Below are 70,865 nucleotides of genomic sequence, written 5' to 3' on the forward strand. Positions count from 1 at the left end.
AGCGGGCGCACAGGGGCGCCGTTCGCTGGGTGGGGCTGCGTCAGCGCCCGGCTGCCCGTCCTGCGGCGGGGCTGCCGCGGGCAGACACCCCGAGGAGGAGATGGGGTTTGGGGGGCTTCTTCCTTCCTTGCACGGAATGAAAGGAAGAAAGAAGTCAGAAGCCCTCCTGCTCAAAGGTGCTGGATGTGATGCGTTTGGCGAACCAAGTCGGGGACGCCTGCCCGTGTCTCCCTGGGGCACCGCGGGCTGCGGAACCCCCAGCCCTCCCGCTTCCCAGCAGCCCCGGCGCCGGCAGGTGAGGGGGCGCCACGTTCAAGACAGCGCCCTGTGCGCACGGCGTCCCACGCACACCCTGGAGGGCCGGCTGGGCTTCTCTCCGCGCCCCGCGCCGGCCTTGCCTGGCCAGGCCCCCAGCTGCACCCCTGGAGCACTGCTCTCTCCTCCGCTTGTCTCGTGGGCGCCTCTATGGCAAGGACTCATTGTTTACACTTTTTTCTCTCCTGAACTGAAGAGGCGCCACCTAAAACCGACACAAAACCTCGAGAGGGTGGGCGAATGGCAGCGCCGGGGGCCTCCGCAGCGTGGGCTGCTGTGCGGGGGCAGGACCGAGCCCTGTGGGCAGGGCCCCCCCCCCCCCCCCGCCCCCCCCCCCCCCGCGGGCCGGCCACTGGGGCTGTGCCCTCCGACCTCTCATTTACCTTCCTTCTCCGCTTCCTGTTCCAGGTTCACTTTTTTTTTCTTTAAGTGCCCTTTATCTTTTTTTCTTTAAGTGCCCTTTATCTTTCCCTACGTTGCTGGCTGGGAACCCGGGTGGTCACATTTGTTTTCATTTGTTGCAAATACTTCTTTGGCATCTGCTACATGCGACTGAGAATAAACACACGATCAAAAAACACCACCACATTCCGTGGCACTTGCAGGACGTCATTACACTGGTGCACAGAGTGTGTGCAACCTGGCTGTGGAGAGGAGCAGAGGGTTTTAGGGGTAAGTTTTAAGACTTTGAGTGACCTTGAAACATTCATTTCACTGCGCAGAGTTCCCGTCTGACTGACTTTTCCCCTCTGGTTGGAAGGTCTGCCCGGCTGCGGATCGCGGGGCAGCCGCGCTCGCGGCCGGCCAGCTGCACCGGGAGCCGAAGCCTGAGAGGGCGGTGGCTCAGCCGGGCAGGGCCCGCTCCTGTCGGCCCTGGGCGGCAGCACGACAGTCGGCCATCCTGCCCTGTCCGCTCGCAGGTAAGGCGCCTGCGGCCCATGGCTCCTGGGGACGGGGGCCCGGAGGGGAAGGCCAACCCCGAGGGGCTGACATCGTCTTTACTCACGGCCCGTTGGCCTGACCCCGATGTCCCACGGCCGCCACCGGCCCGAGAGGGGTCCGGGAGCCAGGCGCCCGCGGCTGCTCGGGCAGCGCCGATGGGAACTACCCCACGGAGTCCGCACAGAAGTCCCTTCCCACGGAATTATCCAGCGTGTGCTTCGTAGACTGTGGAACGCTTGCCCAGATTCTCACGGGAGCAGGATGGAAAAGGACAGGAGAGCCCCGGCTGGCGTGGCTCAGGGGACCGAGCGCTGGCCTGCGGAGCACAGGGCCGCCGGTTCGATCCCCAGTCGGGGCCCAGGCCTGGGCTGCGGGCCAGGTCCCCGGGAGGGGGCGCACGAGAGGCAGCCACACACGGATGTTTCTCCCTTCCTTCCCCTCTCTCTAACAATAAATAAATAAAACCTTAAAACAAATCTTTAAATAAATAAATATCTGAGCATCGTCCCCACGTTCCATGGTGAGGTCGGCGGGCCACCTCAAGGCTTGTGGCAGGGACCTCAGAAGCATGCACCCTAAGATCTACTCTCAGCAACAGACCCAGCTCTCAACTCTGATAACGTCACTCCACAGTCACTCCAAACAGAAGGGACTGGGGAATACGTGTTCAACACGTAAAAGACACGCCCTTTCACTGACAGACGTGGACGTTCCCCTGTGGGTCTTTAACTGTCTGCTTTCATTAGACTGTGCCTCACACGTGCACACCCCGCACTTGCACACAGGTACACACAATCACATACACCCACACATGCACACATGCACACCCATACATATGCACACACCTGTGCAAACACATGTGTGAAACATGCACACAGTCACATGTATGTGCTGCCACCCATGCACTCGTGTGCACTCACACACCCACACATGTGCAAACACACACTCTCCTCACGCACATGCAAATGCACGCCCCCCACACCCCCACACTCGCACACGCCCCCCACGCACATTTGTAACGCATCTAAAGAGGCGGCCGCTCTGGCTGCTCTTGGGCGCTTTCTCAGGGAGAGCAGACGTGACGTCGGAAGGGCACACAGCAAGGTTTCCTCTCGTCCACCTGCTCCTGGCCATTTATTCTTCGTGGCCAGACTCGTCCCCCTTCCTGCCTGGGGCCGGTGGTCCGTGACAAGAATTAAACCCTGTCTTTCACTTCCAGGGTGACTGGCTCCGGGTCTTGTCCCCCCGAGAGCTCCCGCAGGGCTGCTCCCTGACCTCGAATTTCAGCCCGCGGCCCCGCACCACAGGAGCCAGGGGACAGCGCCCCCCCCCCCCCCCGGTCCCTGCACCGCCCCCGCCCTCAGCTACACGGGCCCTGGGAGCCCAGCCCTGGGCACGCTTTCCCGTGAGGGCAAGCTCGGGCCCGCCGGCTCGGGGTCACCTTCCGCCGCCTCCTTGTTGAGCTGCAGGTATTTTATAAAAAAATAGCTCCATTCTAACGTGAGGCAGTTGCATTAAATGACTTTGATTAGATTACGGTCCGTTCTGAGTTGCGGACCTTTCTTTTATGGGAACAAAAATCGCCAATGTATTTATTACGCCAGAAAAGCCTAGTTACACTCTTTATTTCTTAGGCTGAGCAAATGAATAGATCCAAGGTTCTGAGGATTTAGAATTTGTTAAGTCAGATGTTCGCGAGTCGAAGAATTCTTGAGACGCAGAAAGGCACTTTATCTGTTTAAGTTGTTTCTTTTACACAGATTCAAAAACATTCACCCCTCTGCCCCCCACACACAAGAAGGAGCGGCGGGGCCCCCGGAACGTGAGTTGATTTCCATTTACGTCATGAGACAGTCGACAGTCAAGGCCACCTCAGTTACGTGAGTGCTGCAGAATTTTTAATGCTAATCTCAACGGTAAGCCTATTTCAGATGCAATATCCATCATGCCAACCATCTATAATGACTTTTTATTAATAAATCACCTGAAATTAGGTTTATTCACTTAAATCTCCTGGTTTTGACTAACTTTGCCTAATTACACATGTCAAATCTGGGTCATTACTGCATAAACGTGTGAAAATCCTTCCTATTTCTGCTACAGGCAAAGAGTGTGTTTGGCTGTCAGTTTTTGTGCAAATGGTGACCGCGCACATGACCGAGGGTACGTCCCTGCTGAAATCTTAGGACAGACATATCCGTGGCTCACAGAGCCGAGGTCAAAAATCAGCAGACCAAGCAAAACCATTTTTCTTCTGGTGGGTTCTTTAACCCGTGGCGTGAATTCAATTTTCAAGCCGCGTTTTCAAAGACCCATTCTTACCTGCGGCCTGGTTCAGACGCTCGATCAATAATCGCTTACACAGGCCGCTCGTCTGCAAGACGGGGCTCGGGCTGCAGTCAGCATTTCGGCGCTGCGAGCGCCTGATCGCTGTAATTGGTTTGCAATTTGAAAAATTAATCTTTACTGAAAGTTTTTCTTTTAATATGAAGAAGAATGAAATGGATTTTTTTCTTCTTTCAGCACCACTCCGGGTCTCATTAATTTAAGTACCAGTCCCCTGGCTATCCATCTCGCAGACAACTATTATCTTCCGTTAATAGGACCTTCAGGAAATGCAAGGGTGACTCTTGCTCTTGCAACATCCGGACATGACCTTGGAGGTCCCTTTCGCTCAGTAACCCCACTTGACTCACTCCGGTGGCTGTGCATTTCAAACAGCCACGGCGAAACGTGCCCATCGGCGGGAGGAACGTCGACTGCATATGCGCGAGTGGGTATTTTTAAACACTCACTGTGGCAATTTCATATGGAGAGGATAAATATTATTTTACCATTTGAATCCTCTAAAATAACCGCAGGAAATCCAAGGCGGGCGGAAGCTAAGACTAGGAGCGCCGCGTGCGTCAGGCGTCGTGGAAGGGCATAAAGCACGGCGCGCTCCGTCCCTACGTTCCTGCGTCCTTCTGCGCCTCCAGTACCGAGTGTGCCCGGTCCCGCTCCCGACCTTGGGGCTCGGCCCCTGGCACCAGGTCCTCCCGGTCTGGATCCCGGCAGCGATGCTAAACGGATGTCAGACTTTTCCCTGGTCCGGGGCGTTTTCTTTCATTCGTCACATTCTTTGTGCGTGCGTGGGGCTTTAGGCCGGTTGGTTTTGCAGGGGTATTTGCATATCAGTAGGGATCGCCAGAATATTGAAAATGCTCTAAAGCTGCCAAGTCCGGGGATGCTGGAGCGATGCTTTCTTTGAGTTTATAAGTCACCTACGTTGCGCATGCGCCCATCGATTTGTCCTGGCCACGTGGTCTCTCTTTATAGGGTCTTGCTCTCAGCCAGACTTAAGTCATTATTGCCACTGCTGTGCAGACGGGAAAGTCCTATGTGGGTGTGAGACTTTATTTTACGTACTTACCTTTGGGATGTAATGAGGACTCTGTGTGTCCGTATCACCCATTGCAGGTGAGACAGCACCAGCTCCTGTGAGTCGCCTGGCTCGTGAGTGTCCCCTACAATCTAGGAGCAGCTCCCAGGGCCCACTCTGCTTTCTGTCCACAGGACGGTCAGCCTCGGTCAGCCTCTCAGCGGGACACCAGGAAGATTCACTGAAGTGGCCGACTTACCTTTGCAACCAGGTGTATACTTGGCGGGGGTGCCCGCGGGCCACCGGCTACGAGCCACTGCATCCCATGCCCTCCTTGGACACAATATTTTTTAATCTAGAAAAACAACGTCTTTCTGGATTAGTTATCAGTCTTCGAATGAGTAGCAATTCATCTGTATGTTGTTCCTCTCCTCACGTCATGTCCTGGAAGGCCAAGCGAGCACACACATCCTGGGGTACAGGACAGAGGCGAGCACAGACCAGCGTGTGCCCTTGGGGCCCAGCGTCACCGCCCTTCCTTGTCCCTTCGCGTCCTCCCCCAGCCCCGGTGGCGCGCCCAGCCCCGGCAGTTCCACGGCAGACAGGAACGGGGTGAGCGGGCCCCGCGTATCCCTGTCGCTGTTGCGAGTCTCCAGCAAGGCGTCCTGAGGCGCTGTTTTAAGAAGCCCAGGTTCCTCTTTCCACTCGTTCTTCTTCCACCTCCTGGCCACGTAGTACTGACTTCCCACTGGCGTTTCCTGAGAGCTGGCTTCGTCGTTTACAAAGGCGGGAAGAGAGGGAGGTTGTCCCAGCTCGGAAGGAGCCCGTGCTCGGACCCTCTGGAAGCAGACGTGGGGCCTGAGTTTGGGTCGCGGCTCTCCCTGCGGGTGCGCGCCTGCTGGGGAGCGGCCGAGCAGGTCTGGGCCGGGGCCGGTGTTGAGGCTCCTGAAAGCAACACAGAGACTCAGCCACCCCACAGCGAGCCCTGGAATGGACATGACTCGCCACAGGGTCCCTCACCGGCCCTGGCGTTTAGGGCCCTCAGCAACCAGTCACCGGTGCGGGCGGCCGGGGGCGCTGCCCTCGCGTGGAGAAGCACTCGGCGGGCGAGAAGGAGCCTGAAGGCGCCGCCGCGGACGGCCGAGCGCGGCCTCGAAGGGGCTGGGAGGCGCGACTCCTGTCCGCCGCCATCGGAACAGGGCACGGGGCCGAAGCCGTAAGCAATTTTCATGACTCTTTTAAAAATATTTTGTTTTCCTTATTTTTATATCAAAATACGTCTAGCTGAGGGAGTGGTATGTAGGCTGGACACAGCATTTGGGGGGAATGATACGGCTCCACAGGACGCTGTAACCGTGGACACGTGTCAGTGCGCACCCACACCCACAGGACGCACGACAGCAAGCGTGACCCCGGTGCGAACGGTGGGTTTCGGTTAATCCTGACCTGTCAACACAGGCTCCTCGGTGACAGCCAGTGTGGACAGCGGGCGGGGCTGTGGGCGTAGGGGAGACGCTGTGCTTTCTGCTCAATGTGGCTGTGAATTTAAAATTGCCCTCAAAATAAAGTCTATTAAGTTAATAATAATAAAAAATAGCAAGGTGCCTTTGAATTCGACCGGCTCCGCCCAGCCTTGGGAGCACGGATCCCCGCCGTCCGCTTTGGGGGACACCCCCCCAGTTCCTGGAACGAGGTCCTCCTGAGACGTTGTGCGGGAATCAAATGTAGAACTTAAAAAAGATGAAGCGCACTGGCCGGACCGCGGCTGACCCGCACCCCAGCCCCGTGCGAGCCAACGGCGCGCCCCCTCCCTGCTCTGCCGGCTCAGAGGCCCGGCCTCGCCCTGGGCCAAGACCAAGCCCCACGCTCCGCCCAACCACCGGAGCCGGATGGATCCTGGGCGGTGGCCACGTCGCGCCCCACGATGAACCGCCGACACGCGCATCCCCGCCCCCCGACCCCGGCTCCACGGGCTCCCCGGTGTCGCTCCGGCCGCCCAGCCCTCCGCCCAGACAGCCGACCTGGCCGCTACCACCGCCGGGCCACCTAAGGAATGTGCCTTTGGAGGCTCCGTGTACCTACCCTCCCTCCGATTCTCCCAGCTGGGTCTCCCTCCACCGACCCCGCGACCCCAGGGCTCTGCCCCTCGCTGTCCACCGTGTCGCGGCCGCTCTTTCTTCCTGGCCCCGTCGGCAGCTCCTCGTTGGGACACAAGTCGCTCCCATGGAAACATCGCAACTTCCTCACCCAGGCGTCTGATCGGTGCCTTTTCCTGCCACTGCTGGGCCTGCGTAATGGTCTTCTCCACCGCGCGGCGGAGCGCTGCCCAGAACGCGCCCACAACCGCGGCTCTTACTTGAAATTTCGAATCAGGATTCTCAGATAGGCACCTGACAGGTACCCAGTGTGTCTACAACAGTGAAGAAGGAGAGGGACGGGGAGGGGAAGTGGGGGAGGGGAGGAGGGGTAGGGGGCAGGTGGAGGTAGGGGTGGCGGGTCCTCCCTCCCGGGGCACTCAGGGCTGCTCCCTGCTGCCTGGAGTCCGATCGGAGGACAGAAATACGACAGAAGGAGAGAACGCCAGAAATGCGAGATTGAGCCCATGTAGAAAGGGTGGAGCACTAATCACGGAAAGAAATAAGAAATCGTAAATGGCAGGGCAGGGGATAAAAGTGCACTTATTCAAACACGTCGAGCCTTCCGCTGTTTCGAAGTGACGGCCGGGCCCGCGCCCCGCCCGCCGGACAGCGACCTGCGGCCCCGCGGGGCGGGAGTTGCGCGCCCGCTCCTCCCAGACCCTCCCTCCAAGGCGGGCTCCGCCACGGTTCTCAGAAGTTGTGGCGTCACCTGCCAGCCCCTGGGCAGATTTCAGTAACAGCAGAACTCAGTCTCAGGCTGGGGATTAGGAGTCCGGAAAACATGTGGCAGACAGATGGTTTAAATTATTTTTTCTGGGTCTGGAAAATGAGTGGATTTCTAACCTGCGGAGAGCGCAGAGAATTTAGAAGTATTTCCTGGTACCGTCGCAGGAGTGGCTCCCGCGCCACAGGATTTATTTGTATAACGGGCCGTCGAGGAGCCTGGGCCTCCGGCAAAGCTTCGCGGTGCCCGGTCGGCTGCTCCCAGGCAGGGGTTCGGAGCGACGCCCGCCGCAGCCAGAGCGCACGCCGCACGGGGGCGCGCGTCCGCTGGTGCCGACGCCTCCGGCGGGCGAGCCGCGGAGGGGGTCTCTCGGTACAATTCCTCCAGCCGTGTACTTACACGGGACTTTGTCCCAGAACGTTTTAATCGACGGAAGCATCAGGCTCTTTACAAAAAACAAAATTAACAATAAATAAAACGAAAGGAGGATAGAGGAAAAGAACCCCTAAATATTAAAAGGGGAGTACTTTATGAATCATTGGGAAATAGGAGTAAAAGGAGAGCTGCCACTTTGAGTATTGGTGGGGGTTACAAGAACTGCATTCGTGGGTGCTTCTTCCGTCCTTCAGCTTCCACGGCCGACGTCGCGGTCTCCCAGATCCGTCCTCCAGGCATCGAAGCGTCACCGTTAAGCACAAGGCTGCAGAGGCCACAGAGGGGACGGAGAGGCCTCCCCTTGGGAACGGTTTTGACGTGGGGGGAGGTTTCTCCTCTTCCAAATTCCAACAAGAATGCGTGGTTCCCATTTTTGAAGGAGGCCACATCCTGAAAGGACTTCACTATTAAGGGCGGGTGTAATTCCCGCAAACAGCATAGGTCGCTGAGCAGAGTCGCCCAGGGGCCGAGGGGCCGGGGGGCTGAGGGGATCGAGGGTTCCCGCAGAATGGAGGTCGCGGGGGTTTGAAGCCGCGATGCCCGGTGGTCAGCGCCGCGCATGAGGCGAGTGCCGCCGAGCGCTCCCAAGAAAACCCGCAGAAAGGTTTGCATAAAGGGAGCCTCGAGGGGTCCCGGGGGAGGAGGGGCGAGAAGAGGCTGCCTCAGTTTACAGGAGAAACGAAGCGGACGCGCCCCTGAGTCCTAGAGCAGGAAAAAGGCATTGCAAAGGACTCCAGCAGGCCAGCTGATAAAATTTCGGATGGGTGAGGATTAGATAATATGGCTGTATCAACATTTAATTCTTGGGTTTGCTAACCCCTGCTTTCGGCTACCCCTGAGGAGGCTCCTGTTAGAAAATGAACACGGCTGTACACGAGGTCACGTGGCTGAGCGTTGCCTCCAACGGTTCAGGGAAATAGCACACATGCCTATACATGTACAAACGTGTGCACATCTCTGAGCCCGTATGTGTGCAGGTAAATGTGCATAAAGGGCATTTAACAGTCCCATGTTCTTCTCTTGCAACTTTTCAGTAAGTGTGAGAAGATACAAAAATAAAAGGCGAAAACCCCAAATAACCAGGACGAGCAGTCTCTGCACGTGATGGTGTATGTCTCTCTCCACATGCATTGCACGGGTACAGCTTCCTAATACCAGCCATATCGGCTGGAACGTAAACGTTGTAAAGTAAAAACAAAATCTACAATCTTGGCGTTGTAAAGCTGAACAGCCCCTGTTAGCGTAGTTTCTTCTAGAATTTTTACAACGTATAGATTGTTATATAATTTAGAGTATGTCTTTCTGTTTTTATAGTTTTCCACCTGACTTTTGCATTAGACTTTTTTCATCAGTCCTTTCTCATGTATTAAATATTATCTAGTGTTATGGGAGGTGGCAAAACAGTGCATATTTGGGTTCAGTCGAGACCCGTCCATCTGGAGGAGGCACCGTGCCGCCGGCCGCCGGGGAACCGCGGCTTGTCCCATGCCCAGCGCACGGGCCTTCCCGCCTTGCCCCGGGCGGGGAGGCTTTCTCATTTCATTACAGCTCTGGAGGTGGCCTGTCCCCCAGACGAGCCTCCGTGACGTGAAGACAAAGAGAGGACTGACTTCCGGCTTTTGATGACGAAGTGAATTGAAGAGCCCACCCCTTCTGTTACAGGACGGGTTGGCGGTGGCGAGCCTCTGTGTCTTACAGTAGCTGCTTCTTAGCCCCGGCTGGTACGGCTCAGAGGATTGAGCGCGGGCCTGCGAGCCAAAGGGTCGCGGGTTCGATTCCCAGTCAGGGCACGTTAGTTGTTTTCTGCCACAGCCGAGGGTCTGGTCTTTTGAGAAGCCCCGCGGCCTTCAGTTCCTTGCCGTCCCTCTGTGTGGCGACGCTGCCGCAGGACAGGTGCGTGCCAGAGCCAGCCCGGGGCTCTCACCGTCCTCGCGGTCAGGTGTGCTGTGCCCGTGGGAGCGACCTGCATCGCCTCGCACCCCCACGTCCCCGCACGCCTGGGGCCATAAACAAACACCCGCGGTGGCCAGCTGCCCGGCAGACCCTGCCCGAGACAGCGGGAGGAAATGAAATGCAAGAAGGGAAATGAAAGGAAAGTCTCCGCGATGTCCATCCTTGCCCTATGACCTTCCTCTGCCGTCTCAGGGATTCGGGACAGTTTGGGCTGGCCGGCCAGGCAGGAGTCCCCTGCTGCCTCGCGCCGCAGGCAGACTCCCTCAGCTGCTTCTCAGGCGGCCTCAGACCCGCCCTCCCTTCTCTGGCCGCCGGGCGCCCCCAGCGTCCACCTGCCCTTAGTCCTGCCCCACCTCTGGCTTGGCCTCCGGGCAGCTGCCACCCAGGGTGGCAGGCGTGGGTACAGTATGTGGAGCCTAAGTCCACTTCCCTGCTGTTAAACTCGCTAGTGATTCTGCTTTTTGCCAACCTTTTATTTTGACATTTTCATGCGTACGAAGAAATGGAGGACCGAGCACAGGAAACAAGAGTGCAAGGGTGCTTACTGCTCGGACCCCACACGGGTTCATGTGGGGCCGCATTTGTTTCAGCTGTTGATCTGCTTATGTGTTTTTCTGCTAAATAATTCAGAAGTACATAATATGCATTATGACAGTCCATGCTAAAAATAAGAGTTACCTATAGTAACCACATCATCATTATTTTTTTCTTTATTTTTTAAGATTTTATTTTTTAGATCAGGTGTATTCTATTACAGTGGTCTCAGTTTTCCCCCTTCCCCCTCCACCCATCCCCCCTGCCCCCGCTCCCACGGTCGGTTCCCACTCTCTCGTCCATGTCCACGGGTCATTCACACGTGCTCTTTGCCAAGTCCCTTCCCCTTCTTTCCACCATTGTCCTCCTTCCCCATCCCCTCTGGTCACTTCCGGTCTGCTCCGTGTTTCCGTGCCTCTGGTTTATTTTGTTCGTTAGTTTATTTTGTTGAATAGAGTCCACTTATAGGTGAGATCACATGGTATTTGCCTTTCACCAACTGGCTTTTTTCACTTAGCTTAATATTTTCCGGTTCCATCCATGTTGTCGCAAAAAGTAGGCGTTCCTTTTTTCTTTCTTTTTTTTTTTTTTAATGCAGGTTGATTTTACTTTTTTAAATGTCAAAATCCATTATAAAATATTAAAAAATTTAAATCCATTATAAAGTCTCAGCAATTAAAACAATGTGACACCAGCACAGAAATAATCAAGTAGATCAATGAAATAAAATGAGCATTCTAGAAACAAATGTATACATCTGTCTAACAATGTAATATATGATTAAATTGATATTTCAAATAATCAATGGGGAAAATAAGGCTTATTCAACAAAGTGCATGGACCACTATTACTTGAAACAAAACAAATATAGAGCCCTATTTTACACATTATACAAAAAATATTCAGCTGAGATAAAAATCAATATTAAAATCTAAGGAGTTTTAGGAGAAAATACAAAATAATATTTTTCTTACCTTGAAGTAACATATTCAAACATAGAAGCTATAAAGTAAAATATTGACAATATGACTATATTAAACATTTAAGACTATATGGTGATATATATATTTTTAAAAAGTTAAAGGACAAGTAATAGAAAAGGAAAGTGTTTGAAACACATCTAAAAAAGGATTAATAGTTTTTTTCTAAGGAAAAAATTCTAAAAACATTTAGTCAAAAATGGGTAAAGAATACCAAAAATTCATTTAAAGCTTTTAAAAATAGTAGAAATAGGCAAGAAATATACAAAAATACGTTTAGTTTCAACAAATAATAAAGTAACAAATAATAAATCATTGTAACAAGCAGATTAATAAGTATTAAAAATATTGTTAATATCAAGTATCGGTGACTGTGAAAGGAACCTCATGAGTATTCATAGACTCTTTCTCTTCATCTTCTTAAAGCATCTTCTCATAGCATATTTTGCAGTGCTGGTTTGGTGGAGGTGTATTCCTTTAGCCTTCTTTTGTCTGGGAAACTCCTTATTTGCCTCCCATTTTAATTGAGAGCCTTGCTGGGTAGAGCAGTATTAGTTGCAGGCCTTCACTTTTCACTATTTGCAATATTTCTTGCCATTTCCTTCTGGCTTGCAGTGTTTCTGTTGAGAAGTCAGCTTCCAGGCGTACCAGGGCTCCCTTATATGTTACTCACTGTTTCTCCCTTGCTGCCTTTAGGATTCTCTGTTTGTCTTTGATATTTGCCACTTTAATTATGATGTGTCTTGGAGTGGGTCTCATTGGAATCCTCTTGAAAGGGACCCTCTGCGCTTCCTGGACTTATGTGGCTTTTTCTCTCCTCAAATTAGGGAAGTTTTCCATCATGACTTTTTCAAACAGGTTCTCTATCCCTTCCTCATCCTCTTCTCCTTCTGGTATCTCTATTATAAAGATATTATTACATTTCAGGTTGTCCCACATTTACCTGAATGCCTCTTCATTCTTTTTGAGTCTTTTTTCATTTTCTTGCTCTTTCTGGGAGCTTTTTTCTACCTTGTCCTTCAGCTCGCTGATTCGTTCCTCCGCTTCATCTAGCCTGCTTGGATTCCTTCTACTATGTTCTTCAATTCAGAAATTGTATTCTTCATTTCCTCTTGTCTCTTATTGATAGTTTCTATGTCCTTTTTCATGCTGATACAGTTCACAGTAAGTTCCTTGTAGTTTCCCTGTAGTCTTTGATAATTCTCTCAGCTCACTGAGCTCATTGAGCCTCCATAGAACTGTTGTTTGGAACTGAATATCTGATAGTTGACTTGCCTCTATTTCATTTATTTCTCTTTCTGGGGATTCCTCCTTTCCCTTCATCTGGGGGGTGTTTCTTTGTCTTCCCATTAGTTGTGAGACTCTTCTTTTTTGCTTCTGCTTCTTAAATTGATCTGTCTTGATTTCCTGACTTTGTAGTGTGAATGAACTTCTATGGTAGGAGACGGTAGATTTTTCTTTCTGGATCTGCCTCTGATGATGTCAGATGTTGACCCTGTGTGACCTCAGGCAGTCTGTTCGAGAGTTCTAGGAATTTACTGTCTGTGGCTGTCTCCTTCAGTTGTTAATCTAGTCACTCTGCACCCAGCAGCCAGGCTTAGGCACCACAGTGCAGGGCAGAGTCCCTCCTGTGTGTGGGGTTATTGGGTTCTCTCATGCTGCTGCTGCTCAGGGGAGTGGTCTGTCTGAGCAAGATGGAGGCTGCCATATTGGGGATGAGTCAGCACCGGGATCCCGATGGCTACTCTCTTTGTTCTTTCCCAAAAGCCTCCATCTCCAGTCTCTCCTCAAGTGCCTCTAACCCGCTCTGCACCCCCTTTAGCCAGGGATCTACTATCTGTGGCTGCCACTCTGCACTCAGCAGTCAGGCTTCAGCACCACCAGGACAGGGCATAGTCTCTCATGGGGGCAGAGCTATTGTGTCCTTTTATCTGTTGCCGCTGAGGGGTGTGGTCTGCCTGAGCAAGATGGCTGCTGCTGTATGGGGGATGAGTCAGCACCAGGATCCCACCGGCTACTATCTCAATTCTCTCCCCAAAACCTCCTTCCCCGGTCTCTCCTCAGGTGTCTCTAGCCCACTCTGCCCCCACCTTTGCCGGAGACCAGGGTAAGTGGCAGTTAGGTTGTGCTAAAGCTGATTCTTCTGTCTGTCCAAGGTTATAAGGTTCCTCTCTCGCTACTGTTAAGTTGCTTATTCCAAGTGATTTCTCCACAATTTAGTTGTAATTCCAGATCGGTCCTGGGAGGAGGTCAGTGTGACTGCCATTCACTCCTCCGCCATCTTGATTTCCTGCATCATCATTCTTGAACCATGGAACACTAACAAAACATTTTTTTTATAATGGGTCACATCCAGACAATATTCAAATGTTCCCAGATATCCAAAAATACAGGTGTGGGCAAAAGTAGGTTTACAGTTGTGGCCCAAATAAATAATAGAATAATTAAGAAATAATAATACAAGAATGAACTCTATTTCACATGCTCACAATGTAAACCTACTTTTTCCCACCCTTGTATATTTTATACCTGCTTTTATATTTATAAACATGGGCTTAATCAAATTTTATTCATTGCATTGGTTATTTCTCTTTATGAAAATACCTAACACATCCCCCAATTTTATTTATAATTATTTTTTCATAACATTGACATTCGAAGAGCCCAGGTCCACTGTCTTACAGAGTATTGAACATCCTGTGTTGAAGTGTTTTCGTGTGTTTGGGTATTTCTCTAACCCCTGTGGTATCTGTAAACAGGAAACTAGAGTATCTGGATAGAATCAAGTGTAACAGGTTGGTCACGAGTACCTCATAGGTGGTACGGGTAGAAGTCTATCACCCCAAACTGGAACACTGAAGTGTAAACCCCTTGGTACCCCGTTTAGACGTCGGGTCCTTGCAGGTGCAGTGAGTTCAGGTGAGGTCATGCTGGCGTCAGGCGGGCCCTGATCCATAGGCCTGGCGACCGCACAAAGGACGGCCCTGTGACGACGCCGGGAGGCCATGTGATGACGGAGGCAGAGGGCAGAGGGTGCGGCCGCAGGCCGGGGGGCGCTGGGTTGACAGCAGACACCGGCGCCAGAGAGAGACGATGACAGGCTATCCTGCAGGTTCAGAGGGAGCCTGGCCCCGCTGTCACCTGATTCCTGGCGTGAGAGCAACCCAGTGAATGGCACTGAGTTGGGGTGGCCCTGGGAACGGGACATCACAGACCACACCGTCGCTGTGACCCGGAGCCCCGTCTGGAGGCCCAGGCTACGGACATCACCCTTTATTGACGCTGCTCAGCGAGACACACTGGTTAGGCTGGATAGCCCCGTCGGATGCAGGCGTTTTGTTTCTCCTTGTCAATTAGCAAGTGGCTGCGGGGACTAACTTTGGCTCTTTGAAAACCCCCCTCCCAGCCCACTTTCAGTGCATGACTTTAGCGTCCATGAGTGATGGATGATCCTTGATGAAATCGTTTATTTTCCTTGGGGTTGAAACACCATGTTTTTAATTTTTTCCACATTTATTGAGTCGTTCTTTCCTGAGAAGAGACTCTTTTGCTCATGAACTGAGGGTGAACCGCACTGGGCCTGCCATAGAAGGCAGGAAGAACATTTGGTTGTCACCAGTAATGGAGCCAAATGACGTGCTCTCCAGCCTGCCCCAGCGTCACAGTCCGGAGCACACGCGCTTTATCGATTCCGTGTGGTGCCCACAGTGCCGAGAACACTCAGCCTCGGCGCAGCCGCTGCCCCGGCGTGGCCAGTAGGAAAGGCCTCGCCCGGTGTCTCTGTCTCCCCGGGCACTGTCCCCGGCCCCGCGACCCCGCTTTCAGCACAAGCCATCCCCCCTCACTTTCTCCCTCCCCGTCCTGGAATTTCTCCAAGTGCTTCTTAGTGCCTTTGTCTGAAACGGTGTTTAGATTCCGTGCATTCCCGCTGCTTCTATGCGCATTTCTGTTCAGGCCTTTTGGCCGAGAGCTAGGAAAGCTGCTTGTTGCAAGAGCTTCTGGGCTCCTAGTTGTATTTCCAATGCAAATGCAGCAGGTGAGGGCATTTACTGAGCTCCTTTGACGTTATGTCTGGACCTGTTTTTCTCTCTGACACTGGAACTCCTGGTTTCCTTCAACTCTGATCTAGATTCCATGGTCTAGGAGGCAGCTTGCCCTCTGTTCTAGCTTAGTTTTGTGAGGTTTTTTAGGGGCATTTGAATGTTTTTATCACAACAGTTTTGCGTATTTAAGTTTATTCTTATTTTTCACCTTGTTTTTGGTTGTTAGAAATGGGCTCTTCCCTTGCGTGTCTTACCCTGTGATAAGAGGCCGTGCCGGCGGCGCCCGCCTCCGTGCGCCTTCAGGTTTCACCGTTGTCCGTAGGAAATGCTGCTCTTTCCCTGCATTCAGGTTTTCTGCTGCGAACTCCAATACGATTATTAAAAAGCTATTTCAGTTTTTGGTTGGTTTGTTTGTTTTTGGTTACTTTTGCATTTGCCCAGTAGACATTTTCCCCAGCCTCTCTCTTCCTTTATGTGGAGGCAGGCTACTAAACTTTTCTCTTAACAGGAGGGTTTAGGCCATTTGAATTTACTGTAATTACTACGTAAGTTCCTCCTGTCTCATTTCTTTATTTTTCTTTTCATCCTAATAATCTTTGTGTTATATCCTGCCTTCTTTTGAATTTATCTTTTCTCTTTCATTCCATTCACTTCATTGGTTTCTGTGACCTCTGCCATAATTCTCTCTTTGTATTGTTTATTAAACTAATTTAAAATTTCTGCTTAATGTGTCAAAGTCTAAATTAAATCAATATTTTTATCTTTTTATTATAAAATATAAGTACCTTTTAATTACTCAATTATACTACAAAAATAACTTTCAAAACTTTAACTCTCCTTTCAGTTACTTCAAAATTAACCCTAGGTTCCTTCCAATTGATTTCATAAAACTGACTTAGCACGTAGACCCCTTAATTTGCCAAATTAATAAGTACAGGATATCCCTGCTGTGCAATCCATAGTCCAGGTCTTGGGTACTTCTGTGAAAATGTCCCCACTGTAACGAAAAGTTTATGTCCTGAAAGAACCCACCCTTACGGCTCCACGCGGCGGAGCTTTGAGCAGTCTGATGCCAATCTCGCTTACTGATTACGCGTAAAACTGCATTTGCGGGGACAATCGACTCGAACAGGACTGAAACCTGAGGCTCTTGTAAACTGGTAACAAGCTCAAAAACCTCCATGTTTAAGATGGAGTTGTCTTCATGGCTCATCAGCGAGGACCAGTCACAGACGCCCAGCATGTCTGAATCTGCTTTTCCGTCGCAAACGGCTGGGAGCCCAGCGAGGACACCCCTAGGAAAATGCACGGCAGAGTGGCCGGCGGCCAGGCGCGGGCGCAGCCATGCGGACCTGCTTGGGCAGCCTCGGCGGGCCTGGCGCCGCGTGAGCCGGCGTGGGGCACGGGCCTGAAGCGCGCCCCGACCGTCGGTGCACAGCCCGGGCCTCTGCAGACGTGGCCTTTCCTCTGATCAGCCATCTGGGCGGCCCTCCCGCCGACAGCACGCGGCGAAGGCAGTTGCTTTCTGCAGCAGAACACTGTTTTTGTGCTTATTGGTGACATGGGAGAGGGAGGAAGGAGCGGTGATATTTAAAAGCAATAAACTGTGGGCAGAGAAAAGGACTTCGTTCCCTGTGGCGCATTCCATGGATTCTACGGTAAACTTCCGTGTGCAGGAAACGTTCTGTTTTACGCACCGAGCGTTAGCATCGCAGGTGGCGGTTACAGGACGTAATTTTACGTGCTTTTCCATTTGTCATCTCTTCATTCCTGCTCAGAGGATGGGTTGATCGGTGACACACCATGACAAATTAATACGCACAGATAAAACCTTCCATAAATATTCATTATAGCTCATTACTGCAAATTAATGAGATATTTTAAAATTAAGCCTCGTCGCATTCGGTGCTGAGGACCTTGTTTTAATGGATGCGGCGCAGAGATAAATGACGACTGTGAGAATGAGTGAGCTCCGTGTGGGAATGTTCTAGGTCGGGTTTGTGCTAACAGTTAGGATAAGGACAGGCGGCTATGATACCTGATTTTAGAAATGACGAGAAAGTCTCTTTACCTCTGCATGTTTCCAAATTTCTACAACAACACCTTAACCCCCTCCTGCAATATCGCGGAGCAAAGGCTTAATCTGGAGGCTACAGAAGCACCGCAGCAATTCGGAGCCGGCGTCTCCGCTGAGAGGCGCACGCCGCAATAGATCGGCGTTTAGAACTCAATGGGACTTTTTTCCACCCAGAGAATGAGTCCGTTTGTTTTTTATGCGCAGCAGGAACCTGCGCGGAGGCTTGAGGACGTTGCAGGAAAACGAAAGCTCGCGGCGCGGGATCCATTCTGCGCATTTCTCCTCGTTACTGGGCAGCGCCCAGCCGGCCGCCGGGGGCCTCGGCGGCCATGGGGACCCCCCGGCCCACAGGCGGGGCCCAGGCCCCGCGGGACAGCTGTCACCTGCCGAGTCTCAGGGGGAGCGGGGGCCGCTGGAATGAGAGCATTTCTACCTCCTCGCACCCTCTCCTCAGAGAGACGTCTTAGTGAAAATCCCCACTTTCGCTGCTGCTTATTTTGTCCCTGAGAGGCGGCGGGGTCCTTGTGAGCTCCGTGGGAGCGCGGGGACAGGGGTCCCTCCTGGCACCCCGCGCGGTCCCTGTCGGCTCCCGCCGGTGGCCGCAGCCCAGCCGGGCACATCGGTGACTAAACCCAGCCCTCCCGTCACGCCCAGGAACGGGCCGGTCTTCAGGCTGAGTGCGGTTCACCCCCCAAAACCCACCACGTCCAGCTGGGGAAACGCGCAGGGTCCACGTGCTCTACAGCTCGGGACAAATCCTTCGACCTCTGGGTGCCTGTTTCCTCACCTGAAAATGGAAGGTATTTTATTACATAACATGTGAGTTAATCTCTGGCAACATAAAATTCTCCTTTTAATATTAATTATGTAATTAATATTAACATTTAATATGAATATTTTATGGACTATATTCAATATTCATTTTTCTAGGAAATGTCTTTTTTTTTTTTATATTGTGTCAACTTTACTAGTCTGGTACCTTCTAGAAGAAAAGGGCCTGCACTGCCCAGTGATTGCGAGTCTGCACCCGCCCTCCTGAAGTTTTACGTAGCAGGCCTTAGAAGGCGAGCGCACAAGACAGCAGCCTGGGTGCCGGGTGGCCGCCTGTGTCCACGGACACAGTGGCCTTTGCTGAATGGCGAGCAAGCGAGTGCAAGGCGTCTGCGAAAATTCAGGGACAATCACACGTGGTCCTTTTTGGCAAAACCTATCGAACAAAGCAGGAACGGTCACAAAGATACCGAAACAGCTGCTGTACAAGGTATTGGGTGGTGAAGGTCACTGGGAAGGTTGCTGGGGACACAGAGAAGCGGCATCGGTTCCTCCTGCAGGTCCAGCTGCCGACGGGAAAGCCCCCGGGGAGGAGGCAGGCTGGGCAGAGCATACACTTGAAATCCGGAGGAGGGGGAAGTGTCTCGCTTATTCTCTGTCTCTGTCGCTTTGTTTTAGAATCAGGTTACCTGACACTATTAAAATAAGCGTTTGTGAAATGCGCAGGTCAGTGTGGGGAAGACGCCTTTCTGCCCTCACGTCTGTCTCCACGAGCACGTCCGTCCTCCGAACCGGGCAGGCTTTCCTCAGCGGCTTCCGCTGTACAGTTTCATCCTTCTCTAGGCGCACTTCCATGTGTGTTCAAAGACCTGTTCTCTACGAGTGCGTTTTTCTGTGGCGAAACCAAACGTTCACTCTGTTAGCGTCTCGCATGTGGAAATCCGACTGCCTTTAAGTAGCAACCTTGTACTGTGCAACGTGGCAGGATCCGTACTCACTTTTGAGCTTTGCACGTAGAGCTTTGGGGATTCTTACGCGGACATCGTATAATCTGTGGTCAACGGCAGTTGTGTTTTTTCCTGTTTCAGTTCTCATGCAGTTTATGTATTTTTCTCTTCCTTTTTTCCTACTGGAAGACCCGCCCTCCTTGGTAGAAAGGATGAACTAGAAACACCTGGGGGCTTCCGCGGACTGAGCGCTGGGTTTCCCGTCACGGCGTCTTGTGTGTTTCCTGTGGCTCCGGCGTCGGGCGCGGCAGTGCTTTTCCGCTCCGCGGCCCGGCCGCCGCGCGAACCTCCGCGCGGGAGCCGGAGTGGAAAGGCGCGCTTTCCAAGGGGCGTGTGCCCGCCGCCCAGGCTTCGAGGGGCAGTGGTGCATTTTTCTCGTAATGCGCTCCTCTCTCTTCAGTCGTTCCTCCTCGAGGTGACAATCCTCCTTTCGTCTGTACCGTGGGCCCCGCACGGTTTTGTCTCTGCCTTTCCCTGGACCTGCACAGCCAGGCCCGTGTCAGCGCTGCTGGGCTTTGCGGGCCCTCTGAATGGCCTCTTTGTTCTCTATTTTAGGAATCTCAGCTTTCCTGCCTGTCCTTCCTCCTTCCTCCGTCTTGGAGCTTATTGGGCGGCTATTTCCTCGCGTCCTGGGCAGAACAGCCGCCCCGCTAACGCCCGGCCGCTCACTGCCGAGCACGCGTGCGGGCTCTGCGCCCCCTCATGAGGCCTTGCTGGGTGGACCGGCCCCAGCCCGCTGTTTTGGGTGTCGCGCTTTCATTGGTGTTTATGTGTAAGCGTTTTATAATTTCTAGTATCACTTCCCCGGATGTGGTATTAGATGTGTGCTGTTACGCTCCGGAGGGGACACTTTAAAGCGGTGCCTTCCACACGTGCCCCTTGACCAGCAGCATCCGCACGGCCTGGGAACGTGCTGGAAACGCGCCCCGTGGGCCCCCCGCCCGACGCCGGGACCCGGGCCTGGCTCCCCCCCCCCAGGTGAGAGCCCGATGTGTCCTGAGGAGTCGTTATGGTGTTTACTTTAAGAAATAAATGTATAACTATACAATAGAACAGATGAAAGGTCATCGTGAAGTAAAATAAACGACAAAATACACGGGATGTTTACTTTGTGCCCTTTGTTCTTCTGGGAACCTCAGCCCCTGCTTCCTTCTTCCCCCAAAACGTCTCAAGTTCTTGCGAGCACAGTCCTCGTACCTCTGACCTTCCAAATAGTCCTTCTGGAATTCTGTATGATGTATTTATAACATATGAATATGAATTATATTGTACAGAAGTTATACGTAATATGTAAATAACTACTATAGGCCAGAATTAAATAGTGCATGCACATACCTAACGTAACAGGAGAAAGGCCGGCCACTTACGCCCAGGCAGGAGCGGCCACGCAGTCCGGGGGGCGACGCCGGGAAGCAGCTGCCGCCCCTCAGGCCGGCGCTCTCGGTTCTCGCCGCCCCCTCCGTCCCTAGAGGCTCTACATCCCTGGTCACACAAGAGTGTCCTCAGAACACGGCGTTGACTCTTTTTGAAATCAGCTTTTTCCAAGGCCCGTCTCCTGCTGCGTCACTCGGCACAGCGTCCATCCTGAGAGAGGAGCCCCCGTCGGCGCCGCCGGAGGCCGCCGCCCCGCCCCGCGGAGCGGAGTGCTGCTGCCGCCCGGGCCGGCCGCGGAGGCGAGTGCGGGGAGGGCCAGCACGACGACGACCGCGTGGCTGCCCTCCCTCTGGACGCAGCGCCTTGCGCGGCCCAGGCCACACCACCTGCTCTGGTCCAGCCTGTGACCGCCGGCCCCCGCCCCGCCTCTGCGGTCAGAGGGTCCACCGATCCCCTTTGAACTTGCTCTTCTCCACCAGGACTTAGAACAGTAAGGCCCCAGTTTTAGAACGGATTCTGCAAGGTGTACATTGTTTAATGTTCCTCACACGAAGCCCCAGGCGGCCGGAGCCAGGACCGACAGCGGAATCCACTCGCGGTGCCACCTGCCGCCTGCAGGTTCCCGGCCGGGCGGGTCCGCCCCAAATCCGCGAAGCCCCTGGCCCGGCCGCAGCCTCTCCTGCCAGGCAGAGGGGCCCTGCTCCCACCTGAGGTGGGGCGGCTTCGGCTCCTCCTGGGAGGTGATCACAGAAGATTCCATCCAAGTGGCGACGGCTGAACGGCAGGCTGGGGACGAGGCACGAGGAGGGGGCATTTGTGCAAGCGCCCAGCTTGGTGTCAGCTGGTGTCGCACCAGCTGGTGGGGGGCTGCAGGCTGGGCCACCTCGTGCCACATAGTGAGCCCCAAGGACGAGGACGGGCAGTTCTCGAAGGTAAACCTTCAAGTGGAGGAAGCCGTTCTTTTATTTTTCTGAAGTCGTTATGCCATAAATCTGACCTCTGGCCTCTGGCCGCTTGTAAGTCTGTTGGGGTCAGAGCAGAGGCCGCCCCGCCCTTGGCCAGCCCCCGCCTCGGGGCCTGCGCACCTGCCAACGCGCTCCGCGGGCGGCGCTGCCCCGCGCGAACGGCCGAAGACCGGCCCCCGCAGAACATCAAGAGCCCCGACGACGAAACGCCGCTCCCAGTGCCACATGCAAGTCAATCCGAAGCCTCCCCTTGTCCTTAAAACACAGACACCTGGTTAGACAGAGAGAGCAGAGGTTTTGCGAAATGCCTGAAGGTTTTTGTCAAAACGACAGATAGTTGAGAGCTATTTTCCCCACTTGCTAAACAGCTACTCTCCTCAGGTTCCGTGGTAACAAATACGATGGCATTTTGACATCTCTGGTTTGTGACGCGAGGGGAAACAGGGAGGAGAGGCGAAGGACACGCGCTCTCTGGGGAGAGGGCGGAGCGGGTGACTGGGACCCCAGGGGGAGGCCCTTCCCGGCTCGGCCCACCGGGCGGCGGCCGGCGACCCTTCCTGGAGAGAACACTTGTGGGCCCGCACCTTGTTCCTTGCGCCTCTTTCCGAACCATGCCCCCTCGTCCCCCAAACTCGCCTGACCTCCCGCGGCCTCCCTGGGACAGGACAACAATATTCTGGCGACCGACCGGCATTTTCGGAAGTGAGGGTTTGCGAACACCCCGCGGTCGTGGGGCTGGGAGAAGGACCAGGAATGAGACAAGAAACACTATGACGGGCTCATTTCTCCAGATAATGGGTTTGGAGGTGAGAACTTTTGAGGAATTGTAAACAGAAGTGACACCAAACAAAAGAAAAAGCGAGTCCTTTAGGAAGCACAGACAAGCCTTGTGAGAGCACTTGACTTTTTTATTCACACACACACACACACACACACACACACACACACTACGAGCCCCGGGTTCCGCGCCTGGTGAGCCAGGGGCAAAAACGCTTGGACAGGCTTGGAGAGTTTGTTTGATGAGCTCAGAGCCTGACCAACGTGTCCACAGCCCTTTAAGGAACTTGTATGTGTACGTGTGTTCTTTTAAACCTTAGTGTTCAATCCACATTTTACATATATTTCCAAATTTTAAGTTTATAGATGACATATTTCAGGCTCATTGAGAATTGCTATCCAGGGCGTAGGCATGAAGGTGCTCGTGGGACAACACTTTCTCGGCTGTGCGAGTTCCTGACTGTCACGGAGTCGCGGTGCGTCCTGTGGGGACTCAGACCTCAGCACTTCCCGAATCCCCACGTGACATCGCCGTCCCTGCGGGTCATCACGTAACATATCCAAACGGGCACGGCCGCGCGGCTGCCGGGGCTGCGGAAGGGCGAGTCAGCCCGCGTGCCAGCCGGGGAGACCAGGGTTCCGCGATGAAGGACCAGACTGCACCCCATCCCAGACGGCCCCCCCGGAAACCGAGTTACTGGTAACGCAGGAGAAATTTGTACCGGGCGACGTGAGACGCGGATCGATTCCTAAAAGCCCACCGTGATTTAGTAACATCAACAAAGCGGAAAGCTCCGTGTGGAAGTCAAAACCGCGGTCCGTGGCCTGCGGGGGCGCGGGGGCCGCGCGCGACCGCGGCCGGCTCCGAGAGGGTCCTGGGGGCTGGCCTGGGGGGCGGGGCCGATCGGCCGTGGGCACCGGGCAGCCGTGACGCTACACGCAGTGGCCCTTGACGTTAGGGATTTTATCAGCGAAGCGGGAGCAGGAGGAGAATGGCGTGTGCCGTGGCCGCCCCCCGCAGAGAGGGACGTCGGGTCCAGGGGGCCACGGTCTCATGGGCGGCGATGAGCTGGCCCGGCCGGGCCGCCCGGGAAGACGGGCCCCACGGGGCCGCGGCCCGGGGAAGGCGGCGGAGCGAGGAGCGCGGCGCGGTCCAGGGCCGAGGGCAGCGCCCTTCCCGCCATTTCTAGCAGGGGGCGCCTGTCCGCCCTGCCCGCGCCCCCAGGGCCAGGAAGTCACGTGTCTCTCAGAAATCGCAGGGAAGCCCGTGAGGGCGCCCGACCTGGACGGTCCTCCTCGCAGGCGTTTTAGCTCTCCTGCCGGTTAAAGATCGGATGCCCCACCGTTCAGCCACATTGTAAGCACCATCTGATGGAGAAGGAATTCGGCGAGAATATCAGGTTCATGGGACACCGAGTTCTTCTGTGACACTGGTGGGGGGGCGGGCATGTCCCGTTATGTGGAATGAGAAGTAAAATCTGTCCCAGCCTGAGATGACGGCCTCAAAGCTTCTGGTCACAGCAGCGCCGCTCACGCAGGGCGGATCCCCAAATGCCACCTTGGTACAGGAATGTGCTTCTTGGGGTCCCGCCGGAGACTCCCAAGGCAGAAGGTGCGCAGGCCGGCTGGGCCCTGGAATGAGTGCGTTCGACAACGTCACGGGTGTTTCAAAGCAGGCTCAGACGTCCTTGCACGTGAGGGGCTGTGTTTGCGGACACTCACTCACTCGGTGACAGATTGGAGCCTGGTTTACAGCCCGGACGAGCCGGGTTGCGGACGCCCCGCAGGCTCAGCTGGGCTTGGCTCTGCCGGCTTCGCCTGCGCGGCCTGGAGTCCCGCGGGCCCGCGGTGCATCGGGGCGTGAGGCTTCCATTGAAAAAATGATTCTCGGCATGTCCTTTTCGTCCTTTGGTCCCTGTTTTAAATTCTTATGCATTTTGGGGGAGAACGGTTTCTAAAGGATTTTTTTTGCTATTGTTTTGTTTTACACTTTACTAGCACTATTGGTCAATAGCTAAAATTCCGTGTTTTTCATTTGTAGTTGTTCATTTAAGATGTTTAAAAGGTACATTTAATTTATAGTACACAACAGTCAAATTATACTATACTACCTCATGCATCAGTCAAAAATATTTCAACAATAATTTTTGCCCCCTCTTAAATATCGCATTGTTTTTGTAAATCTTTTATTTCTGTGTTAGTACAACCCCTAGATTTGTAGGAGTTTTTGTTGTTGTTGCTGTTGGGAGTCTTTTTTTTTTTGCTGTTAGCAGTTACTTATTTTTAAGTAGAACCTGAGAAATATTTTTTATTTCTTATATCAGACGTATCAGCCTCAAGTGCATGCCTTCACTTACTAGCGGTTGCGCTCTTCCTTCTCACGTAGAGATCGGTGCTCACTCGGGTAGCAGTTACTTTTTTACCAAAAAGCTTTTGTTGAACATTTTCCCAAGTGCAGGTCAGCGAGGGACAAGTCTTCTTACCTTGAAGTTTCTCAAAAAAGCAAAAACAAAAACCAAAACCTTAACTTTAATGTTTGAATGATATTATGACTGGATACAGAATTTTTTAGCATTTCAAAATCAGTGTTCAGATTTCTTATTTTTTGCCCTTATTTTTGCTGAAAACTATGTGTTCCTTTGTATGGTTTTCCCCTTGTATGTAACCTATGTGCACCTTTCTATATACGATCTATAGGCCCTTCTTGGTGGTCTTAACGCCTGCCTCTTTTCACTGTTTTATAGAAATGTGAGTGTGATGTACCTTCCCTTTTCTTAACTTTATGTGACAAATATATGTTAGGCCTTTGAGATTTCCCCCACCAGCCACTAAGGTTCTGTTAATTTTTTTTTGTTTTCCAGGCATTTTTCTCTTTCTTTGGGTGGTGAACGTCTCATGATATGTTCACCCATTCTTTCTTCTGCAGTGTCTGTTCTGAAATTTACTTCTTTTGAAATATTTTTATTTTAAATATTAATTTTTTGCTCAGTCATTAATTTTTACTGTCCATTTTTCCTTTATTAGGTTCTACAAATTCATGAACTCATTTACAACAGCTATTTTAAAGTTATTTCTTGCTAATTTCATTATCTCTGTCATTTCTGTGCCTGATTTCTATTGACCCATTTTTCTTTAGGTGAAAGGGCATCTTTGGCTGTTTTTTTAAAAAATAATGTTACAATATTTTTGTCTTCCTGAGATTTTGAATTTCACATGGCTGAATGTTTGGATTTTATCGTCTTTCTTTGAAGCATTTCAAAGTTTGTTCGCATTTACTCTCAGTCCGCACAAGCCTCTCGGATTGGCTTTTACGGCGGCAACAGGAGGCCCGGGGCAGCCTTCCCGGGGGGCCGCCCTGGGCTCGCTGCCGACCGCCCTGGGCTCCGCGCAGCCCCGGGTCGGCTGTGCCCCGCCTTCCCCACGCCCACCCGCAAGCCGCCCTTGGCCCGGCGCCGTGGAGCTTCCCTCCGTGTGGGAGCAGGTCCGGATTCAGCCCGAGGCTCCCCGGGAAGCCACGCCTCCCCCAGGCCAGTGCGTGAAGGCCTTTCCCTTGTCGCCCTGTCCTCCTTGGGCGTTGCCGGGACACGTGGATTCCCTCAGCCTCGCCGACCCCCGACTTCTGCATCAGTGAGGCGGCGGGTCTCTGCCGGGGCCCTTGTTCCTGAGGCCGCGCCCAGAAACATCTCCCGCCCCTGCCTCCCTGGCCGCAGGAACTGCCGGCCAGCTCTGCGTGGGGTCCACCTTCTAGAAACGTCGGTTTTAGGCCTTTGGTCCAGCTCCCTCACTGTTTCCATAGCACTGTGACCCCCACCAGTTACTCCTTTATCAGCGGGATCGTTTCCCTTCTTTAGTAGAATAGCACCATGTTATTAACCTACTGAGTATGGCTAAGAGGTTGCATGAACTTGTAAATATTGTATCACTTCTATTTTCTTTTTAGCTTAAATGAAATTCTTAAATGTCTTTCCTAAACGTCTAGTATATTTCCTTATATCTAGAAAATCTTTTTTTTTCTGCCCTCCCCAAATTATCTCTTCAAATATAATGGCATTCAGTGAAAACAGCAACCTAACTAGGCAGAATTAACTTGGTGGCAAATTTTGCAGAGGTGCGCCTCGGCTGGCGCGGTTCAGCGCAGAGAGCGCCGGCCTGCACACCGCCAGGTCGCCAGCCCGATCCCCAGTCGGGCCACAGGCCTGGGTTGCGGTTGCGGGCCAGGTCCCCAGCAGGGGGCGCGCGAGAGGCAGCCAAACTGCGTCTCTCTCACATCGATATTTCCCTCTCTTCCTCCCTTCCCCTCTCTCTAAAAATAAATAAATAAATAAGGTCTTTAAAAAAATTTGCAGATGTGCATCCCTGTCACCGATTCAGGATTACCTAAATTCTGGCCCCATGCACACCAACTTTCATAGAAAAATTGCTATGAAACTTTCGAATTATTTTAGATTCTGGCTACTCCAAGTGCCGTCAGCAGACCAGCGGCACTAAACATCGGCCAAGAGCTTGGGAACAATGAAAACTCTCAGGCCTCATGCTCGGCCTGCTGAACCAGAACCCACGTTTAAACAAGCCCCTCCCCGCCCCCCCCCACCACACACACACACGCTGCATGCGTGCTATAGCCCGAGAGGCTCCGCTGCACTAAGTCACAGCCCACTGAACTCCCCCGGTCTGCCTGCCCTGCAGGCACCTGTTTACGCTCCGCACGGTACCCCCACCTGGCAAACAGCTCCCTGCTTGCTTCAAAACCTGTGTGTGGAAGTTCTCCGGCCGCCTGCAGGCTCTGCACGTTGTCACAGCCCCCAGAAGAGAGCCCACGGGGAAGGGCCCCTCTCTGTTCCCATCCCGAGGCAGAAATTTGTAGCTCAGCCGCTTTAAATCCAAAGAGGCAGCAAAGTAATCTGTATACTTTCCTTCCAGGTGCCGTTCTTCGAGAATGAAACTTGATTTCAATCCGGGCAGTGACTTAAGGGTGCATTTATTCTACACGTCAGGACGTCCGCCAGCCACAGGGGGAAACGGTGCAGCTCCGAGCTTTTCCATCGTGGTCTGGGAGAGCGGAGATGTGGAGAAGCCCTCTCCGTCTGCCCCAGGGTCCGCCGGCAAAGAAACTAGAGAGATAAAGGAGATGCGCTATTAAAGCTATTGAGGCCTGGTAGACGCCTGTCAAAACGGCCGCCTCGTGCGCTTCACCGGTGGCTGCTCGGCCCGGCGTTCACTCACCGGACCCGCCGCGAATGGTTCTCGTCCGCTCTGGGCGCCAGAGGGCCCCGCCTCTGTCACCTGAGGCTCTCCAACAGCAGCACCTTGCAAGGAGGCAAGTGGAGGGTGTCACGCATGCCTGACGCTTCAGGGATACAGGAAGGACAGAGAGAGGGCGAGACCAGAAGGAACTACGCAGAAAATGTACTGTGAACAATGGGCGGTCCCTTTTCCGACGGTCCTCACTTTTATGTTTATCTCTTCCCATTGAGAGCCATAGTTGCATGGTGTGTGTGTGTGCGCACGCGCGAGAGAGAGAGAGAGAGAGAGAGAGAGAGTGAGACTGATTCTAAGTCGGGACACAGGTCCCCTCTGTGAGTAGAACGCTCTACCCCTCACATTTGCTCAAATTTGTTTAGCAGCAAATAGAAAAAGGAATAACCAGTTATGGGGACACGCTCTAGCTTTCTCTGATACACAGGGTATTTGAATCCAGGCATTCGATTGAGAAATAAAATGCGATATAACATGTGCATAGATAGCAGCGCTGCACTGTTGAGACGCACAAGTCTTCGCGCCTGTGAGAAGCAGACAAAGAAATGAGCAAGTCACTGATGATTTCACGTTCACATGTTCTGAGTTTTCTCAGGGGAGCTATTCTTCAGCTGTGTGAAATCCAGCAGGAGCGGCCCTTTCAGGCTGCCGAATTTCCGTTCGCCGAGGCCTCGCCCGGGCGGGTCTGAGCGTGCGCGTCTGCGATGGTGACCGGCGGGACGCGGCCCCTTAGACACGTTTCCTCCACCAGGGGCGCCGCCAGCAGCTCATTTCAGACCCCGTTTCTTTCGGCCGTGACTCTCACAAGGAATTCCGTTTTTTTTAAAGAACAAGATGAGTATAAAATAGCCTGGGTCGGCCACAGATGTGTGTCAAAAGAAATGATGTCTAATCTCTACGTGTATTAAATATCATTAAGTGAAGGAACAAACACTGAAGAAATGGGCTCGACTCAAGGCATAATTTTAATAGTGAAATTGCACCCAGGCCTGAGGAAACGCCCGCGGGGGAAAGCGCGCTGCCCCGGATCGGCGTCCTCGGGCTGGGTGCCGCGGGCTGGCCTCCGGGCTCGGCGACAACGGGGCAGCTGTTTCAACGCTGGAGTCCTTTGCTTTTTGAATTCTGGATAAAATCTCTCTTAAACATGCACACACACACCCCCCCGTGCACATGCAAACACATGTGCACACACATGTACACACACATTGACCTGTACAGACACACATACGCCCAGCATTTTCTTCTGCCCATTTGGCAACAACTGAAATTGTTGCATCTACTTTTCTTACCAGTTCTGCATTTATGGAGAAAAAATTAATAATTCTCATTTTTCATTTTAATTTTCCAGTTTAGCCTCTAAAGTTAGTTTGATGGGGAAAAAAGTCTGCCTTATTTACACTGTGCAATGAAAAGCATTTAAAATCATATTTAAGTGTATTTTTACCACTTTAAAATGTTTAATGTAGTTTTAACATGTCATATTTATCTCGGAATTTAGCAAAGTATAAATTACATAAGCAGGCAATGCATATGTTTTGCGCATACATGCATGTATTATAATGTATAACAGTGTATATACTTTCACACAAACGCATATGAAATGGCAACTGTGATAAAAAAGTATACACACACACACACATATGTGTGTGCCCATTTATATATAAATGGGCGTGCGTGTGTGTGTGTGTGTCTTTGGCTTAATTTCTTTTCACAGCGTTGCACTTTCACGGACTGTATTCGTTTATGACCGCCGGTCAGCGGTCAGCGAGGCGCTCCGACCTGCACCGCCGGTGCCCTCCCCGGGGGCCGCCAGGACGACGCAAACTTCCCTCCAATGGAAGCATCCCTTCCTTTAGCATAACAGGAAATAGAATAACGGGAAATAAAAATGTAAACAAAAATGCTGTTCTGGAGGAAAAGGGGCGCATGGGAAAGACTCAGGGGCCTGAGCTGTTCGCACTGTCCTCAGGCAGGTGGACGGAAGGACATGTGTTGGGTAGTTGTTTTTTTTTAAACTTTTTATTGTTATCCTATTACAGTTGTCCCAGTTTTTCCCCCTTTGCCCCCTCCTCCCCTCCCCCCCGCCCCCAGTCCACCCCCACGCCGCTGTCCACAACCGCGGGTCATTCACCCACGCTCCTCAACCGGCCCCTTCCCTCCTTCCCACGCTCCACGCTTCCCTCTGCTTGGACCGGCCGGCCAGTCGTGTAACCAAACAGAAGGGTCTGCGATGTGCCTGAGCCATTTCCTGCCGACAGGGGCCGCGCTCGCGCGTGGTCTAGAGGCTGGGCCTTGCGCCGAGCTCCCTAAATCATCGTCTGCCGCGGAGCCGCGCACCACGATGCTCAGCAGGCGACGAAGGCCCGTGAGGCGCACAAAGCCGGCAGGCAGCGCACCCCACTCCCAGCAATTGGGTGTTCGCACGGATCAAGAGCGAAAGCCGGGGACAGTGAGCGGGGCACAGCCTGGGGCGGGGGGGGCGGGCGGCGGCGAATGGGGCTAAGGGAGTGTCAGCTGTTTTCCTGGATGTGCCCTTACGGAAAGCTCTGCCTTTTGCTTCTTTGGGTGTATTTGCTCAAACGGACGTTCCCGAGAGTGTGAGCCGAGCCCCAAGGCAGGTTCTCGGCACGTCCGCGAGGGTCGGGGAGGGCGCCCGGCAGAGGCCGCGCCCGAGAAAGGAAAGACGGAAAACGCTCCGTCTCGCCTTGCTCACACGCACGGCACTGTGGGGACACTGGGCGGGAGGGATGGGGGGCGCGGTGCCTGAGAAGACATTCCGGGCCGTGCGCGCCGCCCTCCCGCCGAGAGACTCCTTCAATGGGGGGATCGCAGGCTCTCTTCCTTTTCCTAATTTTTTTGGTATAAATTATCATAGTAAATCCGTTCTCCACACACAGGCTCACGCACAGGTAGAAGGGAAGGGCGAACGGCCTGTACGTTTGTCCCACTAAAGCCGTACCATGTGGTGATTCTGGGTGCCTAGGAGTTTTCTATGCTGCCAGTAAAACTACATGAATGTTGGCACAGGGGCGGGCCCTCATTTTGCACGGCTTCTGTAAACGGAGCGCCACACACCGGGGAGGGGCAGGGGGCCTGGAACCACAGAAATGTGTTCTCTCCCAGTTCCGGAGCCGGGAAGCCCAAGAAGCCCCCGGGCTGCGCCCCTCCAAGGCCACGGGGTCCGTCCTGCCTCCTCCGGTGCCTTGGCCGTGGCCGCATCCCCCGGCCGCTGCCGCTGTCTCCAGTGGCTGTGCCCTCCGCCCTTGTGTGTGCACGTGGCTGCCGTCTCTGTCTCCCTTTCTCTTGGAAGGAGGCCAGCCCCTGGTGCAGGGTCCACCTCAAGTCCGGGACGATGGCACGTTGAGATCCGTGATTTAATCACGTCTGCAAAGACTCTCTTCTCCAGGGGAGGTCACAGTCCCAGGTTGTGGGGGTTAGGACGTGGACGTGTCATTTTGGGGGGGCACAGTTCACCCCAGTCCCAGGCTTTGCTGTGTGTCTGTGCACACGCAGGCGCCGAGATGCCAACGTCTAGCGTCAGTCAGATCCTCCCCGGAAACGGCGGGTGCCCCCCAGCGAGGACGCCCTGAGGAGCTGTCACTGCGGTCGGGCTGCAGAGCTGGCACCTGAGAAAACGGAAGGGCCAGCGCAGCCCCGAGACCGGCAGACAGGGGGCCCTCAGCCGCGGGGCAGGGGGCACAGCAGCAGCCTCCCTCCCCGGCCCTCTCAGCTGAGCAGTGCGGCCCCCCGCCCCGTCCCTGCCCCCATCCCCGCCCCCGCCCCCAGCAGCCAGAGGACGGCGCCCTGTCCCCGCGGCCAGCCCTCAGGGCAGGGGAAGGGGAGCGGAGCTGGAAACGGGCCGAGCTGCCCGCTTGGCGCGGGAACCCTGTGGACACGCATGATGATGGTTTCTAGCGTCGACGAGATTATTCTACACCGACGGCTTTCCGCGGGCTCGCATCACACGTGGCTGCGCCGGGCACAGCGCCCCGAAACTCACGGCAGGCCGGTCGCCTTGTCAGCCTCCCCACAGTCTCCTGAGGAGGCCCAGTCCGATGCATCCAAGCCGTCTGTGTCAGCGGACGCTTAGGGCATTCCCACTCTTTTAATTGCAGTAAATCTGCAAAAAAGGTTTGCGCATGGGTCTCAGGCACGGGGGTGCGTCGGTCCCCACGCAGGTTCTGAGAGCTCGACCTCTGGGTGGGAGCGCTGAGTAGGACGCGGGAAACAGCTGCTTCCCAGCGATTTGTGCGGACGTTTTAACAGCACCCACACCTGCCGTTGCTCCGTGTTCACGAATACGGCGAGCCCGCGAGCTTCACAGGTACAATGGCCTGAGATGAGCCTCCAAGTCAACGGACCCTTTCCTCTGGGTTCCCCTGCAGTTCGCTCCTGCCGGTGCGCCGGGGTCCGGGCCAGGGCCGCAGAGGGGACGAGGGACGCCGGAGGCGCCGAGGACTTGGGTTCAGGCCCCATGGCGACGCTCGCTCGCTCGCTCGCTGCGCGGCCACGCCGGCCGCCTGCCTCCCGGAGCTCGTATTCCCTATACACTGCATGGGAAATAGCGAACGCGCTTCAGCCTCCCTCATAAGGTTGTGAGAAACAGGCAGTCACGGTAACGCCTTGCTCAGCGTCATCGATGGGCTCTGTGACTTTAAATGAAAAGACACGTGACAAGACCAGCTACGTTAGAATAATGGAAGGAAAGAATCAGGCCCCTCTGGCATTGAAACAAAATGACGCAGCTCGAGAACCGCTTTACATTTACACAAACATCATAAAAATATTCACATAAGGATACGAAATGTGTGTCATTCCAGGGAATCTGAAGGCCACTCCTCAACTATATTATTGCCCTCGGGGGAGTTTTCATTTAGCTTTTTTCCTAAAAATTACTGAACTCACTGTATTTCTTTGCAGTAGATTCTTGATTTAAGTGTTAGATCAAAACCTAAAAATAATTGATATCCCCATGTGACAAACGATAAATGTATGTGTTCCTTTCTTAAAATATCAAATACATTCTCCCCAAGGTATTTTTTTTTATTTTAAATATATAAGGCTTACCAAAAGTATATTTATACCTGCACTATAAATAGAAAACTTCACAGTGTTTCTCATCTGTCGGGGACCCAGTTTCCTCTCCAGCAGAACAGAGCGCCTAGAGGGGGGACGCTCCACGTCTTGGGGACCTGGTCAGGCACATGGTACAGTAACCACCACCCTACAACCCTGTCCCACAGTCCCAAGGAGCCAGGGGGCCACCGGGCCAGCTTGCCTTCAGGGTTAAATTGGCAACATGCGAGTCCAGCGGGGACCTTTGTCCTTTTCTTGCTCTGCAGAGGCCGGGACCTGGGCTGAGTTTCAGGGGTCAGGTAGAGAGGGGCGGCGAGAAGGACGGGAAGGGGACCAGCGCGTCCCAAGGGGCTCACTCACCCGCTGTGTCCCCGGGGGCCGAAGCTGCTGCTGCGCGTCTCGTCTTGTGGGATGTCCGTCTTTCCCGAGAGAGCCGCCCGTACAAGATGTGAGTTAGCAAGGCATGTCGAGAGTCGTTATTTCTCCTAAAAGACCCAGGGATTAGAGATCGATATGAGGGAGGGTTCGAACTTTTTGCTCGTGAAATCATTAGTGCCACTATCCTAGTCAAAGGCATTTAAATATATTTCAAATGACCCAATATTTCTAAACTACTCAGAATTCTTTTTAAGCTCGTATTTTTAACCTCTAGATTTTGGAATATGTTTTTCATGTTTGCCCATCCCGAAAATTACCAGAGACAGCCTTCTGTTAGGTAAACAGTGATCGAGGATCGTAGTGTGATCGGCCCTAAATCATGGGGCAGGAATCGAACCCATCGTCACGATGAAAATCAGGCCTCATCACACTCTTGGTTAAGACACATGTCAACAGGTCTGGCCCTGCTCCTTCTGGTGCCTTTGAGTTGTGCTAGTGAAAGGCCATGCTTTATTGCGCTTCCATGCTTGGCTGAATCGCTGTATTTCATAGCTCGTCTGTTTTGTCGTCAAACCTGGGGCACGGGGAGCCGATGCGGTTCCAGGGCGGGGTGCCGAAGCGGGGCCTCCCTCCCGTGACAAAGTTTTCTTTTTCTGTCCTAAAAACACACAACATTTTGCCTCAAGCCACTACGGATGTATGTATTTGTTTGTTTGTTTATTTACATCTGTAATTTGCCCTCAAGTTCGCTTGGGTTTTTTCTGTGAATGAAGAGGCTGCAGCCCCCAAGGCAGGTCGTCCATCCACTCGCTGGAAGTGCGAACGTGAGCAAATACCCTCAGCGTGAACAGGTCACGGAACGGACGGGGCTTCCCTCTGCCGATCCCCACGCCGCCTCCCGACTCCAACACCGTGGAGGGTCATCGTTCGTTCGGCCCTGACAATGTGCACTTCATAAACATTCTTTGGAAAGGAGCTTCCCGGCGGTGGAGAGCTGGGTGGACTTGCCCCCGGTTTGGTGCGCGGCTGGAGAAAGAACGTTGAGGCTGCTTCCTGCTCATCGCATCTACAGGAGGAGAGCTGGGGGCGGGAGAGGCGCTCTGGACGGTGACCCTGCCCCCCGCCCCCCGCCCCCCGCCCCCCTCCCGGCGGGCCTGTCCCACCCTTAACAGGGACGTGGAGTAGCCCTTTGCCCGAGCCGCTGGGACGGGACCCCCGAGGCGCACAGCGAGACGGGCCGTGTGAGACCTGCGGGCAGCTTCTCAACGCGCCGCGCGGTTTGAGGGTGGAAGGCGAGACTGAGCGGCAGAGCCAGGCCACGGAAACCCGGCCCGCGGCCCCGCGGCCCCAGCTCTTGCGCGACGGCGGCCGGGGTCACGTCCTGAGTCACTCCCGCTGCCCGCCCGGGGCGCCCCGCCCCCTCTGCCGCTCTCACAGCCGCCCAGCGCGTCTGCGGAGGGAGAGCCTGAGACGCGAGCCGCCCCCTCCCCACCGTCCCCTCCAAGTGCAGGGCCCTGGGGAGGACCCCGCGCAGGCTGCTTGGCCAACGGGGGTGCCCAGGCCACTGACGGTGTCCCCCCGGGGCCCCGCCTCCGACGCGCATCTCCAGCCGCCGCCAGGTGCAGAGAAGCCGGGGGGTGGGGGGGGGGGGGGGGGGGAGCCGAGTTCACAGCCGCGGCCGCCTTCTCCCTCATAGTCACTCATTTATTCATTCCTCCTGTGACACTGTGATTTCACTCACGGCCTATCCCTTCATTTACTTTATTCGTATTTTATTCTTTCATCCAGCGGATGCGGAACATCTGCTGGGAACGTGCTGACACGTTAATAGACAATGTGATCCGCGTATTAGCTAACACTTGACAGGCATTTAGAGCCTTTGTAACACACAGACAACGACCCCTGATAATGGTGTCCCTTACTTCAAAGTCCCGAAGATGATGACACGTGTGTATTGAGTGCAGGCAAAGGAGCCGTGTTGGCGTCTGCCCCTTCTAGAAAGTTCTTCTGTGAGCTTCGCCACCGATGTTCAGCCTCCAAAACACGTCCGTTGTGGATGAGACTCCGCAAGTCATAACCTTCCAGATAGGATGTTGGATTACAAGGAGCGAGGGTTTCCTGGGACGTCCACTCCTTCGCGGGCCCTTTAAGCCGGGGGTCACAGGTCACGACGGTGGGAGGAGACGCCCGGGGAGGGGACGGTCCTGACCACCCCGCCTGGACCGCTGCAGTCCCCACCACGGACGACTCTGAGGCCGGCAGGAGACGCGGGGCCCCGCACAGCTTCCCTTCAGTGCCAGCCACCGCTGCCAGCGGGCCCGCCCCGCGGCCCGGTCTCCAGAGTCAGCCCACAGAGAGGGCCGCCGAGGGGCCCTGTGGCTCCAGGGCCAGACGGTGTCCTTCCCAGGGTCTCCTGACACCGACTCACTTCCCACTGGTAAATGTCGCGCACCCTAAGGAGCCATCGCTTGAGGCTGGACCACCTAACCCATGTCTTCGTGCAACAGAGCCACAGGGCAGGGCCAAGGGGACGAATGAGGGATTTAAGTGAACCAGTCACAGGGGACAGAAGGCGGAGTCAGGCCCCCCGCCCCCACGATCGCGGCCCACGTGCCTCAGCGGCTCACAGTCCAGGCCACGCGCCCTGCTGTGCGAAGGATCGGGAAACACCCCGGAGTGGGAAGCGGCCCCCTCGGCCCTCGGAGGCCCCGCCCCCCTCGGGCCGGCCCAGGGAGAGGACAGCCTGTCCTCAAGTCCCGGGGGAGGGGAGGGGTGGCAGGGGACTGACGTCCGTGCAGAGACAGCCCTGGCTCCCCCGGCAACCAGGGCCCGCACAGCAGGCTGAGACGGCGCCCCTTGCTGCTGTGTCCGCGTCACGTCTCAGGCAGGCGCAAGCGACGCTGGGGACCTCGGGACAGAGAGCGGACTCGGTGACGTTGCGAATGTTCTTGGTCCGTTGGGATCCTGGCTCTTCGGTTTCCGCCTCGCTGAAGGGCTGGGGAGAGGACCCCGGGTGAGGTGCCCCGGAACATCTCAGAAAACTGATGACACTTCTGGGCTGCTTCTGGACAAAGCCTCTTCAGAAAGATTCATATCTGTACTGAACTTCTAAATTATTCATTTTTTGATTAACATGCTAATTAAAGACTTGCCGTTAGAAAGGTATAAATATCTTTCGTTGCCTAAAGTAATTAGAATAAGTGATTGCTTAAACATTATGATTCTGATGTTAAATAATTACCACTAGAGAAAAAGGAAGATGATACAAAAATATGCTTGATATAATTTCAACCGTTAAACCAAATGACAATATTTTATGTAGTTTATACAAATATATACATATGTTTGGAAGACTTTAATACTTGTTTCCTCTTATAGAAGTCATTTTGGTTTTTATTTCACTGACAACCTAAAACGGTAATTTTGTTCCCCTCAAGTCTTTAATTTTTTTTTTTTGAGAAAAGTAAACATAAACCGTTTCAACTTCTTGTCATGTAACCGCGTGTATTTCACCTGACCGTGTGTTCGTTTCCCGAGGGCTGCGTCCCCAGGCGCGAGGCGCTTGCCTGGGACCGCCGACTGGGGCGGCGGGAGGCTGTGGGGCAGTCCGGCCGCCTGCGGACACCTCCCGGGCGCTGCGACCAGCCCTCATCATGGGCCCCGGAGCGGAGCGGTTTGCAGCCCGTGTGCTGCGAGAATTAACACACGCAATGCCCGGCTCTCTCGTCAGGGACACAGACATTGTTTTCTCTTAGAGGTCAAATTAAAAAATGACAACAGCCAATGCAGTCATAGCCGTCCGGAGTGAATGAATCAAAATTGTACACATTATTTTTTTCAGAATGGCAAAATAATGTATTTTTGGTGGGCTGTGGCATTTTAGTAATTAGTTTATATGTACCATGAAATGAGAAAGCCTGAAAATTCTGCTTTAGACAATACTCTTCAAATTCCATGCCATTTTTGGTTGCCATGTAACTTTGTTAAAAAATGTTAGGCTCACCTCGTAATACACGTCCATTGATTTTTAAAATGAATACCTTTGCTATTATTATGAGCTAACAGTTTAACGTCCTCGTTGCCAGACTAGTCTAAGCCTTGACGTTCCTAAATTTGCACTTGGATGACTACACGGAAAAATTTCAGACCCACGCCTTTATTTTTAACATCTTTTGGCCTATGGGTCTAAATCACTTCGTGTTTCGCCTTAGTTTTACCTAAATTGTAAAGAAAAACGTAATTGCTAGGTTTTAACTCTTCATTGATCCGTTCACCAATTCCGTATACGCATGCCTATTGATAAGCTAAATGCACAAGTGCAGCGTCTTCTCCTACGGTGAGATGTCAAAAGAATAACCGTGGCACCACGCCCGCGGTTCAAAGTCCTGTTGGTCCCATTGGTTTTCAGGCCGTCCTCGCCCCCGGTGTCACGGGGACTGAGGACAGGGCCGGGGGGAGGGGGCGCCCTGCGCGCTCGCTGAGGACGGTGTCGCGCAACCATCGGCCTGCGGCTCCCTGTGAACGCTTTCAGGCCACGGGTGCGCCCTGTCCGCGTTAGTCCACGCAGACCGACACGCTCCGTCGGTCCCCTCACGGGCCGTCCGTCCTCCGGTGCGGACCAGCCGCGGGGCAGGCGAGCCGAGGCAGGGCGGCCGCCCCTCCGCGTCCCCGGCCCACCTCCCCGAGGCTCAGCCCGAGGGTCCAATGTGACGATTTTGGGTGTCCCACCTGCAGCCCAGGAGGCTGATGAATGTGGCCCAACACAAAATCATAAACTTAAAACCTTTTTATTTGCTCCTCCGTTTCCGTTAGTGTTCGTGTTTCTAACGTGGAGCCCGAGATGCCGGAAGGTCGGACGTCCCCCCCATCCCCGCCCCCCAAAGGACCGGTCTAATAGTCAAAGACCCGCGCTGCCGTGGGCTCCCCAGCGGGGACGAGGCAGAGGAGGGTGAAAGAATCTCTCAGGCGAAGGCATCGGGACCCTCCTCTCTGTTTACGCGACAGACGCTCGTCTTCCTCCGCGGGGTCCCTCGTTTCTGCCCGGGGACCCCGGAGATCGTCGTCACTCACCCAGGGGCCTCCAGGCAAGGAGCAGCGGTCCCTGCCACGCTCGGTACTGAGCCTCTTTTTGTTAAGTCTGTGTTATTGATTATGCGGCTGCAGCTGTGCCAGCTTCTCCCCTTGGCCCCCTCTGCCCGCCGCCCCTCCCTCCAGCAGCCCCCCCCCCTCAGTTCACGCCCACGGGCCGAGCGCGCAAGTCCTCGGGCTTCTCCCCGCCCTACGCTGTTCTGAACCGCCCCCTGTCTGTTTTGGGTTTAGCTTCTTGACGCGCGGGCGCGACGCCGAAGCTACCCAAGGGGAGAACTTATCTCTGTTCTCGGGCTCCAGGCTGTCGACGGAAACGCTTCCTACATCCTGAAGGGAATGAACTCTCTGGGTACCTCCTTCTAAAAACAACCAAAAATGCTTACACTGTTACTCTGACGAGTAACTACATTAAAAATATCAGTCGATCTACGCTGTAAAACCTCACCTATGAAAAATGTGTTTTCTCAAAATATAAAAAAGTAAGGAACCTTCTCTTTCCCAAGCTCAGTAAATAGACCAGGAAACCAGAATGCATTTGTTTCTCTCCAGAGACTTAGGGAGCGGGCGACACTTGGGAGCTGAATGGTGGGCTCCATGAGCGCAGAACCGGCCGTGGCGGGGTGCGCGTCGAGCCTCAGCACCTGCCGTTCACCGGCTCAGCGCCGCCCCAGCATCGCCCCCCGAGGGGGTGCCGCTGGATGCGGCCGCGTCCCGGCGAGGGTCTCCCATAAACCCAGCGCAGACTTCTAAATAAATCAACGTCCATAAATGGCGGTAAATGTGACTGAATAATACTCATGGGGCACGAAACACTCCAGGGGGAGCGCTTCACTTTTTCGGGGGGTCCTGGAACCCTTCCACCTGCAAGCGGCATCGAAGCTCGTTGTGAAGGGAGGGGAGCCGTGAAGGCGGTGCAGGCACGTAGGCCGTAGGACGGGCGTGCACGAGGTTTGGGGGCGCCGCGCTGAAGCTGGCGTCCGGCCTGTCCGCCTTGCTGTCCTCATGGAATGAACGGCGGCCGGCCGATTCCTGGAATCACACGTAACACGTCCACTTCTTGCTCGGCGTTCCCAGGGGAGCGCCACGTTGCTCTAATGCTGCGGTTCCCGCAGCCACCTTCTGGATGCTTCCTCGAATACTTTGCAGAGACGCCCTCGCAGCCCAGCTGCCGCATGCGCCTCTCCAGCCCTTCTGCGCGCACTGCCAGGCCTTCTCTGTGACTGTGTTAAACACCATTGTTCCAGGAGCACGTTCCCCGGTCGCCGCCGTGGGTGAAGACGTGAGCTTCTCATGCAAGTACCCGGAACCTGCGAGCTTTTATCTCCAAATCCATGCAGAATCATTAGATCGTAAGGACGGCCAGTTTGGCGAGGAGACGAGAGGCCCGTCCGCCAGAGCCGAAGCCCGGAGCCTCGCCCGGTGACGTGTTGGAGAGGCGCTGAGCCCTGAGTGTCCCGGGGGAGGGAGGGGACCGCCTGGGTCACTGTGAAGGCACGTCTGCAGGGCCGTTGGGTCGCTCAGACCAGGTCACGGGGAAGGCCCTCTTACTTCCTGTGTCCCTAGCGTAGGTCTGCACAAGTTCCTCCGCAGTTGGAACCCGGGGGGCCTTTTACCAGGCTCGTGGTAAAGATGGCCTCTCTCCTGCAGACCTGCCCCAAAACCAGCTGCTGCGCCTCGGCCGTCCCGAGACGGCGTGGTTCCTGGACTAATGGCATCCTCCATGACAATAATCACCTGTAGCTAGTGACTGATCCTTACCATTATTACGCATGTCCTCTGACCATATACCAGTTTCCCAGACAAGATGCCAAGTGGACGTCTCTTTTGCATAACACCTCTCCAAAATAAATGTTATGTTCTCTCTTTTAACGAGGAGCTTCGGGACCATGGGGGTGTGTAGCTCTTTGAAATCCCAGGCAGCGCGTGAAAGAGCCGCGGCTCAAACGCAGGTGACCCCAGGGTTCCCACGTCCCGCCCGCCCCTACTCGCAGCGCGAGGCGGCGCTCTGTCCACACGGTCAGAGGCGCACCCGTGGGGCGACGTCCGCTCACTCCTCACCTTCTGTTCTTGTCATGCACGTCTGTCTCGGGCATGTGACGCCTCACCACCACGACCCCCGTGTCTCCCTTTAAAAAACACAACGCTTCTTGTCGCACGGGGCCACGCGGAGGGCTGTCTGTTCGATGCCTGTCCAGTGCCCAAGGCGCACAAGTGACATTCCTCTTGCCTCTCAGGACACGGCCTCTGCCATCGACATCCGCCCCCAGGGCCGCGCGCCGGTCACGCTTGCTGTTGCTGTTTTCAGTGCTGGCTTCTGGTGTGCGGGGCTGCTGACAAGCCGCCTCCTTCGGGGTGACATCGGTCGCGGCTACAGAAAGATAAATGGGGAGCAGCTGTGGCTTCGGGGTCCTCATAAAGCGAGTGCCCAGGCCCCAGACGCCCTCCCCCCGCCAGGTCGCACACAGGACCGTCCGTGTGCGGGCCGGTCCTCCGGCGGATGTGGTTCCGCTGGGCCGCCTTTCCTGTCTCCTTTCCTATCACCTTAGGCTGCTGTTTATTTAGTTCACAGCCCCACGAGGGGCGGGAAGGTACAGGCCTGGGGCTTTGCAGCTCGTCAGAAGGGTCTCCTCCGAACCTTCTTTATAAAGAACGAAGCCCAGAAACAGCGCTCCTGCCGTCCTCGGAAGGCCCGCGGGACCCTGCGTTGGGAGCCAGCCCGTGGGGGGTCAGGGCCCCTGAAGGACAGGCCGCGCGTGCGGGATCGCCGGCGGGAGCCAGAAGGACGGGCTCTCTCCCCAGTGCTCCTTTTCCATCACCCCTCCCCTGACTCTGTGCCCCTGTGAGCACAGGGTCTCTCCTGGGTGTCACCAAGCGGGCGCTTTCGTGTTCAGCCGCGAGGGGGCGCGCAGGCAGGCAGGCGCCAGGCGAGTCCCGAGGTGACGAGGGCCAGCCCCGCCGTCGGGGACCCCGCCCTCCCGCCTCCCCAGACTCAACCGCGGGCGCCCGGCTGGTCTGCCTCGGCCGCTCTGGGCCTGGAGAGAGGGCCAGGGAGCGGCGGCCCGAGGGCTGTTTTCCTGGAGTAAAATCCCTCCGCGCGGACGCCCTGTGCGCTGCCAGCCCTGGTGCCGCGTCTGCAAGGCCGCACGCGGGCACCGCTTCGTGGGGAGTCCTCACAGCCAGGGGTGTGGCCCGCAGGGTGGCCCGCAGGGTGGAGAGGATTTTCCAGGTCACCGTGGGGACCCCGGGGGCTGGAGAAAGACAGCCTCTCCCTCCCCTCGCTCCGAAGGTAAGTGAGGGCTTGGAGCCATTTTATTTTAACTTTTAAGAAGTACCACCGGCCTCATACTCTTTCTTGAGATTGTGCACAGGGCAGGGCCTTTGGAGAAGCAGGCGCCGCGCCGGCCCAGGCGGCTCGGAGAGGGGAGGGGGTCGGGGGGGGGGTGCTGCCGCTCAGCCCGGCCCCTGCCGTCCCTGTCCCTGTCCCCAGCCTGGGCCCCTCGCCTGCGGGGCGGCGGCCGGAGGGCGCGCTGCGGGGTAAACGGCGGTCAAGACCCCGACCCGCGGAGGTGTGCCGGGCGCGAGTGCGAGTTATTCAATGAGGTGACATTGTTACTAAGTTATTTTTAGGGGACGTGAGGCGCAGGGCTCGGCAGGTGACACACCCACCGTGGCTGCTGGGTCAAATGGGACGTGTGGGACACTCGCCCACCGGGCCAGGGGCAGGCAGCCCCCAGGAGGAAACAGGCATGGGGAGCCGCTCGGAAGCCGAGCTTCGTCGGGGGTCTGTGTCCTGGTGGGCTCTGCGGGGACACAGCGCACCCGAGGGGTGTCGGGACCGCGCTCAGCACAATCCTGTCTTGAGGTACAGATGTGTTTTCTTTCTTTTTAAAAAGATTGTATTCCTTTATTTTAGAGAGGGGGGAAAGGAGGGAGAAAGAGAGGGAGAGAAACACCCCTGTGTGGTTGCCTGTCGCGCGCCCCCTGCTGGGGACCCGGCCGGCAGCCCAGGCCTGTGCCCTGGCTGGGAACCCAACGGTCGACCCTGTGGCTCGCAGGCGGTGATCGGTCCCCTGAGCCACACCCCCCGGGGCTCGGGTGTGTTTCAGAGGCGCCTGAGTCAGGAATGAACGAGGAGTGAGCGCATCCTGCTGGAGAAGTTTCACGCAGGAAAGACCCAGGGAGAACCCCGTCTGGCGAGGCGGCGAAGAGCCGCCGAAAGCCGCGGCTCACAGCCTCGCAGGGAGAGAAGCCTGCGAAACCGCAGAGCGGAGGCTGGGCTCTGAGTCACTCGCTTGCTGACAAGCCCCCCCCAGGGGGAGATGGGACGCAGAGCCCTGTTTATCTGGGGGAAGCTGGGCAGGTCAAGGCAACGGATATGATGACAGCGGCCCACACATCATCACCTTCCCAGGGCCTGGCGGGGGCCAAGGTCGTGCGCGGGAGTAACCGGGACCCCAGACCCCGGGCCTCGCTCCGGCGCGCCCCCTGGTGGCGCAGGGGTGCAGGCGCTGACCGGCGGGGCCCAGCCCAGGGCGAGGCTCTCGGGGGTGTATCCCGCTCCCTGGGGACCGGGGCGGCGTGGGCATTAGTTACTAATGGCTTTTAGTGCCCCGGCCTGACGCATCATAAACAAGTGTAATTAGCCAAGGGGGGCCCTTGCCTTCCCGGTAGCTCCTGAGCGTCACGCATTTACTGTGCGTGTTAGCTCAGCCCAGCCGCAGGGGCCCGACTTCCCAGCCCCGCGCGCGGTGCCCCAGGGCTCGGGGCCGGCCCACCGTCCAGGAAAGGGACGAGTGGCCGCTACGGAGTCCCAGAGAGGCCACACTTCGGTAAACCACGCCTGGGAAAAAACTCAAAGCGCGTGTTGGTTCAATTGTAGGTGATGCACAGCGAAAGCCGAACGTGCTCTAAGCCTCACTTGATTTACATGGTTAATGGGGGTTTTGTCCTCACGGGGGAATTCGTGGGTAGTTTTAAAACTCTCCTTTGTAGGGTAAAAGGTAAAAGTAGACGAGCAAATAGAAGTTCTAAGGAAATGCTTAAAAATATTTTTTTCTTTCAATGAGGCTTTCGAGGAGGTTTTGAAAGCCGCGCCCTGAAGCCGGGGCAGGGGTGCCGCCCTGGACCCTCTGCCGCCCGCCCGCCCTGCTTTCATTCCGGCTGGGACCAGCTCGGGGTTTCAGCATCGGTGTCGGAAAGGGGAGCCCCGCCGCCCACACGCCCCAGGCAGCCGCGAAACCCCACCGCCGGCGGCCTCACACGCGGCCCGGTGACGCGTGGCGACAGCGGACTGTTTTTTGAGCGAGGGACTCTGAATTCTTCCCTTTTACTAAAGACTATGTGTGTATGAATAAAAGAGGGACTGCCTTCTTCCTCCCGCTCCAGGGCCGTCAGCCGCAACCCCGGGTCGGGGCGAGGGGGGCTGAAGGCCGGCGTGGCGGGGTGGGGGAGGGGCGAGAGCCGGGCGCTGCCCAAACAGCCTTCTTACAAGGTCAGCGCCCCGGGCGGTCACCGCCACGAAGCTTCGCCTGCGGTGCCGGTGGCCCGCGCGAGGTCACTCCCTCCACGTCCGCGGGAGCAGGCGCGGCAGGGGGCGGCGCCTTTCCGCGGCGCGGGGAGCGTGCCGCCGCCGCCTGCTCTCGGGGCGAACCGCCAGGAGCGGCCCCCGAAGTCGGCTCCCGGGTTCTCGAGCCATCGGCCGCTGCCCTGCAGTCACGCTCGGCCAGAGTCAGCTCCAGCAGAAACGGCGCCCGAAGAAGGGGGGCGTGGGGGCCATAATGACGTGCGTGTCCCGGAGCTCCAGCCCTTTCCGTGGTCACATATGGTTCAGTTTTACGGATTTGCCACATTTTATGTGCCCATTCGCCTATCGGTGGGCAGTTCCGTTGTTTCCACCTTTGGGCTGTTACAAATAATGCTTTATATGAATAATGATGATGTGGATAATATGAATTATGTGAATAATTATTATATGAATAATATGAATCGCATGACTTACATACATGAATAATTCACATATAAGCGTTTTTGCAAACACAAGTTTTTATTTCTCACGGGCCGTTCCCCAGGCGTGGAATGGGTGGGCCCTACGAGGCAAAGGCGGGAATTCTTCGGAAAGCAGGGGGGCTCCTAATCTGCAGGCTGGGGGTGCAGCCGCTCACGGGCTGGAAGAGGGGACGTGTTCTGACGGGCTGTTAGAACGGGCATTTCGGGCCGTGAGTCCCAGGTGGTGCTGAGTATCCAGATGAAGCTGCCGAGGAGGCACGGCTGCGGGGGACCGGGAGCGGGGGTGGGGGGAGGGGTGGCCCGTGAGACCCCCCGGCTGCCACCCAGGCTCTCGGGAAGGACCCTCGGCCATGGAACTGCACCTGTTTCTCTCCAGGGCACGATGGCTCTTTCCGGCAGACAGGGCGCTGCACGCAGCCGCCGTGGTTTCTGTGTGTTCGTATCCTTTGTTCCTTTTACTTATTTATGATTATGATTATGATTATTATTTCATTGTTCAGTTACAGCTGCCCCCATTTTCCCCATTATGCCCCCCTGCCCTCCTGCCCCCCCGTTAATAAGGAGATGACAATGACAGAAATGGAAGACGCGTTCGCAGCGCGGGCTGCAGGCTCGCAGCCGGGGGGCGGGGACCGGGCCGCCGCACGGGAGCCCGGGGCGCGGCGAACCGGCCCTGAGCCTGGGCGGCCGGGGCAGGGGGCGCGGGACCTCGAGGCGGCCGGGGTCTAACTGGGGACCGCCCAGCACGGAAGCCAGGGCCCGACGCGAAAGCAGGACTGAGGGCGCAGGGCTCCCCGCGAGGCCAGCCGCTGCCGTGAGCCATCCTGGAAGTGAAAAACGTCGCACATTCGATGGATAAATATTATTATTTCCCTACTGGCAAGTATTTCCTATGATGCGGCGGAGTTAAAACGTCCCCAAGTGTCTTCTTTGTTGGGAGCAGTGCTCCAACATAGAGACAAGAGAGCCGGCGTGGTTAGGCCCATGCTTCCGGGCCAGACGCCGAGGGCGGCCAGGCGGGGGGGTCACCGTGCCCTCTGAGTGGCCCCAACAGGCCCTCGGTCGGGTGCTGCCTTCTCACGAGCAGACACGCGAACTCCTGCACACGCATACATGCCTTTTCTCCAGCCTCGGTTTTTTAAACCTTTAAAACTTCACGGACCATGCCTGTGACCTGGGACTCCAGCAAAGATCAAAGCAGACGAGTTATGTAAAGAACATTAATCCCATGATCCTTTTCTGCTGACGTGCCTGCCTTCAGCGGAGAACATGCTTGAGTGACAGGCACGGTGGCCGTCTCTTCCCCAACAGACGCTGTGGGGACTCCACAGGCCACCAGGGACCTCTTTAGTCACTGACTGGCTTCCTTTGACTCCGCGTCCCCTGCCGAGTGCAGAAGCTGTGCGTGTTCCCCGCGATGTCTCACAGTGCGGGGATGAGCCGCTGTCTTCGGTCAGAGCTCCTTTGGGACTTACCTTTCCATCTGTGAAGAAAGCCAACTCCGCACCATCAGCACCGCCCCGGCTCGAACCAGCGAAGCTCTCTGCGCCTGCGCCTGCGCCCCAAGGATACGCCGCCCTGTGGTGGGCTCCCCGGGATGCAGGGCGGGGCCCCTCTGAGACCTGCTGACTGCACGCCGCGCAGCTCATGCTAGTAGAGAAAACGATCTCCGTCTTGTCTGAGGCTGGCGGTGGCTCACTTAGACACTAGAGGGTCCCTGGGCTTGGTCAGGGGACCGCAGAGACACCAGCCTCCGCTGCCACGTGGCAGACCCTGAGGTGAGGCGGTGGGAGTCGTCGGGGAGCCCTCTGCCTAGGACTGGCCGCAGCATTGACTCAGACCCCGGCCGAGGTCCCGCCTGACCTCCGTGGGGAGCAGCGTCCGAGCGTGCAGACGGGACAGCTCTGCCAGGGGCAGGCTGGGGGGGCGGCAGGGGCTCGGGAGGTGGGCCGCAGGAGGGAAGGGGCGCGGACGCGGGCTGCCCGGAGTGTCCAGGCTCAGCGGCGGGGGCGGGGGGGGTGCAGAGCAGGGGGCCGCCCCCACAATGCCGTCCTCACCCTCTCGGGGCGTGTGTGGGTGCCACCCGCCAGGCTGAGGGAGGGCTGCCAGCCGCCCCAGACTCAGCTCAGGGACCGAGGCCTCTGTGACCTCCCGGGCGCCCTCTGGCCCTGCTCTTGCTGCCGCCGGGACGAGGATTCTAGATGCCTCCACTGCAGGTCTTTGCTCTTTTCCACCGCAAATCCCCAAAGCCCCACGATTCTGTTGCCCTCCGCCGAGTCTGCTGCATCCGGTGCATTTAACAAGCACCTGGCGCGCGGAAGCGCGTGGAAAACGCCTGCGGCGTGGAAGGGGCTGCAGGGGCACAGCCTCGGTCACCAGCAGGCGGCAGACGCCATGACCGGGGGCCCGGCACAGACGTGTGGCCTGGGTGCCTTTCCTTCATTTCCTTCTTTTTAAGATTTTATTTACTTATTCTTAGAGAGATGGGAAGAGAGGGAGAGAGACATCCACTGGGGCGTCTCATACGCACCCCGGCCTGGGATCGAACCCGCAGCCCAGACATGTGCCCTGATCGGTAACCGAACCCACCACCTTTCTGTCTACAGGCTGATGCTCCCACCAACTGAGGCACACCAGCTACAGCAATTTAAATAAAATACCTAAAGTATTGCAAAGCTGCCATTAGCTTCTCTTTTAGGTGTATTGGGATCAGAAAACCTCAGTTTGACTACCTACTGTAGATTTTAAAATGTGTACATTACATAGCAGCATTACAGGGAAAAAAGCCCACGGCCACTCTCCTTAGTGTGCGCACCAGCCCTCGCGGCATGACGAGACGAGGCAGCGTGTGTCGGCGCACGGGCGGGCCGTCGAGTTCATGGCTGTCCAGTGTAATTTTGCTTCCACTCCTTCATTTCTAACTGAGTCGATCATCAAAACTGTTCCTAATAGAAGTGTCCGTGGAATTTGCTTTCACTAACAGATTAAAATTTAAATCAATGAAAAAAATCATTTGCCATGTTCAATGTTATATTTTGTGTGTTTAAAAACAAAAAACAAAAGACAGATTTCTCGAGGCGCCTAAGCTCCCCTCAGCTCGCGACCAGGCTGCATTGTGCGCCCCACACTGACGATCATTCGCCTCAGAGAAAATACACACACACATTTACATGTCCTCCGCTTTCCACTCCATTTTCAAAGGAAAGAATTTCATGTTGCCCTCAATTGTCTTCAACTTGCACCATCATTTTTAGGAAAATATTCAGGGAGAAAGCTTAGGTCAGGTAGACTCTACAGGTCTCTCTAACTCCATGACGTTCTCATACGTTTTCTAAAGCCTTCTGGACCAAGAGCGGAACGTCGAAACGCAGTGTTCGGGAATAGTCTCGGATACACAAGTGGTTGCTTCCAAAGGTCTCCTTGAAGCGCAGCCTCCGGGGTATTCATGGAAGAACATGTAAGGGAACACAGCGGAAGTGCAGGGCGCGTGGCCTTGGCACTCATCGCTCCCCGGACACAAATTCGTCCCGATCCGCGTGCCGGCAACACACCACCGCCAACCAAAGTCACGGGACCCGCCGGGCGCCAACTGCTCCTCTACAATCTGCACAGGTCATGGGTATCTCTGGCGAAAATCATCAAAGAAACATTCTGTGGAGTATTTTCTCTCAGGCCAGACCATTTTTTGGCTTGCGGAGCGCGTGCATCGGGGCCCACAGACTTTCAAGCGCCGAGCAGCTCCCCCAAGGCCCGTCCTCCATCAGGGAAGGGCGCCGGCGCGGGGCCACGGCTGTCTGCTGACACTGGTTTTCCCGGGGCCTAACCCGGTAAGTCCCGTCCGCCCAAGGCTCCCTGGGGCCCTCGGCATCCTGGCCAAGGGCGCGTAGCTTGAGGCTTCCCGCTTCTCACACCTGGGAACATTTCAGCGCCAGGTGGCAGGAAAAGGCCCGCTGACCGCCAGCCGAGGTTGGAAACAAGGCCACGGAGTGAAGGTGCGGCTGTGTCCGGGCACTGGCAGGTCAGACGTGTGCCCTACAACCGAACAATTTAACAAACTCCGCTTCCCGTAACTGATCCTTCCCTAGACACTGAGGACACTTGGAATAAGGAGAAAGGGCCCTGTCCTTGCCACAGTGACAGACTTGCAGAGAGGTCGGCGTGGAGACTTGCTAACGCCGCGCTCCAACCACACGAGGCAGGGCGTCCGACCTCGTGGCGTCTGCGGGCCACGCCGGCGGGAGAGCTGTCTTGGGCCACACATTAAATACGCAACCACTAATGAAAATTGATGAGCAAAAAAAAAAAAAAGGTTTTAAGTAAATTTACGATTTCATGTTGGGCCGCCTTCCCAGCCATCCTGGGCCGCGGGCAGGACACCCCTGCTGGGCGTCTGCGCTCATCAGAGGGCAGGCCGTGCAGGGACGGTGGCCCCGGGAGGCGGGGGACAGACGACCGCCTGAGCCTGTTTTGCAAGATGCGTAGGAAACGCCGAGTGGACGGTGAGAGAGGACTCCGGCCAAGGGGCAGCCTTGGGCCCTGCGTTGGGAAGAAAGGAGACAGCACTGAACTTGCGCATGAAGACGGCTGGGGCGGGGGCGCGGGGAGGGGCGGGCGTGCGGGCACAACCGCACCAGCTCTGAGACGAGATGTGGCGTTTTGACAAAGATTATTCACAGCTTGGAAAATTGATCCAAGTATCATATCGACCAAAGGATTTTTTGTTCCCTCATCCTCACGGAACCATCTTGTTTCAATCCATGAAATTAGTACAGTTCTGGAAACACATGTGGATCGGCTGGCTCTCGGGGGACCCAATACTTTAAGTCGAAATCTTAGGCTAGCAAAAATATGGCTAAAGTCTTCCATTTCCTCTATCATTCTTAACCTGCTTACTTTCCCCCCAGTTGCTGCACCCCATTTCCCCGTCATTAAACTCTGATCATTGATGGAATCCCAGTCAACGTGACCAAAGACATCGCCTCCCTCAGGTGTAAATACGGCACAATCCATGAAGCTGACTGTGGAAGCGCATTTTGCACACAGCGTATTCCAAAGCGAGAAGAAACAGCCAAGCGGAACATCTGATAACACGTTTAATGAACCACTTAAAGATTTATCATTCTTGCCTTCTAAGAGGAGCACGTTAATGGCTGAGTTTTTTATTTACTGGAGGAAAGATAATGGAAAAAAGAATGGAAGACTTGTTCTTAATTCAAAGATAATGAACGACGAGGCCATATTTTAAGAATATTAATGCTCGTGAAGACACTCGGTAAACAGATAATTACGTTCCCACAATACCGTTTTCCAATCCATACACAGCCAGTCAACGTGCGGAGCGAAGGCAATTTTTTAAGTTGTCATCTTTGTAACCTATCCCCTTACATCCTGCTCAGAGTAAATAAGAGCCAAGGGACTTGGTGTCACTCCAGGGATAGCTGGGACTGGGGGGAGATCCTTTGACATGACACGTCTGCAATGGGACGCGCGCGGGGCCATCGTGGCCGAAGGGGAGGAGGTGGCCTTGGGGTCAGGCAGCAAAGGTTTATATTTTGGCTTTGCCCCTCCCTTTCTATTCCTAATAAAAAAGGTTTTCCACCTTGCACACCTTCTTTTTACGTTTCCTTATATTTAGAATTAATTTCACTCTACCGTGCTTTCGCCATGAGCTCACGGGCTGGCTCCCAGGAATGAATGCCGTTCCGCTGCGGAACCGCTGAGTGTTTGGCCCAGCACGTTGAGTGAAAGAAAGGTGCAGGCGTAAATGCTTCTGCCCTGCGGGCGGGCGGGTGTGTCCCCGGGTGCCAGCCCGCCTGCCGCCTCGTGGACGTCAAGGTCGTGATGAGAAACGGGGAGCAGATCTGAAGGCCTGCGAGGCGGAGAGACGTGGAGCAGCAGCCGTGACCGGGGACTCCTCGCCGGGCGTGAGGAGGGACTGCGGCTAGACCTCCTCCAGCTTGGCGCCGTGGAGCCCACAGCCTAGCAGCTTCTCCTCAGCTGAAGGGGGCGCGGCTCCCTTCGCAAAGGCCCTGGGGGTCACCGGCCCCCCCACTCGAGCAGACAGATAGGTCTGATACATTTTTTATTAGGAAGGCTTATAAGATCACAGAACTTTACAAGCTGACATTAGGCCAAAGCCTGCCTACATCAACATGCCCTCCCCAGTAATGCCCAAACAGGTCGGATTTTTTTTCTCTCTTCCTTTTCTCCTTCCTACTCCTTCCTTCAAATAACAGCTTTTCCCCTCTGGCCGTTCTGCCCCTCCCTGCCTGGGGCCTGCGGTGGACAGTTCAGAGACATCGGTGTGAGTGTCATACAACGTCAGGAAGGCTGCTCTCGCTACGGGGCCCGCCCCGCGCCCCTGGAGGCCCGGGCGCCCAACGTCAGGGGCTCCGCAGGGCCCGGCTGTTTTCCTAAGGGCAGGCGTGTGGGCTCTGAGAGCCGAGGAAGGGCAGCTGGCCAGGGGATAAGTGAGTAAATGAACGAGTGCGTCAGAACAGCCAGCCGGGCACAGCGCAACGGAACACTGCACGCAGCCGGGCCCTGACTCCAGAGCGAGAGAGCGGATCTCTGTCGATAGGTGGAAACGAAACAAAATTCTTGTCTCTTCTGTTCCGATCCCTCAGACCCTTCCATCGCCATGACCGAGTAGCATCCTGAATCTCAAAGGCTCAAAACGAAAGCTGGACTTCCAGGGGCACCACCCGTTAGAAAGCACGGAGGCGCGCCCGCGGCCCGCGGGGCATCCGAAGGGCCTCGATCCCCCTTCTAAACGGTGCCCCGTGGACGCTCTTCAAACCGCGCGGAAGGAGGGCGTTCCCGCAACCCCTTGGCTGGCTCCGACCCACCGTCGCCGACCCCAATCCAGGGCGCCGCGTGCTGTGTGTGAGGAAGCGTGGCCAGCTCCCGGGTCGGGGACGCGACCCTGGGCACCTGTTCAGCGTTTAAAACCACGCTGATGTGCACACCGCAGGTGACGTGAATGAGGTCGCAGGCGTGGACAGGCAGGTCCTGGAGCAGCCCTTCCGCGGCTCTGCAGTGCGTGTTGGAAAGTCGTGCTTCATTGTGCTGCCGTTGTAAGCGTGGGGAGCTTTAAAATGCCCGGGACGTTTGCAAAGGCCTTTCTTCATCATCCGCAGCTGCCTCCTGAGCGGCGGTGTCTTCCGATTCTCAGGAGGAGCAAGAGGACTGAGCGGCCGGAGCCCAGGGCCGCTTGGCGGCTCGGCCCCTGCGGCCTGGCTCGCGCAGCGCGCCTCTGGCTCTTTAAATATTCCTCGCTCACGGCCGTGCCTGGAGGTTAGCGCCTTCGCCGAGGGGCTGACTTGGCTGCACCTCCCCTCCTGAGTGGGAGGCCCACGGGCCGCAGTGCGTTCATCCCGTGAGAGGCCTGGCCCGTTTCCCTTTATTTAAGACACACGCAGACTCACCGGCACTTGAGCTCGGATGGGACAGGAGGGGCTCCGTGTGGGTGGTGAAAGCCCCCGCTGTGTGTCCAGTAGACAGGGCGGTGGCAGGGGCTTTGCCTGAACCTGCCTGGGCGAGGCCGCGGGGCTTAGTGTCTGTTCATAAATGCGTAAACCCGTGTGGCCACACAGCCTCCCCCGCCCGGCCGTGGGGCTCGGCCCTTCCGGCCCAGGAGGACCCGCTGGGGCTTTGAAGCCTGTGCTGTGTCCCTGCCCGGGGGCTGGGGTCCCCGTCCGGGGGGGCCCGGGTATCGGTGGTTTAGAAGTTCGGGTAAAAATAGAAACATAACTGTGGACCTGGGGCGTGTGTACCGACTTAGCACAGATTCCGAGGGCTGTTTCAGAATGTCCCCGCCCATGACAATGTCAAAGCCGTAGGTAAGCGGGGGAGGGGGGACAGAGACGGGGAGGACAGAGGTGAGTCGGGGGAGGCTGGACGAAGCCCTGCTTTGGGGCGCGGTTGAACATTGTCATGAAAACACGGCTTTCTAGATTATTGAAGGGCATCAGAAAGTGTGATATGGAGGAGGTGGGCCTGCAGAGAATCTTCTAGGGTCCACAGGAGCATCGTTGTCCACGGGGAGATCCCAGGCCACAGGAATCCCCAGAAAAGCTTGCGCGTGTGAGGTGACCCAGCAGGTCTGGTGACCAGCAGCGCTTCAGCGACACTGGGTACCCCCAAGGGTGTCAGGACGGCAGGACAGGGAGCCAGGCTACTGACGGACAGAGAAGCCGTGTTGTGAGATGAAGGAGCAGCTCCTTCGAGGCCAGAGTCCGCGCCGGCGCCTTTCGGATGCTTCTCCCTGGGGAAGCCGCGCCTGTCGGGGCCTCAGGCTCCTCACTTGCAAATGGAGTGGCACACGCCTGCTGCTCCGCGTGATCCGAGCGAGCGGTGGAGAGAACGGTGACAAACGCGTTTCGGGCCCAAATCAACATGCGCGTGCTCTTTTCTGTTGCTATTATTGCTAGTTCCGCACAGGGCGCAGGCGTGGAACTGCAGACCCAGGAACGTGGCTCCTGACGTTAAGTAACGTCTAAGTCCCTGTCAGCTTGGTTTTTCTCTTGTTGTTGAGTCGTGGTGAAATCATCTAAATGCATGTTGATCGGTTATAACCAGGAAATTGGAACGACCAAAACTTGTTACTTTAGAGAAAAAAATATTTATGGATTTTGGAGAGTGAGAGAGAAAAGGAGGGGAGAGGAAGAGGTGTGGATTTATTTGTTGCTCTACCCATCGGTGCATCCACTGGTTGCCTCCACCACGTGCCCTGACGGGGATCGAACCCGCAGCCGTGGTGTTCGGGGATGGCGCTCTAGCCAACGCAGCCGCCCGGCCCGAGCCCATTGTGTTACTTCTACTCTCTCACAAAATGCCAAACACGAAGTTGTGTCATACAACCGAGCACATTTCAGGATTGAAAAAAAACAAAACTAATTTACTAGAAATCAAACGTCACCATTGTACCCTGAAAAAAGTTCATTCGCTATTTGGTAACTTGATTTGAAAACCCACCTGTAATTCATCTATGAGCTTGTTAATTGGATTTTCACACTATACATTATGCTTATTACCAGGGGCTGTAGGGGGTGCGCAGAAAGCAATTGAGAGACTAACAAGGAGAAAATGAAATAATTTTATCATATACTTTTATTATATTTTGCACGAAATCACCGCGATCTTTTTCCAGTGCACACGTCTGTGCCGGCATTGGTGCCGTGAAGCCCTCGGTTCCCAGCCGGCGAGGGGTCCCCGCACGCGGCGCGGCTGCGGCTGTCGGCCTCTGGGGCCCGCGGCAGCCCCGCACACGTGGCCTTCCCTGTTCTCTCCACACGGCCCCGCAGCCATAGCGAGGAACCGGGAGGCGGCTCCTTGGGAAGCGCAGAGAAGGCAGCACCGGTTCACCACGTTCTGTTCAAGGGAAAAATAACCACCCAAGCAAAAGCGCCCACAACAGCGCCCTGCCCTCTGAAGGACTTCGGACGAGCGGTGGCCTCTGCCCCGGGCACCGGTGACTCAGGCACGGTCCCAGGTCGGCAGCCTCCCGCAGGCCAGGAGCACGCAAGCTCGCGTGCTCACGTTTGCACCAACAGCCTCGGTGGAACCGTGCGGTGCAGAGCGGGGTTGGCAGAGGGATGTCAGGCGCGAGGATCCGAGGGACGCGCCGGGGACCTGTGCGGCGGGGCGGGCGGGTGCGCAGAAGATGCTCAGGGGCTGCGGGTGGTACCCGCATGCTCCACCGCGCGGGGGAGGGCTTGCCTTGCGTCTGGCGGTCGCGTATGGGGAGAGCTTTCCCGAATGTGCGAGCCGACCAGAACTTACGGCTGCCGTACTTTTGCCTCCATTTAAGACGTCACTTACCAGGAGGCAGGCTGGGGACCCTGGGAGCGGGTTCCATGCGGGCTCTCCTCTCCCCCTAAATGAGCGCAGGGGGTCCCGTGGACCCACCCACGTGCCTTCTCATCAGCGCAAAAGCGCAGGCAGCCGTCTGGGTGGCTTGCCAGTCTCCCCGCTCAGTCTCTCGGGGCTGGTGCGAGACGGCAGATGGGGACCCTGTGCTCCACGCACCCGGCCTCCCAGGAGCGGCTGCGCACTCCCCGGCCCGGGTGCTTTCAACTGCCCGCCGGCCGACGCCACCCTGCCGAGGAGGCGGCAGGTCCGGGTCTCCACGGGGACAGGTGCGCGAAGGCGGCGGGTGGCTTTGATTGGACTTCCCTGTGTCACGGAGTCTTTGCGTCTCCGTGTCTCCCTTTCACCTTCCCTGCTGCTGCTGTCGCCGGCAGTGACAGGGCAGCTCAGCGCCTGGGGCATCGCTGCGTCTCCCCAACGCTCCGCGCGCGTGTGCGTGCGTGTGCGCGCGTGTGTGCGCGCGCATGAGACCCATCGTCTGAGGACCCCGGCATTGGCTGTGGGATCAAACAGGGGGCGTAGGCTCCCCTGCCCTTGAGCTGGGTGTCCGCATATAGGCCAGGACTGAGGGCGCCCCACACAGAGGTGGTTGGCATCTCCTCAAAGCCTTTGGGCTGATTGGCTGCTAAGAGGAGTGTCGGCCGGCGGAGCAGCAGGTGCAGGCGCCACCGCGTCTGCGCCCGGGAGGGAGGGAGGGAGGCCAGGAAGGGCCTCACCCTGCTCGTTGGTCACTACCCCCCAGGCTGAGGTGGGTCCCCTCCGACCGTACGCGGTCACCTGCTGCGCTCGCCCCGCCTCGCACGCCTGTTACCTGTCCCGGAGTCACTGGTGTGAGTAGCCCCGCTCACCTGAGAGGCGCTGAACCTGGCCTGGCGGCTGGAACCTGCGAGTTTCCCGGGCTCTGCCCCTCCCCCGCCCTCTCAGCGAACAGTCAGGGAGAGCGTGGGTGCGTGGGAAGTCCCGCAGCTGACCCCGCAGCTGACCCCGCAGGCAGGGAGCCAGGGTGCCGCCTTGAGCCGGCAGAGATGGTTCTGGGGGGCGTGGGGCGGGAGCCGAGCTCTGCGGAGGGTGAGCACTTTGCCGGTCAAGAAAGTGCATCCTTAAGGGTGCAGCCGAGTGAGGGCCTGGGCTTGTTCTGCATCCAGGGGGCGTCTGGCGCGGACAGGAATGCGGGGGAGACCGAGCGGCGGGGCCGCGGTTGCTGACCGGGCGCTATGGACATGCGTGTGAACAACACTAAGCGGTGATGGTAGAAGGTGACTCGGTTTCCCCTTGGGGACGCGGGGAGTGGCCCCCCAGCCTCATCTGGGATAAGCCCTGGCACCGTGTGTCCGCTGACGAGGACAAAGACAGAGCTCGGTGCCTGTCTGTGCCATTCGGAGGCCCTGCGTGCAGACCCCAGCGGCCCTCCCCGTGTCTTCCTCCCGTGAACAGCCTGCGATTGTGTGGCGCACACCCCCCCAGTGGAGGGAAGAGGGCCCAGGCGGCCTCTCGCAGGCACCCCACCATGGCCGGGCAGTTACCCCCAGCGGGGGGTCGGGCCTGAGCTGAGCGAGGCTGCGCGCCCTCAGGGACCAAGGGCCAGCTCTGTGTCCCGCGGCGTTGGGACGAGCAGGACACGCCCGCGTCTTCGGGTGCTCCCGCCGTGGCTCCGCGCTGCAGTACGAGAGGGCGGGGGGCGTGAGCCACTCCGCACAGCGACCTGCGCACACGGGTGCCCGCAAGCGCCGGCGCAGCCGGGCGTGGCCGGGCCGACACGCCTCGGGGCAACGCCACCCACCCCTGCCCGCTCCGCCTTCCAGCGCCCACACCTGGCGGGGCTGCGAGAGCCGCAACGGCCCCGCAGCGGGTGGGTTCCCACCGCTGGGGTCCAGAGAGGCCCCCTCCCCGGGGCTCGCGGTGAGCGTCCCACTGAATGTGAACATGAGCGGGGGACTAAGTTACATGGGTCCTAAAATGCGTAACTTTTTAAAGGAGGCGTTTAGAGAACAAAGGATAGATTTGTGATTCCCCGGGGCTCCCTGCTGGCCCCAAGGTGATGAAGGAAGAAGCAGTCATCCTGAACAACATACGAACGGACAGAAATTCGGTCGGCCGCCCGGCAGGGAACGGGGCAGCCTCCGAAGGCGGAGCTCTCCTTCCGCTCTTCCCTTTATTGCTCCTTTCTTACTTTTCCTTACCTTTGCCCTTCCCTTCTCTTCTCGCCTTTTCCTCTTCAGGGAATCCGAGAGACTCATCAGCTCAGCTTGCGTGCTAGTTTGCTCTCTTCCCAACCAGTCACGGTGCCTCGTACTGACGCCAGTCCATGGAAGCGCCGGCCACCTCGATGCAGGGAAGGGCTGGCCTTCCAGCCGCCGGGCACAACACGACCGGTCCGATCGCAGTGCGAGCAGAAGCTGTTAGCGTGCAGGTCAGTCCGCCTGGGACTGGAAGCGGGTCAAGCGGACATAGGTCAAGTCCGTCTGGGAGGGAAGCAGGTCAGGGGGGCGCAGGTCGGAACCGTCCAGTCCGCAGCCATCCGGCCCGGCTTCCCCTCAGCCTGCCTGCTCGGTGCTCTCACGCTCACAAGTCCCTCGTTACATGTCACCTGACCGACCGCTCCAACCCAGCGTGGCGGCCCCGCCGGTGTCTGGCGGTCGTTCTCTTCCCTCAGGTCCCGGCGGCGGAGGGGACGGAGAGCCAGGCGGTGGCCCTGAGCAGGCGTCCTGGAGCGGCGGGAAGGGGCTCCCTGGGTGCCCACGTCAGAGGCGGGCCTGGGAGACGCAGGCACCGTGGGCGCCGCGGGTCTCCCGCGCCTTGAGGGAGCGGCGAAAGCACAACATAGTCCTGCCGTGTAAGAACTGTTCTCCTTTCTTCCCTCGCTGTCAGGGAACAGTCCCAGCACTGGGGAACGACGGCTTTTAAGCTTCGCCCCTGAGCTGGCGGGGGAGGTCCGGGCCCTCCCCCCGCGTCTGGTCTCCCGCGTTCCCCACACGTGTGGGACGACCCCGCGGCGCCTCTCACGGCTCCGCGGAGACCCGCGGGATCACCCGCCCTGGGCCCCGGAGCTTCGGGCCCAGCACCAGGGGCGTTTCCGCCGCTGCCGCGGCCCAGGGACCCGCCCAGGGAGCCACCCCCGCCCCGCGCCCCGCGCCCCGCTCTCCGAGCCCCCGGACCTCCCTGCCCGCCCGGCCGGCCCGCCTCCCTCCGCCTCCTGCCCCGTTGCGGGGCATCCAACGTCGCCAGACCCGCTCCCTCCGCCGGGCCCTCCCTCCTGGCAGGAAGAATGAGACCTTGCTAACAGCTCTCTTCACCAACGGCAGAGAATTCCTTACATAACTCATTAAAATTATGTTTCCAAAAGAATATCTAATTACATGGACATGTAATCGCAATGTGGATGCCAATGAAGAAAACGTGGAGCTGCTTCCATAGTGTGGCTGCAGTTTCCATGAAAACGCCTCTCTGAAGGAAGAGCAACTTGATTCCAACGTCCTCTGTTATATTATTTGAAATTCTACAGTAAATATAAACTGTTTAAAAAATAAAAAAGTACTTGTTAATTACCTCCAACAGTTAGTAAAATTAGACAATTATTTGCCCTTTTATTCGTCTTCTGATGATGATATATCATGATTTCTCTCATGATATATACAACTGTATCAATGTACGTACATCTGTATATTTGTGTGTGTATATATTTGTGTGTACACATAACCTTTAGTTTTATGTGTAGAAAATAGGGTACCTGATAAACTAAGGGATTTTTTCCTTCAATTAGAGACTGCTAGATCTGATCCTTAACTGCAAACTATCTGTTTCATTCCAAGTCCAGTATTCAAATGATTAAATTTGTACTCAGTTAACTCCTTGCTCTTAGAGTAACTTACTTATTTTCTTAACAATCAGATTTAAAAGATGACTAACTGGTGCACCCATATTTTATATTGTTCTGTAAACACTAACGCCAGCGCCCGGGGCCCCTTCACAAGCCGAGGGGGCGCACCGTTCACGGCCTCTTCCCCTGGGCGCTCGGTGCGGACTCCCTGGCCGTCTGCGCCGGACGCGCAGCCTCTTCCGGGCAGGTGCTGCTACGTCTGTGCTTTAATTGTCGGTGTTTTCAGCATCAAGTGGGGTCCCTTGTGGACAGTGAACGTTGGCTGATTTGATTTTTGTTTACTTTTGACAAAGTCAAATATTTGTGAACCAACCGAGACGCCTCCTCTTCGTCGCTCGCGCTGGTAGCTGTCACCTATCGCTGCCTCTTCCACAGCCCCTCAGTCACCACGCGCGCGACCCTCAGGCCTCCAGCGCGCCACCCCGGGAGCCCCGGAGGCCTGCGGAGAGGGGGCTGGTGTCGCGGGGACCTGAAGCCACGCCACCTACGGCTCTGCGGTCTCGGGGGAGCCGGCCTTTCTGGGTGCCGAGGCCTCCCGGACCGAAGCATTAACATAGTTGCTACTGAAATCCCAAACTTGCTGAAAGCCCCTGGCAAGTTAGTGTTTATGGAAGTGCATTTTAATCCGGATCATGTTATAGAAACTCATATTTTAGTCTCTCTTCTGTTATATTAATAGGTACTTAGTTTGCCTTTTTAAGTATTTGAAACTATTAATTAAATGCATTATATTTTTCTTGTTATCTGTTCAATCACATTAATTTTACAATGATGTAAAATTTTAATATTTTTTGTTGTATATTTTTCTACTATATGATTACAAATTCACGATATCAGCCAATTTTATGAGCATGTCCTAGTTTCTTAATAAGGCAATATATATTCAGTAAGCTGAAGAAACCGCTGTTTCAACTCCAATAAATAACTGTTATTTGTTAGAGGGCAGTGGGGATAGCATTCTTTTCTCTGTTTTGTAATTCTCTAGTATATAGACATGGAGGAGTTATATACAGCACACGGAATGATAGCACGGAGTTGCTCCCACCTTAGATAGCCCCTCACCAACCGGGGTGGAAACTGCAGAGCAGGACGCAGCCGCTGAGCCCAGACAGCTCCGCCCGCCGTGGGTGCCCCCCGTGGCTGGGGTGGGGGGAGCCCGAACCACTGAGCACGTTCGATCACAGAGAAGCCCTGCCAGTTCTTCTACTCGGCAGCTGTGAGGCTGTGGGTGGAAGATTAGCCTCTCTAGGTTTTGATTCATTTATCAATAAAACAAGAAGATGGAACGGAGCCAACTGAAGCTCCTTTCAGCCCCAATAATTTATAATTCTGTGAATAGTTTAGGGAATGAAACAAGAATGAGAGACATAACCTGCCAGAGCCACGAGGCCCCAGGCAGCTCCCTGCACAGGACTCCTGGTAGCTGACGTCTGCGCATATTTCTGCAGAAACAAGGTCACAGAGGAACTGCTCACCCTCTCGGGCTCAGTCAAGAAGAGACATGGTTGGGAAGGAGTTAATAGTTCCATCTCATGGGCTCAATTTATGCTGCTTTGAAAGATGTATTTATAACACAAATGTCACTTTTGATCAAGGAGATGCGCTGGAAATATTTTCCTCTTTGACATTAAAAATTAAGTTTTGAAAATCCTACAGGAAAAAAGGCAGAAGCCCCACCCAATGTCCACCGTTGGCCTTGGACAACTGGCCTATTCTCGAAGTGGTTTATTTTTTTCTTTGCTCTCCCCTCTTTATGTTGCCCAGAGACGGCCTTCTAAATGAGGCAAGGGCCGCGCTAGCGCGCACGTGGGCGAGGACGGTAGGCGGGGTCGCTTCCCGGTGAGGCCCGTGCCCGCGTGCAGCCCTGCGCTGCCACGCGCAAGGCGAAAACGGCCGCCTGGTGCTGACCGCGCCCGCTCCGCAAGCCCCTACCTGCGCGCTGGCTGCACACCAGGCCTGTGCTGAGCGACAGACGGCGCAGTCTCCTCGCCGGCAGGCCACACACCCACCGACACGTAGGTAACCTTCACCTTCACCTCCAGCTCCCTCACCTCGGCCACGCCCCCAGGGCCTCTCGGGCGTTTCACCGGACGGTCGCTGAGTCGCTCTGACAGGTCCACTGGGGAGGGAAGGAGGGAGGGAGAGGACAGAGATGCGCTTTCAAAAGGAGAGTCAAAGTCAGCATGGCGCCCGAGAGGAGGACGAGGAAGGAGGGCCAGACAGAAAGCCAGGATCTCTGGGCGGGGCTGAGGTGGCCTCCCAAGGGCGAATGGGACGTTCGTCGAGATTCGGCCCACCCTGGGGTGTTTCTTCGCTCTTCAAAGAGGAGTTCAAGGAATGACGCGGCGGCCAACAGCTCTGACCGAGCGGCGGCCGGAGTGTCTGCCGGAGCCGGTCGCTCTTTGGGAACAACTGCATTCCAGTGCCGTGAGTCCGCTCGCCCGCCAGGCAGCGTGGTGCTTGCACTCAGACCCACCTTCCTTACCGTCCCCGCCTCACTCCGAACAGGGAGCTCCCCAAGGGGCTGAGACCCCAACGGAACGAAGAAGTCCAGACTGAGGAGGGAGTAAGGGAAGGGACGAACCAATGAGAAAGTAAACGAGGAGGAGGGGCAGGGCAGAGGGGAAAAGGGACAGAACTTGATCAACGCCCCATTTCTTTAAAATTTGTGGTATTTCAGCAAAAGTCCAGTAGGGAACTCAACCTGCTCACCAACCTTTGGATTTTCTTATTGTTTTGTATTTTGGTTTAAAAACTTAAGACTCATAATGGCCAAAACGCGCATCTCTTTGGGGAAGGAAATGTTTCTTGCCCTCTCCGTTCCCACACTCCCCTTGTTTATCCTCCTCCGTACGCGTCTCCCCGACTCTCGGTGTCCACAGGTGAGGAGGGCGTGAGGTCTGCAACCAGAGGAGGGTTCTACCTCCCCCTAGAATGTGCCCTTAGGGGAGCCACCTGGCCCTTGCAGCTATGTTCTCTGATTCATGAAATGGCACGCATTTGAACTCATACAGCTTGGTGAAGGTTAGTTGATATGATCTGTGCGGGGCTTATAGCTGTTGCGCGTGCAGTGGGTGACCGATGAGAAACCTTCGGCGGCTGCCTCTGGCCTCCCTATTCATATCAGTGAGGCCCTGGCCCCGCCTCCCTGCGATGCACAAAGGCAGGTGCAGGAACACGCAGCACCTATACGTGTACTCGCTGCGGGCCCAGCGGGCGGAGCCCATACTCGGCGGTTCTGCGGCACCGTGGGCAGGGCCCTCGTCCGGGACATTGGCCGCGCGGAGCCCGGCCTCCAGGACCCGTGCGGCTCTCCGGCCCCTCCCACAGCCGCACGGTTTCTCTTCCAGCGAAAGACTTAAGTTCACAGCCTTGATCTTTTGCAGGAGCTCAAACTGCCCCCCTGTCCTTGTTGTGACCAGCTGCTCCCGTGGCTCAGCGCTTGTGTGTGTCGCCTGAGAGCCCGCTGATGCAACACGGCTGTCGTAGCCGGGGCTTAATTGGCGCCCCGTGAGCTTCCCCCGCGGCTTCAGCACGAGGGCGGGAGGGGAGCCACCCTCGGCCCCAGACCCGGCTGCGGCATGGCCCCATCTGGGGTCCGTGGTGACTTTCTGTCCCATGAGTGTCTTTGTACTTCTAGCCTGAGGTTTAAGTACCACTATTATAATGCGTAAAATTGGCCCTTACTTCCTGGGCGGTGCACTGAAGAACTCCCCTGCCAACCCGGCAGCTCGGAGGAGATACAAAACCCTTCAACAACCGAGCAGCACACCAGCCTATGCCTTCTCCTGGATCCCAGCTTTCCTTTCCCCACATAGCCAGTTAGCCTATGAAATACTTGTGTTAAAGAAAAATCAAAGAAATCACTTGAAATCAGATACTCGGGGGGTCAGCAGCCAGTAGGACAGGGGTTCTGGGGGTCTCGCTTCTGCCTTGGATGGTTTGGTATCAGTATCTCCCTTCAGAAATGTTGAGAGGAAGATTTCTCAGTCAAGAGGCTCCATTGAACGTAACATCTCTCCAGTCAAGACACTGTTATCGGGATGACTGATCACTCGTAACTACATCCATAAGCGAATTCTCAAAAAAGTTTATTTCCATTTTATCAGATTTCTTAGAGAATTCGAAAGCACCTAAACTGCACCGATTCAACGCAACGTGTGTTGGCCTTCTACTGTTTAGCAGGTGCTTGTTCAGAGCATTTGACGCGAGGAGAACACACAGTCATTTTGTGTGCGTGAGACACGCTGGATTTCCAAACTGCAGCCCCAGCCTCCGCCGCAGTTCCTCCCAGTCCCTCTGCACCTCACGCTCAGGGTGTGCCGCTCACCGTGCTGGTGGCCTGGGAGCCGCCCTGAGCCCTCGGGGTCTTTGCCTTCCCACCCCTTCCACGCACAGAGGCGAGCGGGGAAACCCGCTCGTTGGTGTGACGCTCTAGAAAGATCTGGCCCGTGGCCTTAGCTGTTGGTGTGGTTTGTAGTTGTCATCTGGAAACCACAGGCTGGGGATGAAAGGCGGGGGGGTTACGCCACCCTCCCGGGGGCGTTGGCCATGGCAACCGAGCCAGCCCCGGGGGGCGGGGAGCGAGCCCAGCCGCCACTCGGCTGGGCTCCATCCAGAATGAGGTGTCCCTGCGGAGGCACACCTGCCACCGGCAGGCCCGGCAGGCCCGGGCCGCTCGTGCTTGTCCGTTTCCCAGTCAGTGCTGCTGTGAGGCCCCTGTGGAGGGGCCAACGGGGAGGGCTTGCAGGGAGGGGGGCGTCCGGCGCCCTGCCCGGGAGCAGGTTTTCCCAGGGAGCAGGCCTGCACTCGACAGGCCCCGGCTGCGGCCGCCAGGCCTCCGGGGACCGAACCCTGCTGGCGCCTGGCGCCAACGCGGCCGCTTCCCGGGCCACCTGCTCTCAGGAGGACGGGGGTCCCAGCTGTCTCGGCCGGAGGAGGGAGAGAGAGACACGGTGCCCTCGTCCCAGGAGGCAACAGCCTTTTCATGAGGGCTGTTTGATGACATCAGACTGTTATTGCCTTGTTCCCGGAAAGCCCGCCCGAGACCAGCACCGAGTGGCTCTGGAGCGGTGACAATGGCCGGGAGGGGCGTGAGATGACATCAGCGGGGCTGAGAGCCGGCTGCCGTCAGCCGAGCCGCTGCTGCTCAGCCAGGGCCTCTGGGCCATCGGCGCGGGAGCTCTGCGTGGCGGAGGCTGCCCTCTCCAAGGCAGGGCGCCAGCCGCACCCTCGGTCCCCACCCCTAAGGGCCAGCAGCACCCGCAGTTGTGACAACAAACAAGTTTCCCCAGAGATCTCCAGGTCCCCCTGCCCCCGGGGAGGCAGGGGCGCAGGCGGCCGGGTTCGGAGCTGCAGCGCGTTGGGCATCAGGTTCCCTCCTGCTGGGGCCCAGCTGCTGGGCCGCCCTTTCCCCATCGACGGGGGCAGCTGTCAGAGCCAGAGCGGCCGCGTCGACGGGGGCAGGCGCGTCCTGACAGTGCCCCGCACGCGCCGGGCGTCGCTGTCCCCGCGGCGCTGGGACAGGCACCGAGGCAGGAGCGGAGCCAGTCCGCCCAGCGGAGCAGAGCCAGGGCTGTTCTCAGTGTGACGGCCGAGCGGGGCTGGGCCTTCTCTGCCCCGTGGGCCGTGAACCAGGTCCCAGAGGTGTCCGGCCCCGTGTCCTCAAGGAGGCTTTCCTAGCCCCGATTTCGTCCCCACGGGCTCCTGACCGGTGTGCGTTCACTTCTCCCTTTATGACGTCAAACGCTCACCCGGTGGAGGGAACAGAAGGCGTTTGGGTCACGGAAATCACACACCCCGTAGCCGCTCCATCCTCCCCGCCGTCCCAGGAGGGGCGCCGGGCCCCTACGCTAAGGAGCGGGGACACAGGGGTAGGGGACACGGTCTGTCAGCAGGACGAGGGAGCAGCTGCTGGACCCCAAGCCCGGCCCCTTTCTACCCGGTGACACCTGCATGTCCCCAGGGTGTTTGGGAAGCACATGGGGGGAGCGCGGCCACCTCCAGGGGACCCCTGAGGGCAGGCAGTGGGGGGTGCAGGGCGGCCGGGCCCCTGGGGGCTGGCCCGTGTCCCTGGACTCCAGTGTCGGGCAGGGGAGACACAGAAGAGCGGACACCCTCCTGGCGAACCCGTGGGCGGCGCAGAGGGTGCCCGCTGGTCCCGCCCCTCGCCTGGGTCCCCCGCCCTCCCTTCCTCTCCGGGCTCGGCTGCACTGGGCTCTGCATCCCCACACTTTGCCCCGGCGCCACGCGGTGGCCAGTGTGGTCTGCTGTCTCCTGTTAGATTTTCCTCTCCCTGGGGACAGAGACTGACCCCTTCCCCGAGACCCGCAGCTGTCGGCCCCTGTTGGCGGAAGGACACCCCACGCCCCCTTCCAGCCCAGAGCCGCCCGCGTCCTGCGGCTTTGCGCCCTGTCTCCCTGGGGCTCCCCCCTGGGCTTCGGTGCCTGGGCAGGCGCCCCCCCGAACCCTGGCCACGTCCTTCCTTCTGGGCGCCTCCCCCAGCCCGGCTTTCTGGTCGATCCGTGCAAACCCCTCATTTTCTATAAACTGTGGACTGGAGGTCGAGCAGGGCCCTGGTGTCCAGACGCGGCCCTTCCCCTCTGAGCCCCAGCACCCGGGGCTCGATCTCGAAGCAGCTTTACGCTCTCATTTCCTTGAAAAGGAATGAAAGGCAGGGATTTTCTAAGAAGCTGTAATTTATTTCGTCTGTGAAGCTACGCATTCCTCTCTGCCTTTTCAAAGATTACTGCATTTCCTAATGCCCATGATTAAATAGCTTACCGGCACTCACAAAACAAATGGCAAGCTGAAATCATTAGATGCCAAAGTTGCATTTTGTTTGGTTAAGCTTTCCTTAAAATAAAAGACAGGAATATATTGTTTGATGAGTTTGTGGATATTCTTCAGTAGGTATTTCTCAACTTATCACAGTCTCAAAGTTAAACATCATGTCATCTCGCCTTTTATACGTTTAATATTTATTTCTTAATTTAGCAGCAATGCTGTGTTAACACTAAATTAACCCAAGAGGCATCTCCCTTTTTAGATTTATATTTCTCTGTCCCTGAATCCTGAGCGAGAAAACGACCTACGGCGGGAACCCAGGGTGTGTGTGTGTGTGACGGTCTGCAGACGCGTTTCCTCCTCTCTGTCTTCCCAGGGGAACGGGCTCGCGGACCAGCCACTCCAGAGCAGGCGTGCTATTCACGCTCGCGCTCCGGGTGGCGGGGAGTCCAGAACGTCGGCGGCTGAGAAGACTAGAGGGGCCAGGAGTGCGTTTGTATTCAGGGCCCTACGCTCTACTCAATCGTATCTCAGTCCCCGGCCATTCGACGCACAGATTCGAGCGATGATTATACGTGGTGGGACAGTATACATCTCCTGCGATTCAAACACTGTGTTACAGGAATTCGACTTACCCTTTCTAAGGACATGGGAGCCGGCTTACGCTTTAAAAGACCGTGCGAGTGAGGGGGCTGGGCCTACACACTCGTTCCTTGACCTTCTCCCCGTAGAGCGCCTACCTACCCGTGCGCGCACACGCCTCCTCCCCGATTCCTTCGCTGGGTTTGTTTCATGACCCCTCTCTCCTCTCCACACCTGCGGAGGCACGAGGGCCCGCGTCCCCAGGGGGTGGTCGCCGGCTCCTGTCGCACGCGGGAGGGGGCGCTACGCACATTTGGACTCGCTGACTACCGAGCTGCCTGCCCGATTGATGACGGAGACTCTTTCTGACAACGTGTTTTATATTGGATGGCAACGTGTGCCTGATTGACAAAGAAGCTGAGTCAGTGCTTATAAGCGCAGAACACTTGCTAGTGACATCGTTCATGAGGGCCCTCTCGGCTCCGCTCCAGAGAGCAGCCACCCTCTGCTGACAGCCACCCTCTGTCCACCGGGCTCTGTCACTGAGTGGAAACGTTGGCCTCGGCGTGTCCCCTTCTTGGCAATGCCACACGTAACTGCGCAACCCAGAGGCCTGACCCTTCCCGATAGACCAGGGGGCCTGTGATGAACTACGGGCTTAGGGTCTTAGAATCCAGTTCAAACAAATACAGAAGCTCTATGTGTGACGGAGCCAGTGTGGACATGGCTGAGTGATGCCCTTGCTAGGAGTTGTTACCTTTTTAATCAAACGGTACTCGGCGCGCGTGTGGGGTGTATCGGGCTCCTTCCCTGCGAGAAAGAGGCTCACAGCAGACAGCCTCAGCCGCGCTGTCTGCTACGATGTGGCTTTGGGCAAGGTACGCGCCAATTCTTCTGCGTGTGAAACAGGAACAACAGTAGCACCTACGTCCTGTGGCCGCGGGATCCCTGTACGAGCGCTTCGTGCCGCGCCCCCCGCGCTGGGAAGTCTCCGCAGAGCCCGGAAGGCTACCCCAGACGTCGCGTCATATTTTCTGGAGTGACTTTTTAATGCTCCAGGGGTTTCAAAAAGGGGTCCGAGACCAGGAGCTGAGACAACCGGGGAGGCCTCTGTAGAGCGAGTTGGACGAGCTTGAATCCCGAGGTCTGGCCGTGGGGTGGGGGCGGGGGGCCCACTGAGGTCTCGGGAGGGAAATTTAAACGCGGCGTTCTGGGACGAGCTCAGGACTCTTCTGGAAGAGGCGAGCAGATATACACAACACTTAGAGGAGGAAAAAAACAGACATAAAGTTGTTCAAACCCGAGCTGGCAGCAAAGGCGGATGGAAGTCGATCGGCATCCAAACACAGCTGCGGGGTCTCGGGCGACGTCAGGGGAGGGCTTCCTGGGAAAGACACTCTGCAAGCCAAAGACAGGGGCAGCTGGTGGGGGGGTCCGGGGAAGCCCGAACGGGGCCTGAAAAGTGGGAGTTGGGGGTGCACCGGAGGGCCCGAGCGGAGGTGTGTCCTCCCCGGGCGGTCGGCAGGGCCCCGCTGGGCCCAGCACCCCGAGCCGCCCTGGGCCTGCCTGCCCCCAGCCACAGCACTGCCCCACCCCGAGTCCTCGGGCGGAGAAACGCAAGGCCGCCGGGGGTGGACGCACCGGGTCTAGCGAGCGAAAGTCACGGTGTCCAGTTACGTCTGAGACAGACAACGGGTCACGTGTTAGTTTAAGTGTGTCCCAGCAAGGGAGGCACTGAGCAGGCGGCAAAGGAAAGCGAAGCGATCAGTAAGAGACAGACAGGACAGGCGAGCCGCCCAGGCCAAGGCAAGGGGCTGCGTGCTCTCGGCAATGTGGGGATCCCCGCTCCCCGAGGGAAGGAGCCGGGCCTGGGGAGAGGGCGCGCCCTCTCTCTAGACGCACTGATCGCTGTGCTGCATTCCTTTCAGGCTGATGCTTCTCGTCTGTTCTGCTAGGCCCAGGCGGCAGCCTGCGGCCGTTTCACTGAGAGGGAAACAGCTTCCGAAAGGGGCGGCGCCGCGCCCAAGTTCGCGCAACAGAAAGCCACAGCCAGGTCCTCCCAGGGCCCCGCAACGCAAGGCGTCCCTATTCATGGGTCATGCCGCCTCCGGCCAGGGAGAGGACGATGTTAACTCGAAGACAAGAATTGGGTATCCAGTATGCGCTCGCCTGCCGGGGCCCCCGGAGTGGAATATGACACGTTGGTCAAGGTGTGAAATTTTTTCCAGAGACAGAGACGCATAACCACGTGCCTCCAACTTCCGTCACCCACATCGGCCCCGCCGCCTGTCCCTTAGCAAGGGCTTCAAGTTGTACCGCTAACAGCAGCCGCTCCGTGTGGAGAGGCCACTCTGAATTCAATTCTCTCCTCCTCACAGGGGCTGACTTCTGAATCCCTGGTCAAACGTAACTGCTAATTAAGAATATTCAACATAATTCTCGCCTCCAACCCACGTTAACTCCAAACTCCCTGATCCAACCGAAATCGGGCAGGACCCCGCCGCACCCCCGTCCCCCCAGAGCTGCCGACTCGCGGAGACCTCCCTTCTCGGGGGTGCACAAACCCTGTGCGTTCTCCGTTGGGGGGTAATTGTATTAGCTGTGAAATTCACCATAACAGTCTACATGGAGATCAATTGTATGGAAAATATAACAATCAGCAAGCCATGAAAAATACATTTGGGCAAAGCGTGCCGCAAGATGAGATTTCGCCGCTCCCTCGATTGCTCTCGAACGCTCCTGGCGGCCTGTCTCCAGCCAGGCGGGTGGAGCGGCGTGGGGTTTGATTCAACTGTGGAAAATAAGCACATAGCGATGAGACTGCCATAGGTTTCTGTTGTGGTTTTTTAAAGAAGTAGACAGCAAAGCATGAATACAAAATGACTTTGGAGAAACGCAGATGCCCCTGAGGAAACTACGGCAGGGGAGCGGTGGCTGGTTTGTTCCAGCTCTTTGCCTCGAGTGGGAGAGTCACGTGCCACGGGAACACGCCGGAGGAGGGTTCACAGGGCTTTCTCGGGGGACGCCTGGGAGGCACGGTAGGAAGAACGTAGGTTCAGAGCGAGGCGGACCTCAGTCCGAGCCCCACTTCCTGCTGGTTCCTACGTGGACTGAGCAGCTTATCAACCTCCTATTGCCCCACCTTCCTCCTCGTAACACGGGTCACGACAGACACGCTCGGCCTCCCTGGTTAGTGCTCCGTGCAGGCTGCACTTGGGCCTTGACCCTGAATTCCCAGGGGAGCGTCTGGGGTGAGGGGGCCCCCTCCTCCAGAACTCGCAGTCTGTGGTCGACATCAGAGAGCAATGGCTAGGCTCCCTCGGGGACACCCCGCGTTTTTAAGATCCAGTGGCAGACAAAGGAAGACCCCATGATGCGGCCCAGCCTCACACGGCACATGGATCTAACTCGTCTATTTCCCTCGAGCAGAAGAATGGGACCACGCTGTCCCTTCCCAGGTTACCTGTGTTTATTCAAAAATGAAAACTCCGATTTGAGAGTTTCAGAGAAAACATGCAGGTCCGATTCTATTTATGAAATAAAAGTTTGTGTTGTGTGAGGCCTTGGGGGTTTCATTCCCACACTTGAGGCCTGATTATCTGCTCACACACCGAACACACGCCCTCTTCTCCTCATGCGGCTTCCGGGGTCAGAGGTTAACCAGGGACAAAGGGAGCTCCTGCCAGGTTCCCCGGGGGCTGGCCAGTGAGCGCCCTGACCCGAGGGCCCCGCTTGCCTGGCCTGGGGTCGGAAGCTGGAGCTCTGGCCACGAAGCGCCACGCATGAACGCACCTTGATTTGCTCCTGTGACCTTAGCAAGACACATGTGTGCGCGCACGTGCACCCACATGATTTTCATTTGCACACGCCTGTGCACACATGTCTGCATGTGAGGAAAATGAATGTCCTACATTTCCTGCTTTACTATGATCTGCTCCAAGAGTTAGCAAAGTTGGTGATGTAACAAATTCTATCTCATCATCTTCATTTATTAGAATGTAATATTTGACATCATTTTGGAAATATTATATAAAATATTTGGTGGGAAAATATTACAAATTTGCACTGAAAGCTGTATGATAAATATTAGTTTTATACCAGCTAAGCGTGTGCGCACAGATGTGTGGCATAATATGTGTATGCACATGCGTGTACATATAATGCATGGTGTAATTAGTTTAATTGCTTTTATCTTTCTGTTTTATAATTATTTATGCATAGTAGAGAAGTCACACATATTTGAGACTATTTTAATGCCGAACGCTTGTTAAGTTAATGTAAATACATTCGAGTGACACGCCACGCTCACACAGAGGAACGCTGCCCACTTCACAGCTTACATTGCACGCGGAGCCAGTTCCGTAAGAACCCAATCACCTGCATTCACATATCGTTTACTCAACAGCTCTGGAGAATGAAGCTCACCACAGAAGTGGAGTTTTCAGGTCACTGAGCCTCCCCGTTTCAAATGCTGTGATGTCGCCAGCCTGGGGCTCTCCCAGCAGGCGGCGGCGCGGTCCCCAGGTTCTCAGGCGCAGCGCCCCGCGCACAGGGCGGGGGCGGCCACAGAGGGAGGGCGGCCCGCCGACCGAGGCCCTTCCCCGCGCGCTGCAACCTGGGGACTTGGTGGCCGAGCCCGCCCCTTCACGGGACTGCGGAGCAGAGTGAGTGGGGGAGAATTTAAGTGACAAGGCTCCAGCCACAGAGCCTGGAGAGGCGGGTCGGCACTCGAGGCTCACCGTCCTCGCCGGAAGTCCTGCCATCTTCCTAGAACTGCGCCGTCGGTGGGACGCGCACCCCGCCCGCTGTCACACGTGTCCTGCTGCCCCGCGCCGTGTCTCCTGTTTCCCAGTCCTCGCCTCGGCTCCTTCCACTGCGCCCTGCGCCCTTTAATCAGGAAGGGGGGTTTGAAGAACAGTGGCTGAAGCTTATTCAGTAATCAGAGGTGCGTGTCCATTGTTTTGGTCTAATACATTTCACGCCGGTTTCTGCTTCCACAGCACCGAAGGCGCCGGGTGGGTGACTGGGAGCGGGCAGTGTGCCCCCGGCGTGTGCGCACGCCCGGCTCCGGGTGGCTGGGAGGACGGCCAGAAGGGTGCGGCCGGGAAGGAGACGGCGCTCCCTCCGTGGACAAGGCGCGTGGTAGAAACAGCCAAGACTGCAGGTCACTTAGAGTTCTTCCAAAACATGTTCCCTTAATAGCCACCTTCCAAACGGTTGCAGGCTTTTAGAAAGAAGCGTGTTAATAAACCCAACAGGCTTTCTCCCTCCATCCCCGATTTTAAGGGATTTGCACAAACTGCTGCAGATAATAGGAGGGTTTTAACGGCGTGTTTCTATCACTGGTTTGGCTTTTTTCTAAATTGTATGAGAAGAGAATCCAATCTTTAGCCTCTTTGTAGCATATAATTGTAACAAAAGAGTCAAGGAAAAGGGGCTTTCGGAAAGGAAAGCCGTTCCTTAAAATGCGAGGACCTGGTAGACGGGCAGAGAGCAGCCCAGGTGCGGGCTCAGAGGGTCATAAAGGAGCCTGCGTGGCGCTGAGCTCAG

The sequence above is a fragment of the Pteronotus mesoamericanus genome, unplaced genomic scaffold (genome assembly GCF_021234165.1).
Source record: "Pteronotus mesoamericanus isolate MK-2021 breed Mesoamerican mustached bat unplaced genomic scaffold, CSHL_Meso_final contig_101, whole genome shotgun sequence".
Classification (NCBI taxonomy): Eukaryota; Metazoa; Chordata; class Mammalia; order Chiroptera; family Mormoopidae; genus Pteronotus; species Pteronotus mesoamericanus.